The 72,089-nt window shown below is 37.6% G+C and overlaps 2 protein-coding genes and 1 long non-coding RNA gene across 8 annotated transcripts; 2 read left to right on the top strand and 1 right to left on the bottom strand.

The window, feature by feature from the left end:
- The first annotated feature begins 34,703 nt into the window (after window positions 1-34,703).
- On the top strand, window positions 34,704-46,066 carry ATE1 (arginine-tRNA protein transferase 1). 3 transcript variants are annotated; one of them, XM_028195770.2, is made up of 6 exons: window positions 34,704-35,147; window positions 36,583-36,621; window positions 41,435-41,585; window positions 42,234-43,376; window positions 44,405-44,723; window positions 44,812-46,066. In XM_028195770.2, the coding sequence occupies exons 1-6, from the start codon at window positions 35,000-35,002 to the stop codon at window positions 44,845-44,847; spliced, it is 1,836 nt and encodes a 611-aa protein (XP_028051571.1). In that variant the 5' UTR covers window positions 34,704-34,999; the 3' UTR covers window positions 44,848-46,066. The 3 variants fall into 3 exon arrangements, with proteins under 3 accessions (XP_028051571.1, XP_028051569.1, XP_028051570.1); XM_028195768.2 differs by having other exon boundaries at window positions 34,709-35,147; window positions 45,672-46,066; XM_028195769.2 differs by having other exon boundaries at window positions 34,715-35,135; window positions 45,672-46,066.
- A 2,096-nt stretch (window positions 46,067-48,162) lies between these two features.
- On the bottom strand, window positions 48,163-54,866 carry LOC114256155 (protein yippee-like). 4 transcript variants are annotated; one of them, XM_028195765.2, is made up of 6 exons: window positions 54,756-54,866; window positions 54,352-54,535; window positions 51,517-51,560; window positions 48,750-48,858; window positions 48,615-48,670; window positions 48,163-48,468 (listed from the first exon to the last, which is right to left on the bottom strand). In XM_028195765.2, exons 2-6 carry the CDS (start codon window positions 54,445-54,447, stop codon window positions 48,384-48,386), a joined length of 390 nt encoding a protein of 129 aa, XP_028051566.1. In that variant the 5' UTR covers window positions 54,448-54,535; window positions 54,756-54,866; the 3' UTR covers window positions 48,163-48,383. The 4 variants fall into 4 exon arrangements, with proteins under 4 accessions (XP_028051566.1, XP_082738762.1, XP_082738761.1 ...); XM_082882636.1 differs by having other exon boundaries at window positions 54,752-54,840; XM_082882635.1 differs by having other exon boundaries at window positions 54,655-54,775.
- Window positions 54,867-61,489: 6,623 nt separating this feature from the next.
- On the top strand, window positions 61,490-62,620 carry LOC145796934 (uncharacterized). Its single transcript, XR_014337678.1, has 2 exons — window positions 61,490-61,723; window positions 62,317-62,620. It is a non-coding gene; the product is annotated as an uncharacterized LOC145796934 (long non-coding RNA).
- Window positions 62,621-72,089: the final 9,469 nt, after the last annotated feature.

Here is a 72,089-nt window from a genome sequence, read left to right as displayed (position 1 = left end):
TACAAGTTTGGAAAATTGATTAGTTTGATTGTATGAATAATGGATAACCAAAGTTTTAGGAGGGGAAGTAAATGATGATAACTTCATGGGTGAAAAAGTTCATGAAGAGTTTTATGAAATTGGTGGCTGATCCGCATTGTCTATCCATGTAGATAGCATGGATTGAAAGGGAGCCCCACTCATTTGGATCTCTTGGTTTTATTCTATTGCCAAAGGTGAATTAAATAGATGGAGGGTCTTGCACTTTGAAATTAGAATGACTTGGTGGAACCATCACCATGATCCATCCAATGTACAATTCAATCTAGGTGGTCCATGTGGTAGGATGATGTCATGTGGGCCAAAAAATAATTTTTAGTAGTATATAATATATATCAAGAAAACAATTTCATGATGTATTGCATTGTTAAATAATTATATATATCATAGTGTATAGTTTGGCACTTTTTGATGATGTTATATGTATAAGTTGTTGTGTTACATGAACTCTATTTTTTTTTTTTTTTTTTTTTTTAAAATCAAAGTACTGTGTCCATTGAATATGTCAAGGGTAAGGGTGGTAGATATGTGTTTGATATTTGTACCCAATTTAGATACTTGGATCCTCAATTTTTTTTTATGATAATTGAAAAAGATATTCACATTTGCTAATAAAGAAACATTTCTAGCCTTTCACATAAATGAGAGATAAGAAATTTTATATTTTTCATAAACCCTATTTAATTTGGGATTTTTGGCCAAAACCCCCTATTAGTGAAAAGGACAAGCAAAAAAAATATTGTTGGCAAAACCCCCTTACGATTAAAAAATTAAGGTGAAAGACTAAAATACCCCTCATATATATAGCATATAAGAGGCAGTTGAAGAGGACAAACCGACAATTCGAATAGTTGTCCCTGTTGATACACTATGTTCCAAAACCCTCAACTGAAAACCCTAGTTCAAACCAGAGATTGAAGCTCCATTGTCATCTATTTGAGATATATTGAAGGAGTTCATCACTCTACCATCGAAAAAATGAGTCATACGAGGTAAATCGTGCTTTTCATAGTAAGATTAGCGTATTAAACTTTAAATCTGTTCAGTTTTGACTTTTTTTCACTCTTCTACATTTTGTTGATGTTCGAAAGTACCATTGTGTTTGAAACTTTTGTAGAGAGAGCACTTCAATCTATTTTTTTGTTGAATATCTTACTGTTTTGTTGGAAGTAAATGTCGTTTTATAACAATATTTGTAGAGAGTACTGAAGCTTTAAGTAACCAGCTTAGGGTATGATGAGATATCACCCCTTATTTATAAATGAAGATTAGGGTTTACAAGGCATAAAAATGATTACAGACCCTAGTGACTTTCGGCTAATATAATATGCTAAGTGACTTTCGGCGAATATAATATGCCAACACTCCCCCTCAAGCTGGTGCGAAGATATCTCTTATGCCCAGCTTGCCTAATATGTCATGAAATGGTTTATTCCCAATTCCCTTGGTGAGAATGTCAGCAAGTTGTTCACCAGACTGGACAAAAGGAGTACAAATGGTACCACTAGTGAGTTTCTCCTTAATGAAGTGGCGATCAATCTCAACATGTTTTGTCCTGTCATGTTGAACTGGATTGTGAGCGATGTTGATGGCGGCCTTATTATCACAGTATAACCGCATGGAGTCCGTCTGAGCAATACCTAGATCACTCAACAATAATTTGATCCATAAAAGTTCACACACACCTTGTGCCATAGCTCTAAACTCAGCTTCTGCACTTGACCTGGCAACCACATTCTGTTTCTTACTCCTCCAAGTAACTAGGTTGCCGCCAACAAATGTGCAATACCCTGAAGTTGATCTCCTATCAGTTACTGACCCAGCCCAGTCAGCATCTATATAGGCTTCTACACGAAGATGATCATACTTTGAAAAATACAGACCCTTACCAGGAGCAGACTTCAAATACCTCAAGATTCTCATGACAGCCTCAAAGTGAATCTGATGAGGAGCATGCATAAACTGACTAACTACACTGACAGCAACAGCAATATCAGGACGGGAGTGAGATAGGTAAATGAGCTTACCCACTAATCGTTGATAGCTCCCCCTATCCACAACTTCTCCTCCTTCATCATCCCCCAATTTCTGATTGGGTTCCAGTGGGGTGGCACATGCCTTGCAGCCAAGCATCCCAGTTTCCTTCAACAGGTCAAGCACATATTTTCTCTGTAAGATAAATATCCCATCCTTAGAGCGAGCAACTTCAATTCCCAGAAAATACTTCAAGCTTCCCAAGTCTTTGATTTCAAACTCTTTGGCTAAATATTTCTTCAACAGAGGTATTTCCCCACTATCATTGCCTGTAAGAACTATGTCATCTACATAAACAATAAGTGCTGTAGTCTTACCACATGAGGAATGTTTCACAAACAATGTGTGATCTGCCTGACTTTGTTTGAAGCCATATTTAAACATAGCCTGAGTGAATCTCTCAAACCAAGCCCTTGGAGACTGTTTGAGGCCATATAATGACTTCCGAAGTTTGCATACTTTGCCTTCTGTTTGATGATCCTCAAAACTCGGAGGAATGTCCATATATACTTCTTCTTCGAGGTCACCATGGAGAAAAGCATTCTTGACATCAAACTGATAAAGCGGCCAATCTAGATTAGCTGCTAGAGAGAGAAGTACTCTGACTGAATTCATTTTAGCCACGGGTGCGAAGGTCTCCTGATAATCAATGCCATATGTCTGAGTAAACCCTTTTGCCACAAGTCTTGCCTTGTAACGCTCAATAGACCCATCTGTTTTGTGTTTCACAGTATATACCCATTTACAGCCCACAGGTCGTTTGCCCGTAGGTAACTCAGTCAATTCCCAAGTGCCATTCTTCCTAAGTGGTTTCATTTCCTCAATCATGGCTAGTTTCCACTCAGAGATAACAAGAGTATCCTGAAAATGTTTAGGAATACTAAAAGAGGAAATATTGGACACAAACGCTCTATATGAGGATGACAAATGAGAGTATGATACAAACTGTGAGATAGGATGTTGAGTACAAGATCTCACACCCTTCCTTTTGGCAATAGGAACATCAAGATCAATGGACTCACGAGATTCAAAGTTATCTAGACTCTCATCAGAAGCAGGAGATGGCAGTGGAGTAGCAGAAACGGTCCCGTGTATCCAGTTAACTTGTTTTCTGTCGATGTCCCGGACATAACATGCCCATCCTTATTCTTGGTGACAGTGGGTTCTATAGTTCCAGTAGAAGAGGGGGGTGCAAGAGCAACTGGTTCTACCATAGGAGGCACAGGACTCACTTCTACCATAGGAGGCACAGGACTCACTTCACACCAAGGCTCCCCCGGAAATGAGGACGGTGACACCGGAGAGGACAAGAAATAGGACTGGGACTCAAAGAAAGTGACATCCATGGACACAAACCACTTACGAGAAGAAGGGTGGTAACATTTATACCCCTTTTGAGTAGGAGAGTAACCAAGGAAAACACACTGGAGGGAGCGAGGGTCCAACTTACCACGAGAGGGAGAGTGATTATGGACAAAACAGACACAACCAAATATTTTGGGAGGAATAGAAAACAAGGACTGAGAACTGAGGAGGACGTGAAGCGGAGCCTGTTTGTCCAAGACCTGGGTAGGGAGACGATTAATAAGATGGGCAGCGGTGAGAACAGCGTCGCCCCAATAGGGTCGAGGCACATTCATAAAAAAACACATGCACCGAGCCATGTCAAGAAGATGCCGATTCTTGCGTTCAGCCACCCCATTTTGTTGAGGGGTATTGGTGCAAGAGGTCTGATGGATAATGCCATGAGTAGAGAAATATTGTCCTAACCTAGAATCTATGTATTCCCCGCCATTATCAGAACGAAATATTTTGATAGTGGCCCCAAACTGAGTACAAATCATCTTATGAAAAGTGCGAAACACAGAGAAAACCTCACTCTTATCTTTCATGAGATACACCCAAGTAGCACGAGAAAAATCATCAATAAATGTAACAAACCAGCGATGACCTTTCACAGACAGAACATGAGAGGGACCCCAAACATCAGAATGTATTAATGAAAAAGGAACTAAGCTTTTATTCAAACTGGGAGCAAAAGAAGCTCTATGTTGTTTTCCAAGTTGACAAGACTCACAAAGAAAGTCAGACACATGATGATTTGCGAAACTAAAAGGAAATAAATGCTTAAGTAAATGAAATGAGGGATGCCCAAGACGCCGATGCCACAGCCATACATCAGCGGGGGTAGTAGAAGACATGGTGGAAGAATAAGCAAGTTTGTCCGGTTGATCTAGGAAGTAGAGACCATTTTCTGCACTACCACTGCCAATCGTCCTCCCCATGACAAGGTCCTGAAAAAGACAATGATCAGGAAAAAACGTCACACAACAATTCAAATCCTGGGTAAGACGACTTAAGGATAACAGATTAACAGAAAACTTGGGAACATGGAGAACAAAAGATAGATGTATGGTAGGAGTGACTTGGACTAAACCTTTTCCAGAAATGGAAGAAACAGTTCCATCGGCAATCCTAACTTTGTCCTGACCTGAAGAGGGCTTATAGGCAGAGAAAAGATCAGAGGAGCCAGACATATGATCTGAGGCACCAGAATCAATAATCCAAGGCAAAGATGTATGACACAGGAAAGCACAAGGAGAAGATGCTAAGTTACCTGAGCGGGCAAAGGACGAGGAAGCGGTACTGAGAGTAGTAGAAGATCGGCGGTCCAACAATTGGCGCAAAGCATCCTCCAGCTCAGTATCAGAAGCGTGGGTAACAGAAGTAGAATTAGAATCAAGGGTATCAACGGCATTAGACTGATGAGCCCGGGAATAGGAATCACGTCCTCGAGATTGGCCTGACCGACCTCCTCGAGAACCAGACCGATCACCTCGACCCCCAGATGGAGTCCCATGAAGCTTCCAACATGTCTCACGAGTATGCCGCGACTTCTTGCAATAATCACAGAATACAGACTCCTTAGCAGCAGACGGAGGAGGCAGGCTGAGGCCATCTCGAGGAGTAGATAGTAATGCAGAACGGTCAGTAGAGACAGGGGACATCATAGCAGACCGACGACTCTCCTCATTTTGTACATAGGCAAATGCCTCCTGCAGTGAAGGAAGAGTGTCCATACTCAGAACTCGACCCCTAACTGGATAATACTCCATATTTAGGCCGGCCAAAAATTTAAAGACCCGTTCCCGTGCGATGAACTTCTTGTACCCGACAAAATCAATAGGGCAAACGGGCTTATAGTCTTCCAGGTGGTCAAGGCGTTTCCAGCCGTTGGTGAGGAAAGTGAAGTACTGAAGAACAGTCTGCTCCCCCTGAAGTGAGCTCTCAATAGAGCGACGCAACTCAAATGCCTGTGAAAAATTTCCTTTGCGGGAATAGGTAACAGCCACAGCCTTCCAAATGTCCTGGGCAGTCTCCATAGACAAGTAGCCCTCACAAAGTTCTGGAACCATCGAATGGATAAGCCAACTCATAATCAAAGAGTTGGTAATCTCCCATTGGTCATAACCTGAGTCAGTGGTACTAGGTGCCTGTATCCTGCCATCAACATACCCCATCTTTCCTCTGCTTTTCAAAAACAAAGTCAAACTTTGAGACCATGCTAGGTAGTTCTGACCATTAAATAGAGAGGTGGTGATTTTCAGACTAGGGTTGGGGTTCTCAGTCATGGTAGTAGGTAGAATGAGACTCTCACTCTTTGGTGTTTGAGACGAAGGGGAATCTGTCATGGATACAATACTACCAAACCCGCAACAAAACTAGTGGAAATCACAAACCCGGAAGGTGGTAGTGAGATAACAGGCACAATGACCACTATAAAGACATAACAAAATTAAGAAACGATTTTTTTTTTTTTTTTTTAATTTTTTTAATTTTAATTTTTTTTTGTTTTTTTTTTGTTTTGTTTTGTTTTTTTTTTTTTAATTTTTTTTTTTTTTGAAGTTGATTTATTTATGTATACATGTCTTTATATATAAATATATATATATATATATCAGGCTATATTTATATATATATCAGGATATATATGTATATATATATATATATTTATACATACCACAGTGAGATCAGAGGCTGAGGACGACGAGTGACGAAGAAGACGAGCGACGACTGGCTGAGGAGATCGCCGAGCTGAGGAGTTAACGGCTGAGTGACGATCGACAGAGGAAGGCGAGGAGATCGACGAGGTGAGGACGACGAGCTGAGGAGATCGACTGAGGAAGACGAGCTGAGAAGATCGACTGAGGAAGACGGCTGAGGAAGACGGCTGAGTGATGATCCACCCAAGTAAGCTTCGAACCCTAGAGTGTCGTTGGTGAAAAGGTCTACCAACGAGGGTGAGCCTAAACCCTATAGGTTCTGCTCTGATACCATGAAGCTTTAAGTAACCAACTTAGGGTATGATGAGATATCACCCCTTATTTATAAATGAAGATTAGGGTTTACAAGGCATAAAAATGATTACAGACCCTAGTGACTTTCGGCTAATATAATATGCTAAGTGACTTTCGGCGAATATAATATGCCAACAAGTACTTCAAATCTTGTGTTTCATATTTTTCATTGTTCAATATAGGGTTTCTGTAATTATTGTGGTGTAGAATTGGGTAAAATCCATCATGACAGCAAAGTTTTACGTCCGTATTTGTATTTTTGTTTTGTATTTTGCGTTTTTTATGGTCATAAATGGAGTGATATACTGTTATTGGATTGAAAATTGAATAACAATTGGATCATTATGTTTAATATTGTTCTTCTTCTTGTATTTTTTTGCAATGTTACTGTTTTTCATATTAAAATGTTATTTTTCAGAGTTAAATGTTACAGTTTTTCAGAGTAAAATTTACAATTTCCATTGCCTATACTACCTTTAATTAGTAGATTTTCACACTATTTGTTATAGGAGAAGTCTGCTATTCTACTACCTGTTTGTTCAGTTGGTTTGAATTTTACTGTGTCAATCTGATTGAGAATTTGTTCAATGATTCTTCACTATCCATGTTGGCCTATGCTTGCATTATAACAATCAATGTTCAATGAATGATTCTTTAACCTATTTTGAGCCTTGTTTCATGTTCTTTAATGTGAAATTTTAACTGTCTATTAGAGTAAATGTTGTAATGATTTGTTGTTCTGTCATTTTTGGTGCCAACGTTATTTTTGCATTATGTTTATTGCTCAATGTTCACTAAATGCTTCCTTAACATCATTTGGCCCTTGTTATGCTAATGTATATTAAAAATTACAATGCTTATTGTTTTGTCACTTTGGTGTTTAAAGTAAAATATTACACTGTTGATACAAGAAAACTCTAATATCCTAAAATGGTTGTAACTAGAAGCAAACGCGAAGAAGATGATGATGATTTTGAGATTGAAGAAATGGTACAAAAGAAAAGGCTCCGTCGAAAATTTAGTTAAAAATTCATTGAACAAAGACAAAGGGATAGCAAAATTGATATAAAAAAATCAAGGTCCAAAGGTAAACACACCGCCGATGATGATGATGATTTTGAGCTTCAACCAATGGAACCGAAAAAGAGACCCCTAATGAGCATGAAAGCTCGTATGAAAGCGATCTAATGCCTCTAACAACAAAACCTTCAAATTCGATTGCACAATGAGTACGGGAGAGGAAGAACTACTTGAAATAGTATAGATCAAATATTGTTTCATTGATAAACATTACGGGAGAGAGAACATTCAGTAAAGAACACATTGGTGCCCTCGAGAAAACACCTTTTGGATTATTGTTCAAATATTTTTGGAACAAACAAGTGGTGTCGAGGAGGTTCAAGAAGGTTGACGATGATGTTCTGAAGGTGATCAAGTCTTATGACGTTGATTTGAAGGGATTCAAGCTGGTGGCAAAAGTGGTTGACGTACGAGACAGTGACGTGAGTTTGATTTTTGGGATAAGATCGGGAAAGAAAAAAGTAGATCTCTCGTATGGAAAAAATCCAAACACACTTTTTTTCAGAGAAGATTTCATAAGATGCCAAGAATATCTGTTAAGATTCTACGAGTAGCATTAGGAGATAAACTACAAGGCATAAGGAGAGTTGATGCTGAGGACGTCACAAGAATCTTGTGTTTATTCATTTTGACAACTTTGCTATTGCCAAAAATCAGGCAAACAATTGGATGGGCTTTTGTCACCCTTGTAGAAGATTTAGAAAGAATGAGTACATATGCATGGTCAACTGCGGTTAAATCCACATTGATTACCGATGTGTACTTCAGCTTATGGTAAGTAAATTAAACTACTACTTAAAACATTACACAATCCATGTTTAGACAATTAACTAATTTTGAGTTTTTATTTTACAGTACTGGTTATGTAAGCACACCACCCTCCTTCAAGCTGAAGACCAAAATTTGTCTCTAAAATACAAATTTTGGTCTTTAGCTTTGTAAAATAAAAACTCAAATTAGTTAATTGTCTAAACATGGATTGTGTAATGTTTTAAGTAGTTTAATTTACTTACCAAAAGCATAAGTACACATCCGGTAACATTTTTAGGGCATCCAATTGAAGACTAGATTAAAGTAATCAATGTGGATTTAACTGCAGTCAACCATGCATAAGTAATCATCCTTTCCAAATCTTCTACAAGGGTGATGAAAGCCCATCCAATTGTTTGTCCGATTTCTGGGAATAGCAAAGTTATCAAAACGAATAAATACATGATTCTTGTCATGTCCTCAACATCAACTCTCCTTATGCCTTGCAGTGCATCTCCTAATGTTGCTCGTAAAATCTTAACAGATATTCTTGGCACCTTATGAAATCTTCTCTGCACAGAAGGTGTATTTGGTTTTTTCCCATACGAGAGATCTATTTTTTTCTTTCCCGATCTTATCCCAAAAATCAAACTCACATTACTATCCCGTATGTCAACCCTTTTTGGCCCCCACTTGAATCCCTTCAAATGAACATCATAAGACTTGATCACCTTCAGAACATTATCGTCAACCTTCTTGAACTTCCTCAACACCACTTGTTTGTTCAAAAAGATTTGAACAATAACCAAAAGATGTTTTCTCGAGGGCACTAATGTGCTCTTTATTGAACATTCTCGCTCCCATAATGTTTATCAATGAAACAATATTCGACCTATATTGTTTCATGTAGGTCTCTCTCCTGTACTCATTGTGCAGTATTCCGGATATCCTAGCCTCACCCATTGTAGTTTACAAGTAAAAAAAGAAAGATCCATGCCATATGCTTTATAGCCATGTCTAGAGTATTGTTTTTGAGTGATCTTTGAAAGCTCGAGCTATCAGCAAATGAAGACTTCCCAGATAATTACTACAAGGAGAATGTTTGTCATCTTGCTGTGGTGGCACCAGTTTTCTCGTCGTTATTACTCCTTCAACCATCTTGGTTCCATTCAAAATAGGGCTTGCATTGTCGTCAACTTTAGTATATGCACGACTGACTCTAGGGATACAGCTTCCACAAAGATCCTAAACAAGTTATTGATTTTTGGCCCTTATGTGATGTTTTGTACAAGATCATTGTCAAAATTTTAGTTAATTGTCTGGAAAATCTTGCCTTTGGTTATTACTGACATGCATAGTGCTTTCGTCCTAGTTGCTTCATCATCGATAATGTTTTAGTGGCTTTTCAAATTGTTTACTCTCTTAAGTAGAAGAGGAATTGGAAAGTTGGGAAATTTGCTCTTAAGCTAGAAATGAGTAAGGCTTACAATCGGGTGGAATGGGATTTCTTGGAACAAAAGATGGTTTGGTTGGGTTTTAGCTTCGCTTGGATTTTGAAGATCATGAAGAGTATTCGGTCTGTATCCTATTCTATATTGTTCAATGGTAAAAGGATTGGTGTTATTCGACCTTCTCAAGGATTAAGACGAGATCTGTTGTCCCCTTATTTTTTATTCTATTTGCTATATCTATATTCCATAGTGTTTTGTGGCTGGAAAACTATGGAAGATAGATACAATTTAAAAAATAGGGAAAATTATATTAAACCCCCTCAAATTATCGATCATTTACACTTTATCCCTTTAATGTTTTAAACCCAACACATACTCCCTCAAACTATTTGAATTTGAACATTAAGTCTTTTTATTGATCATATGTTAAATATTTGGATGAAAAATTGTTTAGTGTTGTGTGCATGATGATTGTATTAAATTTAAAAAAAAGATAAAATAGGGTAATTTGGCCATAAATTTTAATATAATCATCATGTGCACAACATTTGATAATTTTTTATCTAAATATCTAGCAGATAACCAACAAAAGGAGTTAATGTTCAAATTCAAATTGTTTGAGGGGGTAATTGTTGGATTTAAAACATTAGGGGGATAAAGTGTAAATGATGGATAGTTTGAAGGGATTTAATATAATTTGCTCTTAAAAATATTATGACAACATATGAGTGAGTTTATAACAAATTTATTAACAATCCCGTTACGTAGCTTGAATTTTTTGTGGCTTGAGTGGCTCGAAATCCCAAAACGACGTCGTTTTGACTTCCTTTTTTTTTTTCATCATTTCCGACTCACAGAAGCGAAGAAGAAAGAAGACAGAAGAGAAGAAAGAAGAAAGAATCATCATCAACACAACATCATCATCATCATCATCATCACAGCATCATCATCATCAATAACCAACAAATCATCATCAACACAACATCATCATCAACACATCATCATCAACAAATCAAACCCACATGCCCATACACGGATTTGGAAAATCAAAAGCCACCCACAAATCAAACCCCCTCCCCCCCCCCCCCCACACACATATATACAGATCTGGAAGCCAAATTGATGAAACACACACATAGACACACACACACAGTGGCGACAGATTGGAAGAGGAAAATTGGCTCCCTTTCTCCCTTTCTCCCTTTCTCTCTCTTTCTTTTCTCTTCTCTCTCTTTCTCCCTCCCTCCCTTTGTTTCATTTCACAGATAAAAGAGGGGAATTTTTTTTTCAAAACAACGCCGTTTTGAATTCGGGCCATTCGAGCCTGAGGAGTTTCGAGCTCTCAAACATTTCTGATTTATTAATTATGAAAAATTTACACTTTCTTTTAACCCAAATATTGATTCTGCAGTGCATGAGCTATTGAAACAAGTCTTTGGAAAGAGTTTGGAAGAAACTTCAGGGGAGAATGGAGAAATTGGGACACAGGAATTGCTCTCTAGGGTGAGGAAGGAAATCCCCATTAAGGCAGCAGTACAAATTATTCCTTCCTTTTCTATGAGTTGATTTAAATGGGCATAACTTCCCTCCATACTCTAACCTTTCATACTTTTTCGTATTTTATTTTTTGGACTTCATTTTAGGCCCACAATGATAATTTAAATCATTCATCTTGTAATTCCAGCAATTTAGATAAGTTATGTAAAAAAATAGTTTCATCTTATATCACTAGATACATGAATGAATTGCATCTTGTTTTTTAAAATGGATAGTAATTGTGAGTTTGAACTCAAACCTTTCATTTTATAAAATAAAAAGTGATTCGTTTATGTATTTATTGATATCCGACAAAGTTGATTTTTTACGTATATGGTCTTCATTATGAGATTTACGAAACGGTTTAGATTATTATTGTGAGTCTAAAATGGAGCCTAAAAAATAAAATATAGAGGATAGGAGTATGAAGGGGAGTCATTCCCTATTTAAATTGCCTCTCTCTTTCTCTCTACACTATGGATAAGGCTGGAAGTCAGAACCACCATTTTATTCATAATTGATTGAGCATTTAAATTGTGTTCAGCAGGGCATCCAAACCATGCTTTCTTGAAAGCACTCCTAGCAATAATGTTTATTAAGTGATTTATAATCATTAACAGGCTTAACCCAAGAATGATTTTGGCAATCATGCATTTAATTAAGAAAATTAAAGTGTGTTTAAGCAATGACATGCTTTTATCAATAAAAAAAAATAATTCCCCTCCTAACAGCTCAAATAAGTTTAAGTTGTAACTAGCCATACGAAAGGCCATTTTGAATTCCATTGAGTCTTGCAAGTTCCTAACCACGAAAGGAACGTGTGTGCTCAATTTTAGTAAAATCAGAAAAATAATGGATGCTTTTGCCCTTTGAAACCTAATATGTCACCTTTTTTTAACTTAGTTATCGTATGAAAACTAAATAAACTCATAATTGTCTTTATGGAAGGCTGTTTTGAGTTCCATCCAATTTGACAAGTGTGTATGCTCAAAGGAAATGTGTGTTCCTGGTATCAGTAAACCTAGAACAAAGAATGGACAATTTCAGACCTTTTTACACCTTGAAACTTGGTTTTCTGTAAAAAAAACTAAATAAACTCATAACTTGCTCCATGGAAGCCCATTTTGAGTTTCATAAAGTCCGGGAGGCTTGTATGCTTTGTGTTCCTAGTTTCGGTAAAATTGAAATAAGAATGGACGATTTTGCCAAAACTTAGTTCTTGTATGAAAACAAAATAAACTTGTAGGTTCTACGGAAGCCTGTTTCAAGTTACGTCGAATCTGGCAAGTTTGTATATTTGAAAGGAACATGCATGCCTTGTTTCAATAAAACTCGAACAGGATTGGACAATTCCACTCCCTGGAAACTAAAAATTGGACTTTTTAAACTTCGTACTTGTATAACTAAATAAACTCAAAATTGGTTATATAGATGCCCATTTTTAGTTCCAAAAAGTTTGTATGCTCGAAGGGAACATGTGTGCCTTGTGTTGGTAAAATCGGAACAAGAATAGACAACTTCGTCCCCCGAAACCTAATATTTGACCGTTTTAACTTAGTTATCATATAAAACTTAAATCAAGTTGTTATGGGATCACGGTAGCCCATTTTGAGTTCCATTGAATCTAGCAAGTTCCTAAGCTTAAAGGGTATGTGTGTGCTTGATTTTGGTAAAATCGAAATAAGAATCGACAATTTTGCCCCCCAAAACCTAATATTTGATCTTTTTCAAGTTAGTTATCATATAAAACTAAGTAAATCGTTCACAACTGCCTATTTTGAGTTCTGTCAAGTCCTAAAAGTTTCTAAGCTCAAAAGGAACAGGTATGCTTAGTTTTGGCAAGACTGGAACAAGAATGCACAGTTTGACCCCCCAAAACCCAATAGTTGACTTTTTAAAATTTAGTTCTTATATAAAACTAAATAAACTCGTAATTGGCTCTACGAAAGATCATTTTGAGTTCTATCGAGTCTAGCAAATTGGTATGCTCGAAGGTAACGTGTGTGTCCAATTTCGGTAAGACCAACAAGAATGGATGATTTGGCCACCTGAAACCTAATATTTGACCTCATTATGAACCAATGGCAGCCCGTTTTGACTTTTGTTAAGTTCGGCAAGTTCCTAAGTGTAGACGTCCCCGAACGCTCCGGGAGGGTGAGTCCCGTTCTGTTCATCTGTAGGTCTACTACAGTTCAGGGCTCTCAAATTGTCACGGTTCTTAATCTGAACCAAAGAGTCCAAATCCGGCAAATCGTTTTGAGAAAAATAGATTTTTAGAAAAGAAGTGCCAAACATGGACTGCTTTGCCAGATACAGAGTCGCCACCTAAATATTTTATTTTGGGGAATTTAGGAAACCCTGACTCGGTGCCAAAGGCCACGTGTCCGTCATCACCAAAGTTGCCTCGGCTCGGGAACTTGGGTACGATTGGGGAAGGTCAGCTACGAGCACCCCCTCTCGCCCGATCAAAGATCGGTCTCTACTAACCGTGATATCTAGTTTTGAAAACATTATGTGTTCTTATTCCGGTTATTAGCCTAGATTTACTATGTTATGAGCACAGAAAACAAGTATAGACCGGGTCGCCTGAATTGGAACAAAACATTTCATGTTTGTTTGTTTGAAAATGGTTTGATGATGCTACCCACAAGTAGGTTAAGACATGAATTTTGCCACCCTCAAGTGGGCTTAGAAAATATGGTTTTGCCACTTCCAAGTGGGCTTAAAAACTCGTATTCAATGCATTGTTCCAATTTAAGTAACTCAACCTTCACCCACAGGCATTCAGGCAGTTATAACACGTAAGCACATAGCCTCGTGGTAAGCATGCTATCATGGCAACACTCATACTCATGCAAGGATGCTAAAACATAAATGCTTACCGAGTACTCCAAGCCAAAATAAAAACTAGTTAGTAATCATATGCATGATCCTAGTTCATGTTAAGATGGCTAATGCAACACACGCAAGATGCAGCTACAATAGGCTCGGCTAATCTATGGATGGCATATGATGATGCTACAACTAACACGTATTCAACTTGGAATTGAAGTACAATGCAGTTAGTATGATGCGCCGAGCCCGATGCATGCAAGACAAATGTATGGATGCACGCATGCATAGCATAAGGATGCTAATTGAAATATGCCCTAGTATTAACCATCAAAAGTAGGTAAGTAAAAGGGAGAAAGAAGTGGAGATTGGAAGACATGCATCACACACACGCACGCTTATTACAGTTGTGCCCTCACTCGGAGGGTCCGAATAAATAATACATACCGAATAAATAATTAACTACTCTAGCTAATTAAATATTACGAACCCCTTAACTAGTCAAGCAAATTAACTAAGCTAAGAAAGCAGTAAAAGGCCTCAGAAGAGGGTCCAATGCACGCGTGCTCGGGTTTGCTCGGAAATCTGTCGCCATGCACAAGTTGCCTCTGTTTACCCTGCTTTTCTCCTCTGAAAATGGCACAATTCTCAAGGAACACTCTCTGGACATTGTGGATCACCACCAGCTAAGATAAATCATCACCGGTCATAGCAGGATGGTCATTGACCATTTGTTAGGCTCTCGGCCATCCATATTTGGTCGGTCGGCAGTATAGATGGCCGGTCGGCCAAAGCTTCCTGCAGAACCTGTTTTGACAGCAGCAGAGGGCAAAACATGGCATGGCAATGCATTTCAAGCAAATTTGTGCACCACCACATCCCTTATCATGTTTGTGACTCAAAAGGGTATGGTGCTCGATTCTCGGACCACCAATCGCGCATTTCAATGCGTGATGGCCCAAAAGCCAAGTGTGCAACTTTAATATCAAATGAAATGCACACACAAAACACATCAAAGGCCCCAACCTCTATCATGCTTAATCAAGAGGCGACGGATACATGCACAATGCAATGCAACCTAAGCATGCAAGCAAGGCTAATGCAACATAATTTTGCAATGCATTTAATATGCAATAGGCACACAACCTAAACATGTAAACAAATATGGCATGCAACAACATGCGATGATGGACTTAAACTAACATGGATAGCTCGCAAGCATGCCTAAATCAGTGGCCATAATGATGCAAGTGAGGCAACAAAATACATGGAATGCATGCAAAATGCATTAACCAAGCTTAAGGCACAAAAATGCAACTCTACCAAAGCATGGCAAGGAGGGAATATGGCATACAATGGTGCATGTTCCAGATCTGAAATGGCATGCCAAATGACTCCAAAATGACTCAAAAGCATGTAAACACTCATGTAATGCATTGTTAAGGACTCAAGCACTAAAGCTAGTGAAATACAATACACTATAAACATGCAAAGCGATGCTCGAATGATGAAACCAGCCCCAAACAGTCCCTACGCAGCCCAAAATAATGCTAAAACATGCATGAAATGTAGCCGAAATAAGCTAGCATGCTTGGCCAAAACAACATGTAACATAGGCTAGTAAGCATGGTTTACACTACGCCTATATGAAGTATATGAGAGCTCATCAAACCAGCTAAAAACAGTAACATGATATGTCAAATAAGTCCCAAAAACCCATGGAAACAAGGTCTATGCATGCAAGAAAGATGTGTTCCTTTGAAAGGCCAATAAAAGGGTTACTCTACACATGCAACAAGGACACTTAACATGGCAAAACCAGATCTGGAAATTACTTATGGGGGTCCTAAAACCCACTGAAAAATGTTGGAAATAAAACTTGGAAGCTTGCAAATAGGAGCTCCTTTGTAAGGCCAAAAATGCAAGTAATCAAGACAATAAGGAGAGGGGATGGCCCTCTCCTTCTTAGGACCTCAAACCACCATCCTCACCACTGAAATCCCTCAAGATTTCAGTGGTGAGGAGGCCTAAACAAAGTGGTCCCGAAGCTCACCAAAAACACACAAAAATGAGGCCAAACAAGGCCTAAGAGGGGGTAAACGACCCCAAACACAAAAGTGACCTTAATGAAGTATCTTAAACACAAAAAAAACAGAACTTTTTTATGTTAGACACAAAGCTCAAAACAGCAAGCAAGATAGGCTAAAAGTGTGTGCAAAAACGGGGAATAAAGAGGGAAAAGGAGTTACCTTCATAGCCAAAAGGGGACAGCAGCCTCTTGGTCCCAAAAAATAGTCCCTTAGTCTCTGAAAATAGCCTCCAAGCTCCTTAGGTTGATGATGGAGGTATTAGGCCAAGAGTTGTAGTGTAAATGTGCAAGAACTAGACCCTTTTGAACCCTCTAACCCACACAAATGTAGAGAGAGAGGGAGATATAGAGAGGGAGTGATATATATATCCAATATATCAGATTTTTCTAACCCTTGAAATGGGAGGAGAGGCCCTCTATTTATAGAGCAAGGCAAAATGCCTAAGCTTCTTGGAGAAGCTAAGGCAAAAGGGTCAAAAGGGGCAAGCTTCTAAGGGAAGCTAAGTCAAAAAGTGCAAGCTTCTCTTGGAAGCTTAGAAGGGTTCAAGCTTCTTGGAGAAGCTAGAGGAAAAGGTGCAAAAAGGTGCAAGCTTCTCTTGAAAGCTTAGAAGGGTTCAAGCTTCTTGAAGAAGCTAACACAAAGGTTCAAAAGGTTCAAGCTTCCTCAAGAAGCTAAAACCAAGGGTTCATAAGGTTCAAGCTTCCTCAAGAAGCTAGAACCAAGGGTTCAAAAGGTTCAAACCCCCTCAAGAAAAGGTCTCGGCCAGAAAAAGTGGCTAAGACCGACCACAAAAGGTGCCGACCGACCATCAAAGGCGTCGACCGCCCATCACCAATGGCCGGTGGAAAGAAAACAGGGCTGGTGGCCTCAAGCCGTGGCCGGTGGGTTTAGGGAATGGCAAACAAACCATTCTCTACCCTCCAAAGCAAAAACCAACAAGTGTTTGGTCCAACCAAGCACAAAACAGTCGAGCTGAGAGATCCTGAGGCAAGGCGCGTAGCCGAGACCTCCGAGAACTCAGGACGAACACGAACATGGGTAATCATCGAGTGTTCAAACGATGATGTCCAACTCTCGAGGACGGTCAAAAATGGGGTGTCTACAGTTGCCCTTCTTTGACAGAACTCGAAAGTCATAACAATGACGGGAGTGAGTGTCAAAACCCAGAGACGACCCATTTTTGACAAGGCCGAAGACTTAGACAAAGCATACAAACTACCGATAAATAAATGGTTGTGCCCGCAGGCTGCCTACGTATCCCTTTGCAAGGAATCAAACCAGCATAGTTCAAGGGCAGGATGCAAATGATATGCAAGAAGACTTTGAGAATTGGCCTTATACGCTACGCGAAGCCGGTTTGAAAATTGGACTTATACGCTACGCGAAGCCTGTTTGAAAATTGGACTTATACGCTATGCGAAGCCGGTTTGAAAATTGGACTTATACGCTACGCGAAGCCGGTTTGTAATTGGACTTATATGCTGACACGAAGCCGGTTTGTAATTGGACTTATACGCTTTCGCGAAGCCAGCTTGTAATTGGACTTATACGCTTTCGCGAAGCCGGTTTGTATTCAAAACAATGCAATGTACTAACAAGTACATGTGAGGTGCGCAAGATAGCGCGAATGAAATGCTATGATAGTAAAGATGCAAAGGGTGACAAACTCCAACCATGCCAGAATCATGAGAGGAGGTCCAAAACAAACAATTAGGAGTGCATACAACGCAATCTAAGTCAAATTCCAAACACGCCGAAATTGTGTGAGGAAGGAACAAAGAGAGAAACATAGAGACATATCCCAGTGTTCCAGAAAAGGAGAAGAAACATAGGGACGTATCCCGGTGCTTCGGAAAAGGAGAAACATAGGGACGTATCCCGATTTTTCAGAGTGGTTCAAGCATTGGAACGTATTCCAAATGCTCTTAACCAAAGAGGGAGAAACGTAGGGACATATCCCAGTGTTTCGAAAAGGTATAAGCATTGGAACGTATTCCAAATGCTCGTAATCAAAGAAGGAGAAACATTAGGACATATCCCGCTGTTTCGGATTGAGTGAGAAACATAGGAACGTATCCCGGTGTTTCGGAATGGTGTGAGCATTGGAACGTATTCCAAATGCTCTTAACCAAGGGGGGAGAAACATAGGGACATATCCCGGTGTTTCGAATAGGAATGAGAAACATAGGGACGTATCCCGGTGTTTCGGAAGGAAGGAGAAACATAGAGACGTATCCCGGTGTTTCGGAAAGAATGGAGAAGAAACATAGAGACGTATCCCGGTATTTCGAAAAAGAAGAAGAAACATAGGGACGTATCCCGGTGTTTCGAAAAAGGAGAAGAAACATAGGAACGTATCCCGGTGTTTTGAAAAAGAATGAGAAACATAGGGACGTATCCCGGTGTTTCGAACAAGGAGAAGAAACATAGGGACGTATCCCGGTGTTTCGAACAAGAAGAAGAAACATAGGGACGTATCCCGGTGTTTCGAAAAGGAATGAGAAACATAGGGATGTATCCCGATGTTTCGAACAAGGAAAAGAAACATAGGGACGTATCCCGGTGTTTCGAACAAGGAGAAGAAACATAGGGACGTATCCCGGTGTTTCAGAAAGGAATGAGAAACATAGGGACATATCCCAGTGTTTCGAACAAGGAGAAGAAACATAAGGACGTATCCCGGTGTTTCGAACAAGGAGAAGAAACATAGGGACGTATCCCGGTGTTTCAGAAAGGAATGAGAAACATAGGGACGTATCCCGGTGTTTCGGAAAAGGAGAAGAAACATAGGGACGTATCCCGGTGTTTCAGAATGGGAAGGGGAATCATAAGGACGTATCCCAGTGTTTCCGAATAAGAGAGCGTGCATAACAATGCAAGTAGAAAGTGCGTGACAACGCAAGTGAAAAGGTGCATGACAATGCAAGTATAATGTGCATAACAATGCAACGAATGGTGTGCGTAACAATGCGATGAATGTGCAACTTCAAAAGCGTGTTTGAAACAAAATACCGAATAAGGAAATACAAGCCTTAAAGAGACCAAATCCAAACGCGACCTCCGATTTACCTCTCGGAGGGGTTTGTAACACACTCCGCTTGAAAAGGGGTACACCCTGTTTATATTGGCGAGAGATAACATCTGCTGCTGTTTTAATTGCCATTCTGACTTGAAGCAGGCTTAAGCTTGGAGTAGAGGCACACTCATTCTTCGGAGCACTGACAAGGCCTGAAGAGGTACATCCGAAGTACAATCACGAAATTTGCTGAAGGTGAAACACACTCAGATGCTTTGGTTTTCCATCTTTTTTTTTGCTTTGTAGTCTGGAACCCATATAGCTTCAAATAAGTCTTGGTTTTACTGTTCTCACATGACCTGGGTTGAACCCTGCGATTTTTATGAAAGAACAAATCTTGTTTTGCACAAATGTGGAGAATGGCACAGCACTCTGAGCACAAAACGATTCATTTTTGAAATTTGAGAATGAGTTCTCAACCGGGTATTGAGCCTACGATTGAACACAGCGTACTACGACTCAACAACGGAAAACAAAAGATAAACAACCAAAACACATCGAGTTATGCTCGTGACGACTCAAAGCAAGAATCGAGATAAACAAAACAAAAGACACGACACACAGACGTGTTACAAAGAAGAGAGACCTCTCGGTGCACGAGGAGCCAGTTTCTCTGGGTATTATTTCCCACCCTTTCTCACTTGTGATTCTCACATCACTTGGCACTCAATCTCTAGTTTTCTGAAAAAGCCCTTTTCTCACTTTTTCTCTTAACGCACATCTCTCTATTCTTCAATCTCTCATTTTTATCCCTCCTCTGTGTGGTTGATGAATAAACAGGAAGTTGAGGGTTCTTGCCCCTAGCATTCTGCTAGATTCTCTTCTTCTGCTCACAACAGTGAACTTTCTCCCATAGAGGGATTGCGCTACAACTGGATGTATAGCAAATCTGCAGCTGGCATTGGTTGACGATGCTCTGTTGGGGAGTTTGGACATGATCAGATCTGTCCAGATTAGGGAATGGAATATCTTGATCCGTTTCAATTCGTGCTTCGCACTTAGCTTGATACCTCGCTGATTTGAGGATGAGAGAGCCTTCAGCCCTTTGTTGTTAGCTTCAGTTGTGCCCTTTCTGGCGAATATGGTGCCCTTTTCCGGCAAGTAAAGTGCCCTTTCTGGCAAGTGCATTGACAACGAGGAAAAGACAGGGAGCCTGACTCAACTGTGCCCCTAGTTCATCATTTTGACCAATTTTTTTGTTTTGGCTTTCTAAAACAATTTTGATCAATATGAGAGTTAGATTAACATACTTGTTCGATTTTCTGATTTAAAATCATGCAAGTCAGGTTATGAGCACTGAAAATTTTTCCTTTTTGGGTCCAAGAAATGGTCCAGTTTTGGAAAAGATGGAATATTTTTTGAGAGATCAGTCAACCTTAGTAAAAATTCTCAAAAATTGTTTTTGCAAACAACTACTACTCAACGAGCACGGAACTTACTCTTGAGATGCACAACCTCAGATCCTAAGGAAAATTGTCCCTTGTTTGAGGAGAGCTGCATGGCAACGGAAAGTTGCCCGTTGTTTGAATAGCACCGCAGCGCATTGGCAACGAAAAGTTGCCCCTTGTTTGGATAGTACCACAGTGCGTTGTAATCGGTCTTCACAGTGAAGGTTACAACCAAATTCTTGGATACAGAGAAGGCAAAGATGATCAAAACCATCACATGGACACACTCGATTTGGAAGTGTTTGCAATTGGACTTCAGAACGAAGTTGCCTACGTATCCCAAACATGGGAATCAAGCCTTACGTAGTTCGGGGTAAGACACACTCGGGTATTAACCTCTCATTTTGCGTTCTAACTTTTGCCAAGGCCGCCCTTTCTGGGTTATCAACCTTGCGAGCTTTGTTGTTATTTCTTTTTCATTTCTTTTTTTCTTTTTTTTTCATCTTTTCTTCATTCTTTGCATTTTTTCTCTTTTTCTCTTTTTTTTTTTTTTTCTTCTCTCCCTTTTTTTTTTTACTCTAACTTTTGCTTGAGTCGCCCTTCCAGGTTTTCGGCCCAGCGAGCCTCTCAAGGGTAAACGTGTAGCTTTGTCCATGTCAAATGGTTTTGAGATCCTGAAGTCATCTGAATCCAGGAGAATGGCTGCTGTTCGCTAACGATGCAGGAGTCCATCCAATGGGGGGCTAAATTTGCCCCTAGTGTTGTGGACCGGAACTCAGTTTTTCTTCAGCAATACTTTCTTTTTTCCTCCCTCCGGGATTTGGCATTCTTGACGACCTTCTTTGATTTGTGGAATGATCCATCTTCGGCTCTTCGAGCACATTTGAAATTCTTTGCCCCTAGTTCCAGGGGTGCTTCTGATCTAGCTTTGCAAGCTTCTTTTGATGACATCTGGTCTTCTTGATCTGACTTTCTTGCCCCTAGTTCAAGGGCTGCTTCGAATTTGGCCACACGGGCTTCCTTTGATGGTTGACCATTGAACATTCTGAATTCAAGTTCAAGGTTTGAAAATGAGGGGTCGAGTCTCGAGGCTGAGAGCGATCCTAAGCTGCACAATCTCAAGAGCGATTCTACATAGGTCTTCGCAGGACTGCGCAAAACATTTTTTGAAATCTTTTAAGAAAGCGACTAATCGCTCGCGCTGAAGACGGTGTAGGACCGATCTGGATCAAGTCAGGATCCTTCTCAGTACTCACATTAACAAGCATGATCTCGATCATTAAGGGCTTAACATGCCTTTCTATCTCTCAATTGATCAAATTTTTACAAATGCCGAGGAATTCCTTCCTCTTCGTTTTCATCACAATGTTCAAAAAAAGTTTTGAAAAAAACTCAGGTCAATGTAATGATTTCAAGTCACAGAAAAAACACAGCTTCTAATCAAATACTGCCATCTCATTTAGAATTTCTGGCACAACTGGCACACGACAGAAGCAAACACAAGAGTGTGAAAATCACCACTGTTCCATTCAGACCTGTTGGCGTAACTGGCTCCAAGGCAGAAACAGACTCAAAAGAAAGCAAAAAGGCAAACACAAAACAAGCAAGTGATGTCCGAGGTAACACCCCCGAAATCACCCGACTCTAACAAAACAGGACTGACTCGATACAACAAGACAGACCCGACTGACTCAGTATGAAAAGACTGACTCAATACAGAATGACAAGACTGACTCAATACCCAAGTCAGAAAGTACAAAACTAACATTCGCAAATGCTCAAAACAGTGCGTGCCAAACGCCACATCTTGGAATAAACTGAACGCCGTCCGCAGGTGGTTCATCTCCTGATCACAAAGTCACATTATCCCCCACAAGTTCACTGATCAAGTGCCGATAGACTTTGCAGAGCTTGGTGCGACGATGACCTCATTGTCAATCAGATTTTGTATCTCGTGGCGGAGACGGACGCAACTGTCGATGTCATGACCGGTTTGTTGATGAAAAGCACAGTACTTAGTCGGGTCATGCTTTGCAGGGAGAGGATCGGGTAGAGGCCGTTGTTCTAACGATTTCAAATGTCCTTTCCTGAGTAGGACCCCTAGAGCTTTAGACAAAGGCATATAGGGTGGGGTAAAAACCCTCTTGCCTCAGGGTAGATAGTCCGAAGTTCGGGGGTTTGGATTGGATGCACCAACAAAGGGGCTGGCTGCTCTTGGTGTGGTGGTGGCGACCATGCCCACGTCTGAGGTCCTAGCAGCTGCGTCACCACCGATGGTTGCATTCGAACTGCAGGTAAACGCCCTCCTGGGCTGCTCCTTCTCCTGGTCAATGAGGCCCTGCTTCATAGCGTCCTCGATCTGTACTCCCATCTCATGCAGATCTGAAAAGGTAGGGAAGGGGAGCACGATCATTTTCTGCATCAGTTTGGGTTGGAAGTTGCGCACAACCATCCTTATCTGGTCTTTGTCGGAAGGCCTTGTAGCCATCATCGAGGCCTTTGCTCTCCACCTCGCCACAAACTTTGAAAAACCCTCCTTTGGCTCTTGGCGGGTGACTTCAAGATCACGCGTTGTGACCTCGATTTGTGTGTTGTAAGAATATTGAGCAGTGAAGACCCTAGCCATCTCTTCCCAATTTTGTTTGACGTTATCTTCTAACTTTGCATACCAGATAGCGGCCATCCCTGACAAGGTCCGGCCGAATAGCGAAAGCTTCTGTGGTCTAGTGAGGCCCATCAGTCGCAGTATATTTGAGAACAACCGAAGATGGACCATGGGATCCCCGGATCCGTCAAAACAGTCGATTTGTGGCATTTTGAACCTATCCGGCAGCGTCACAGCTTCATCGGTATATCCGTCCTCGATGTCTGGTATGGACTTCACCCCCTGGGATTTCTTGAACAACTTCTTGAGCTTGCTCAATTTCAATGCTGTGTGGTCTACCTCGAACTCAAAGGGAGAGTCCGGTTGATTAACAGGCGTAGGTGCCTTGGATAACTGAGGTAGAATCGGGGGCGGAAGTGGCCCGACTGGAATGTTCATATCATCCTGGACGTGAGTCACCTCCCCAAGTATGGGAACTCTCAGTGGGGGAGGAGCCTGGTGTGAAGTAGATACTCTAGTTTGTTGCTTTAACCTGGCAATTGTCTCTGCCTGTTGGGCTATGGCCACAGCCTGTTGCTTGGTGATTTCCGCTTGACGGACAGCGTCTTGCTGCATGGCTTTCATACTATCCTGGAGTTGGCGCACCATCTCTTCCATTCTCGCCATACTACCCTGATCTAACTGATCTATCGGTATATATGTCTCTGTGGTAAAAGCAGATATCTCAACCCAACCGCACACAGGTGAGATGGATAATGATTGTTGATCCGAAGACTGTTGAACTGATGATCTGTGCCTGACTGGCCTTTTTTACCCTGCCTCTGGCAAAGGAACACTGATTGCCCTTGAACTGAATCTCTGACCTGACAAAGTCTATTAGCACAAGTCCGATGAACCTCGGGGGATATCGGAGCCTTCTGAAGCTATGGTTCCAGGACTACCTAACAAAAAAGAAAACAGAGAGTATCTCAGCCTGATTTCACCATAACCCATATGAGCAAAGCTAAATGACTGTGCCCCCCTACAGAATTCTGCCCAAAATTCTGCCTGTAAATTGATACCCTCAGGTAAAACTGATTTCCCAAATACTGATAGTGATGCCCTCAGGCCTGTTACTCAGACTTGCAAACTGTTATGCGCATTCCCCGTAGAGATACACTCTAAAAGCACATAGCAAATAAATGAGAGCCAAGACACCTCTATGTTGGGGTAGGGTTTCCCTGTCCTATTTTGTCAGGAGCTAAGGTTTCACTACGCACGCGGCGGTTTCAAACAACATATAATCGGGTAAGCAACCTGTCCTAGCTTGGAATGGTCACTATGGATTTCGAATATGCACTAGGTCGAATGGTCAAAGGGTGCCCCAGTAAAGACCGGGGTTTGTGTTCCCATCATGGCAGAGCTCGTAACCAATCAGCCTTATGGCACGCTTCTCAAAGCGAGCCTCCGGTAAACCGTTTAGGAATAGCAGACCGCAAACACGGTGTCCTAGGCGCACCAATGCACAAGCAATGCAAAGAAACACATAAGTGTAGTCAAAACAAGATATCATGACTTCGAGTCAAGTTCTCTAAATCCCTAGCAGAGTCGCCAGAAACTGTAGACGTCCCCGAACGCCCCGGGAGGGTGAGTCCCGTTCTGTTCATTTGTGGGTCTACTACAGTTCAGGACTCTCAAATTGTCACGGTTCTTAATCTGAACCAAAGAGTCCAAATCCGGCAAATCGTTTTGAGAAAAACTGATTTTTAGAAAAGAAGTGTCAAACATGGACTGCTTTGCCAGATACAGAGTCGCCACCTAAATATTTTATTTTGGGGAATTTAGGAAACCCTGACTCGGTGTCAAAGGCCACGTGTCCGTCATCACCAAAGTTGCCTCGGCTCGGGAACTTGGGTACGATTGGGGAAGGTCAGCTACGAGCACCCCCTCTCGCCCGATCAAAGATCGGTCTCTACTAACCGTGATATCTAGTTTTGAAAACATTATGCGTTCTTATTCCGGTTATTAGCCTAGATTTACTATGTTAAGCGCACAGCAAACAAGTATAGACCGGGTCGCCTGAATTGGAACAAAGCATTTCATGTTTGTTTGTTTGAAAATGGTTTGATGATGCTACCCGCAAGTAGGCTAAGACATGAATTTTGCCACCCTCAAGTGGGCTTAGAAAATATGGTTTTGCCACTTCCAAGTGGGCTTAAAAACTCGTATTCAATGCGTTGTTCCAATTTAAGTAACTCAACCTTCACCCACAGGCATTCCGGCAGTTATAACACGTAAGCACATAGCCTCGTGGTAAGCATGCTATCATGGCAACACTCATACTCATGCAAGGATGCTAAAATATAAATGCTTACCGAGTACTCCAAGCCAAAACAAAAACTAGTTAGTAATCATATGCATGATCCTAGTTCATGTTAAGATGGCTAATGCAACACACGCAAGATGCAGCTACAATAGGCTCGGCTAATCTATGGATGGCATATGATGATGCTACAACTAACACGTATTCAACTTGGAATTGAAGTACAATGCAGTTAGTATGATGCGCCGAGCCCGATGCATGCAAGACAAATGTATGGATGCACGCATGCATAGCATAAGGATGCTAATTGAAATATGCCCTAGTACTAACCATCAAAAGTAGGTAAGTAAAAGGGAGAAAGAAGTGGAGATTGGAAGACATGCATCACACACACGCACGCTTATTACAGTTGTGCCCTCACTCGGAGGGTCCGAATAAATAATACATACCGAATAAATAATTAACTACTCTAGCTAATTAAATATTACAAACCCCTTAACTAGTCAAGCAAATTAACTAAGCTAAGAAAGCAGTAAAAGGCCTCAGAAGAGGGTCCAATGCACGCGTGCTCAGGTTTGCTCGGAAATCCGTCGCCATGCACAAGTTGCCTCTGTTTACCCTGCTTTTCTCCTCTGAAAATGGCACAATTCTCAAGGAACACTCTTTGGACATTGTGGATCACCACCGGCTAAGATAAATCATCACCGGCCATAGCAGGATGGTCATCGACCATTTGTTAGGCTCTCGGCCATCCATATTTGGTCGGTCGGCAGTATAGATGGCCGGTCGGCCAAAGCTTCCTGCAGAACTTGTTTTGATAGCAACAGAGGGCAAAACATGGCATGGCAATGCATTTCAAGCAAATATGTGCACCACCACATCCCTTATCATGTTTGTGACTCAAAGGGGTATGGTGCTCGATTCTCGGACCACCAATCGCGCATTTCAATGCGTGATGGCCCAAAAGCCAAGTGTGCAACTTCAATATCAAATGAAATGCACACACAAAACACATCAAAGGCCCCAACCTCTATCATGCTTAATCAAGAGGCGACGGATACATGCACAATGCAATGCAACCTAAGCATGCAAGCAAGGCTAATGCAACATAATTTTGCAATGCATTTAATATGCAATAGGCACACAACCTAAACATGTAAACAAATATGGCATGCAACAACATGCGATGATGGATTTAAACTAACATGGATAGCTCGTAAGAATGCCTAAATCAGTGGCCATAATGATGCAAGTGAGGCAACAAAATACATGGAATGCATGCACAATGCATTAACCAAGCTTAAGGCACAAAAATGCAACTCTACCAAAGCATGACAAGGAGGGAATATGGCATACAATGGTGCATGTTCCAGATCTGAAATGGCATGCCAAATGACTCCAAAATGACTCAAAAGCATGCAAACACTCATGTAATGCATTGTTAAGGACTCAAGCACTAAAGCTAGTGAAATGCAATACACTATAAACATGCAAATCGATGCTCGAATGATGAAACCAGCCCCAAACAGTCCCTATGTAGCCCAAAATAATGCTAAAACATGCATGAAATGTAGCCAAAATAAGCTAGCATGTTTGGCCAAAACAACATGTAACATAGGCTAGTAAGCATGGTTTACACTACACCTATATGAAGCATGTGAGAACTCATCAAACCAGCTAAAAACAGTAACATGGTATGTCAAATAAGCCCCAAAAACCCATGGAAACAAGGTCCATGCATGCAAGAAAGATATGTTCCTTTGAAAGGCCAATAAGAGGGTTACTCTACACATGCAACAAGGACACTTAACATGGCAAAACCAGATCTGGAAATGACTTATGGGGGTCCTAAAACCCACTGAAAAATGCTGGAAATAAAGCTTGGAAGCTTGCAAATAGGAGCTCCTTTGTAAGGCCAAAAATGCAAGTAATCAAGACAATAAGGAGAGGGGATGGCCCTCTCCTTCTTAGGACCTCAAACCACCATCCTCACCACTCAGGATTTCAGTGGTGAGGAGGCCCAAACAAAGTGGTCCCGAAGCTCACCAAAAACACACAAAAATGAGGCCAAACAAGGCCTAAGAGGGGGTAAACGACCCCAAACACAAAAGTGACCTTAATGAAGTATCTTAAACACAAAAAAACAGAACTTTTTTATGTTATACACAAAGCTCAAAACAGCAAGCAAGATAGGCTAAAAGTGTGTGCAAAAACGGGGAATAAAGAGGGAAAAGGAGTTACTTTCGTAGCCAAAAGGGGACAGCAGCCTCTTGGTCCCAAAAAACAGTCCCTTAGCCTCTGAAAATGGCCTCCAAGCTCCTTAGGTTGATGATGGGGGTGTTAGGCCAAGAGTTGTAGTGTAAATGTGCAAGAACTAGACCCTCTTGAACCCTCTAACCCACACAAATGTAGAGAGAGAGGGAGATATAGAGAGGGAGTGATATATATATCCTACATATCAGATTTTTCTAACCCTTGAAATGGGAGGAGAGGCCCTCTATTTATAGAGCAAGGCAAAATGCCTAAGCTTCTTGGAGAAGCTAAGGCAAAAAGGTCAAAGGGGGCAAGCTTCTAAGGGAAGCTAAGTCAAAAAGTGCAAGCTTCTCTTGGAAGCTTAGAAAGGTTCAAGCTTCTTGGAGAAGTTAAAACAAAGGTTGAAGCTTCTTGGAGAAGCTAGACAAGGGTTCAAGCTTCTTGGAGAAGCTAGAGGAAAAGGTGCATAAGATGCAAGCTTCTCTTGGAAGCTTAGAAGGGTTCAAGCTTCTTGGAGAAGCTAAAACAAAGGTTCAAAAGGTTCAAGCTTCCTCAAGAAGATAAAACCAAGGGTTCAAAAGGTTCAAGCTTCCTCAAGAAGCTAGAACCAAGGGTTCAAAAGGTTCAAACCCCCTCAAGAAAAGGTCTCGGCCAGAAAAAGTGGCTAATCGGCCAACAAAGTTGGTCGACCTACCACAAAAGGTGCCGACCGACCATCAAAGGCGCCAACCGGCCATCACCAATGGCCGGTGGAAAGAAAACAGGGCCGGTGGCCTCAAGCCATGGCCGGTGGGTTTAGGGAATGGCAAACAAAACATTCTCTACCCTCCAAAGCAAAAACCAACAAGTGTTTGGTCCAACCAAGCACAAAACAGTCGAGCTGAGAGATCCTGAGGCAAGGCGCGTAGCCGAGACCTCCGAGAACTCAGGACGAACACGAATATGGGTAATCATCGAGTGTTCAAACGATGATGTCCAAGTCTCGAAGACGGTCAAAAATGGGGTGTCTACGCTAAGCTCGAAGGAAATGTGTGTGCTCAGTTTCACTAAGACCTGAATAAGAATGGACAATTGTCTCTAAAACCTAATTTTGACCTTTTTAAACTTGTTTCTTGTATAAAAACTAAATAAACTCATAATACAATTATTTTGTCCCTAAACACTGTGTTATACTTTTACAAAAATTGTCGAATGCATTTATTGCGTCACGCTAATAGTCAACATAACGAAATGCACAATTACAAGGATTATTTAAACACACAACCTCACTTTGAGAGCACTCAACTTCACACGCATACAACACTAAATAATGGAGAAATTGGCATAATTTAGTATAAAGATGGAGATCTATTCCTCGCTCAAATCAGTAATATCAGAGTCAGAGTAATTAGAACGCTCAATGTTAGATACAAGTGAAGGATCCTTTATGATTTGCCTTGATAACATTTGCAGGGTTTGATCCATTCGTTTTGAATTCCTCATTTGCCTCCTCTATGCGTGAATGCCTATTGAGACAAGTCATCTGATCAATCTCATTTTCTAGATGATGCGAGACTTCAAACTCTGGTTAGGAATTTCGACAAAAACACAAGCGTGTCCACTACCGTTCTTATCCTCATTTTCTTCTTAGGTTAGGAAATACCCATATATTACCTAAACCTGGCATTATCCCTTGTGAATCTCTCTCTCTTGATTAATGTTTCAAATTTTAATATAATAAAAGGGTTTACATCAATAAAATCAAAATTAAAATAAACTATTTTAGCGCAATTAGTTTGTATTGATTATGCTTACATGCCTCATATCTAGGCTCTTGTCAACAAAACTCTTTTTTTATTTTTATCAATCCATAAAAAATTATTTACAAATATCAATAGAATTATATCAAACTAAACAATCAACTACATAAAAATATTCAACGTACAAATAAGTCCAACACCAACAATCATTGTATAAAGAGTCTCGTAATAAGAAAGAAAACAACAATAGAAAAACTACTAATAAAGAAAATTATATAACTGACTCCTTAATCTCTCAATTAAAATTGCACAAAGTGGTCAATTAAGTTTGTCCCTTCCACATAGGCCACCACTAGTCCACAACCCTATCCATCTTTTCCCAACCCCAACCCAACCCAACCCAACCCACAACCAAGCCCTACCTCATCATCTCTTTTCTAACCCTGGGCCACATTATCAACCTTTCTTTATAGCCCCATCACCTCCTTCCTAACCCTAGCCCATACCACAACATCTCTTACCCCATTCCAAGCCATCACCTACATATTTCCACCACACTTGCCCCACCTCCAGGACACCCACAACCCACATGCACCTCAATACCTAGCTTTACCTCCTCCTCCCCTAATCCATGCCCACACCACAACACCTATTTTTTCCATTCCCAAGCCAGTCCTACCTCATTTGCTCCACTCTCAAGTCACCCCAACCCTCCTGTACACACCCTCACCCCTACCTCTCCCAAGGCCAACCCCTACACCTTTAAACCCCTAGCCCATCCTTTATTCAAGCATTTTTTCAAAACACCTTGCAAGCATTCACAATCCCATTACAAAACTGCTAGCATACCCCTCCTCACATACGCTCAAATCAATTACATGATTTCTTTAAAAATTAACAAAAAATAAAAATAAAAAATGAAGTACCTCCTCTGAGCACACTATTGCCAAAGAAAGAAAGAAGAATGAGATTGAGACTAAGCGTGAGATGTGAGATAGAGATTGAGAGTAAGATTGCAAGTAGGTCAGTTCTTTGTTTTAGACTAAGTGTGAGACTAAGAGTGTGGATGGGTGAGAGACAATGTCACTAGAGAGGACAAACTAAAGGGTTGAGGGTATGGGTGTGGGATTGAGAGTGAGTGAGAGAGTGAGGGAGCAAAGAGCCCATATAAGGAAAGATGAAGAAGAATAAGGAAGGAGGGGGTACTTCAAACCCAGAAATGGAATTTACAAAAATGGTGATGTGTCTTACGGCTATATAGAACAAAAAAAACGTGATTATATCTATGCTTTTATCACAGTAATATTGGAAATATGACATGAGAGGAGAATTTGTGTCGAGATATCTAGGCGGGGCTAAATCAAGCCTTTGTTGTTGGCCGAGCTATGGATTGGAAGATTGCATGGTTTGGGCCTTGTAGAGTTTGAACCGGTCAAAGATGTTGTTTGGTTTGACTGGGAAAACTAGGTCCATAATGTGCATGGACCGAGCTACGCTTCAGTGGACTTACGATTTGGGCTGAGGTTGGACTAGTGCGGTTGTCCTCCAGTGGTACCCTAAAGGGTGGATTGGACCGGACTATCATAAGAAGACCGGTCAAGTGCAGTTGGGCCCGTGGTGTTAACTGGGTTATCTGGAGTGCCACGCAGTATTAGCATGGCATCACACCCTACTAGGTTAGCGCAGCGCTACGCATTGCTCGGTTGTCTCGAAGAACCAACAAGGCTAAAATAGTATGCTCGATTGAAAGTCACGCTAAGAGTTGTGTCATCTCATTTGGTTTGTAGTGAGGCGGGTGTAAAAGAATAGGCGTTATCCTTTACGAATATGATTCCAAAGAGGACTCTACGAAGAGGAATTAAAGTCATATTAGGATTCTGCCATGCGAAACTTATAAAAACTCAAGCCTAACCTAATTCCAAGTATTGCAATTTTAGTATTTGAATTCATAGAGATTTTCCTCTTTGTTTGTCCTATTTATTAACTTAGGTATCAGAGGGGTTTCCGGCACACACTTGTTGGTTAGCTCACGTTTGTGATTTCAAGTCATACAGTAACATTTGGAGAAATGCGGGTTTGATCAACAAGATTATGGAAGCAATGATTATTTCGTACTCGTACAATTGGTGCCGTTTATGGGAATAAGGCACAAAACAAACATTTTGATCAAGCTCTCTTTGACGATTTTAATGGCAAACAATGAAGATTTACCTATTTTCGACATCAATGGCCAAATGCCGGCCAGCTCACGTTTGTGAGTTCAGGTCATATGATGACTTTGGAGGAACGTGAAGTTGATCAATAGTATTATATAAGTGACGATTATTTCGTGCTCATACATGACATATTTCTAAATAAAGTATATATTTAAAAAAATATAATTATAAAGTGTGAATTGTAAACACATTTTCGAGAAAGTACGCATGAGCCTAGATTGGAAATAAGCTGCAAAAGCTACCTAGTTATTTAATTACGAATTATAAAAAAAGCCTGAAAATATTTAAAGCCCTCAAACCTGCTCCTAATCAAAAACATCAATTGCAACCTTTGAATGTGTGTTAGGCCTTTATTTAGATATATAAATAAGGATAAGTTGGAGTAGTGGAGTAGGAAATTAAGTTAGAGAGAGCGTTTATTAATTATAATTTTTTTTTTATCTTAAAAAATTAATCATGATCAATATTAAGATAATAATAATTTTATGAGTTAAATTTAAGTATAAAAAATTACACATTCATTATTAATAGGAGCAAATCAAAATTTTATAGTAGTATGAAATAATTCGATGTAGGATGGTGATGCAAGTTTGTAGTTCTAGCACAAAAAATTATGAATCAAAATTTCTAATTTTAGAAAATAAGAATATATCATTTATAACACAAATTATTATAAAATCTATTTAATTTGATTTGACAAAAAATATTAAAGAGATAACATTGTTTAAATTATTAACTAGTTTTAGAGTACTATATGACGTTACTTATGTGATACTCAAAGCATGAGATATTATAAATCACACTAAGTGACATGTCAATTACCTGAAAATAATGAGTTCATTATATCTAATTTATAAGATTTTTCACTACACTATTGGTTTAAACTACTATATAAATAATATCACATACTGCTCCCAAAATATCAAATGACTACTTGTTATAAACAATACAACAACCCTTAACTAAATAATATGTTCAGAAAAAAAAAACATTTTATATAGGACAATAACACCCAAAAACAAAAAAAAAAAAATCAAAACTGACCCCCTAGCCCTTCTTTGCCCATGACCAGTTGAATCTGGATAAATGAGGACAAATAACTTGCTTTCTGGGAAATAATAATAATATCTAGGGATCGTAACACACACACACACACACACACACACACACACACACACACAAAAAGGAAAGAAAACAAGTCTAGTCAACTTGATTTAGGTCAAGTTTGGCAACACTAAAACAATTTATCTTTTTATTTTTTTTATTATATCACCTCTCTATTTTTCTACACATCTTTTCGTAAAAAGATAAAAAATACACTTATTTAGGTCATCCTAAAGACAAGATGTGTACTTTTTATCTTTTTACGAAAAGATGTGCAGAAAAGTAGAAAGGTGATGTGATGAAAAAAATATAAAAAAATAAAAAGATAGATTATTTTGATACTGCCAAGCTTGGCTTTAAGTCGGTTTCTTCTTTACTCCCTCAATTGGTAAGTCGGTAGAGAAAGAGATTGGTTATAACTTTTCTATTATAATTTTTTTTTTTATCCTTTTTTTGAGGTTTAGTGTAGTATAATTATGTTGATATTTCATAAATGATATTCTAAGGTGAAGTTAGTTGAATAAAGCCCCGTTTGAGATGGGTGTTTGGATTAAAACAATCATATAAGACAAAATAAGTTATTTTAATCAAATATAACAAAATGTCACATGCAACTTATAATTATTTTTTTTCTTACAAAAATCAAAAAATTCAAAAAATTTATTTCAAACGAGATTTTTTAATCCCAAATTAAAATAGGTAAAAAGCTAAAAAATTAAAACACCAACCCACATTTCAAAGAATTCGAAGAATAACTTATCGGATATACACAAAATTGTAATAAGAATGTCCAATTTAGAATAACTTGTTTCATCTTTAAAAATAAGAATAACTTGTTAAATGTACAAAGAATTGTGGCTTTGTTTGGTTTGTGTTTCTCAAAAAATTTTAGAAAAAATTCTCTACAAATAAATTTTCAAAAGTAATCAAACCAAACAAATTTTTCTAAATTTTTTTTTTCAAAACTTGTTTGGTTTACAAATTTTTCAAACAAATTTCTCTCTTATACACATCAAATCAATTACTTTTTCTGAAACTCTCTCTCAAAATAATTTTTCAAAACATCTTTTGAAAAAAAACTAAACCAAACAAATTTTCGTACTTTTTATCTCAAAACATGTTTCTCAAATACAAACTAAACAAGGCCTGTAATATTATTTGTAAGGCCGGATTTGTAATGAAATTTATAATCGACTTAGAAGGGCCATACACACAAAATTTTATTTGTTCCTTGTTCTAGTATAACCTTGCAAGTTTGATGTCAGATTAGCCCGGGCATAAACGCAAATTTTATTTTGTTTTTTGTTTTTTGTTTTTTCCTAATATAAATTTGACTGATAAACCATGTGAACTTTTATCTGTCCATATTTTGTATATCATCATGTTTTATTTTTATTTATTTATGCTTTTTTAACCAAAGTTATTGGATTGGTATTATTAACTTATGAGTTAGATCTTAATGAGTCGAGTTGTCATTAATTATATAATGGTAAATTTATATTCGTTCATATTTAAAAAGTTCATTCTACTAAATATATATGTGTTATTATTTGAATGGCGAATTGTCTGACATAAGACAAAGAGGTTGTTTGGAATGACCTAAATAAGTATATTTTTTTGTCATTTTACGAAAATATGTGTAAAAAAATAAAAAAATAATGTGATGAAAAATAATAAAAAGATAAATTATTTTGTGTACGTTAAACTTAGTCTAATTTTACCACTGACTAATTTTTACATGTGGATAATATATACATTATGGTATATGATATTGATTTGACATTAAGATTAATAAAAGATAATATACCTTGATTTGACATTAAGATTAATAAAAGATAATATACCTTCTTAACATACAATTGGGTTGGTAGTAGATTAGCAAGTGGGTTTTAAATTTTGTACAGTTCCATCTGCCTACTAATCGCGATTAATTATATATTCGCAGCCTGCACCAGCGTTCCACAGAGAGAGAAGAAAGAGAGAGAGAGAGAGAGTAGATTCGTAGAGAGAGAGAGAGAGAGAGAGAGAGAGAGGGGATTGGGCCATTGCGGTCTATGTTTGGAGGAGTGGATGTGTTGGGTTGGGTGTGCTAAAACCCTAAATTCTGAGATGGAGTTGAAGAATTGAAAGGAGGGGAAGATCGATAATGGCGGACAAGAAGAACAGAAGCGAGGCTAGCAGCAGCAGCAGTAGCAGCGGAACCAACAGAGGCGAAAGCTCTGTTGTTGATGTTGGGCGTCGTAGAAGCTCTTGCGGTTATTGTAGATCCGATTCTCACTCCAGTATTTCTCACGGTCACTTCTCCAATTCTCTTTCTATTTTTCGATTCCCGTGTTTTTCTTGATTCATCGATTTCTTTTTAGGCATTACAATGTTTGTGCTGAAATTGAAACATTGAAGAGATATTTTTCTCTTCTTTTTGCTTGTTTTGTTCATCTTCAGTTGTTTCATTGAATTCTTGATACAAAAAGGTAGCTTTTTTGGTGGGTTTGTGAAGGATGTTATTTTGAAGGACGCAATTAAGGCATATTCACAAACACAAAATCGGAAATGATATGCATAGATATTTTTGTCCCATCAATTCTAAGCTTATTTTGGTCACTCAAATGTTTATTTTGCTGTGTTTTGGCCAAATAAAGGACCTTTGCCTCATGGTTCAGGGAAGCAAAGGATGAGCTTTATGGGTTTATCTTTAAAAACCACTTTGCTATTCAATTGCCTCTCTTTTCAGCATTAAGCCATTTCATTGCCAGTAAAAGAAGAAGGCTACACTGGTGAATGATAAGCTTATGTCCCTATAATGCTCATTTTGATGGTGACTTGTTAGAAGGTCTCAGTGTTGTGTTTGATGCTAAGTTTCCAATGTTATGAACCTTCAAATCTCCCATATATGGTTGATAAGTTTTATTTTTTAAGACGAATATTTGAATAATGTTTATGGTACAATAGTAATTGCTATCAATTATATGCATTGGTCCTCTTATTGGTCCTAACTTGATGCACTAAACAGCACAGTAGGCCACTGAGTGGCATTTTTTGTTTTGTTTTATTTTATTTTATTTTTTGGAAAATTCGCAGATTAGAATCGACTGTTTCAATATTATTCCCAAAATTCTTTTTCAGCAATTTGAAAAAGGTTGCAGGAGTTTTTTTTAACAGCAACCAAAGAAATTTTATTATGCTGATACCGGAGATTTCTATCTTGAAAAAAAAAAAAAAAAAAAAAATTAGTTGTAAATTCATTTAAAAAAATTTATGCTGATTGGCCACTGAATTTGGTATTATTCTGATGCCATATAACTTCTGAATTATGATATGTGATTACGAGTGGCAGTGCTTCTTACGTGTATTTTGTATCAATCCGGTGAAGGAAAGGTGATTAAAAATATGAAGATTGTATCTTTTCCCACACTTCTCATACATGTTTTCTAGTCATCTTTGCATAAAGCAAAGATTATAAAAAGATAAAAATGGAGTCCTAATTTATAGTTGTCGTATAAGGTTTCTTCTGTATAATAATAATAATAATAATAATAATAATAATAATAATAATAATAATAATAATAATAATAATTGCATATGTTTGATTTCCATTTACACTGTTTGAGTGTTGATTAGTGACTAGGTTAGATATGGTATTTCTCAATTTTCTAAGCACAGGTAAACTTTACCATAGATAAACATTATATTAGTTTCTTTTACAGTAACTTGTATGCCTTGATTTTGCAGGTTTATGGGCACACAGTTTGACAGTTGATCACTATCAAGGTTGGTAACTTTTGCTTCTCACCATGTTTTGTTAGTCAACACTTGGTATGCACACGTGTGTGTAGGGCCCTTAATCAGAAGTCAATATTTCTACTTTGTCATGCCTTGAACTCCTTTGGTGGAATAACAATTAATGATATCATTAAAATCAAATATTATGTCCTGTTTGTTATTCCCTACAGTTGGACTCAAGTTGGCATGGTGTCGCTGCGATTTCATTGTTGGTTCTCTCTATCTCTCACAAGTGCGTGTACATAATTCGCACACAGAGTCACAATCAAGAGACACTCAGAGACACAGATGCACGTTAGTGCAGGCAAAACTAAACGGGGACTCTCTTGTTGTGCCGACGATCAGTAAACCTTAGGTTCATTTATGGATATGCAAAACTAGTATAGTAGTTAATGAGTTGATGGTGACTATGAGAGCGCTTGTGATTTATACATTTAGTTCAAAAGCTGTTGAACCCTATGAAGCACGGATATGGGATACAAGTACGATACGATACGGATACGGCGATACGACAAAATTTGAAAACTAGGATACGGGTACGGGGGATACGTTCGTAAAAAATAATATTTTTACAATTTTTAGTAATGTAACATGCATAAAAATAAAACTTAAAGCAAAAGACAATTTGATAAAAAAAAAAAAAAAAAAAAAGATTCCTATAAAGTTAAGAGTCTTCAAGATCAATAGTTTCAACTTGTTCCCCTTCATTAGTGAATATCACAGCTTCCATATCTAGTTCATCAAGAGAAAGACTTGCAATTCAAGTAAGGCTGCACCCTCCAATGAATCAAAAGCATCTCCACCACCATCCCATAACTTGGTTCCTCATTCAATGTGCTGTCGACTTCTCCTTGATAGGAGACGAAGATTGTTGTGCACAAAAATCAAATCTTCAGCATGTTGTGTCATTTTGTTTCTTTTCATGGAGTGAATAAAGGAGTAGGTGCTTCAATTCCTTTTATAGCATGATGAGGAACATGGCCGGCCAAGTAATTTTAATCCTAAAGATTAAAGCATAGGAGCAGGAGACCCATGTGTAAACCACCAAATAAGTGGATCCAATATTCCTCTATCAATCTTTGAGTCAAAATCTCCAAACATATCCAGACCTCCTGAAAACTTGGCATATTTCACATTTACAACCCTTCTCTCCTCTAAATTTGGAAAGTATTTCTTGAAGCACTTGTTTCTCACGCTAAAAATTTCTTCATCCCTATGAGGAGGGACACGATTGGGATTTTCATTGAGCCACGTTGAACTATAATACCTAGATTACAACATTAGAAAGTTTCAAAATTAAATTATGTTATTTATATTAAAAGACAAATGTCAACAAAGAAATCTAATTAGTAAGAGTATGAATTAAGTTATGACCTTGGATTCAAAGAATGTGCAAGGCAATGAAGAGGAGTGTTACTTTTGGCACACCTCTCAACTAGTATATTGTGCACAACGGCATAAAAGATTGATTCTCATAATCTAGCTTCCCTTCATGCATAAAGATGCTTGCCTTCACCTTTTCAATCATGGTGTCCCACATTTCAGAGACTAAGTGAAGGCATGGTTTGTCAGTGTCACAAAATCTAAGCATCTCATAGATAGGCAATGTAAAAGATAAAACGTAATCAATCTTATCCCACCGCACATCATTCAATAATTTTTTTTTTCACAGATGTTGCTTTTCCAACATCGTCTTCTTTGTAAGAAACCTACTAATCACTAATAACCATTGACTGGAGGCCACGCTTTATAAGTTTAAACCTTTTGAGCATGACAATGCCAGATGCAAAACGTGTGTCCGCAACAACAAGCAACTTTAAGGGTACGAATTCATTGAAAATAGCTAGCCACATAGAATGGTTCATGATGAAGTTTTTGATAAACATAACATCAACACAAAGTGTGATCTAGTGACATTCATCATAAGGAAAAGCAGTACCCTCTGTTTCCTTTGGAGTACTAATATTCTTAAGAGCAAGATTTAGTATGCGAACTATACATGGTGTCCAAAAGATATTCGGGTACTTACTTTTAATGAGTAAACCAGTTGCACTACACACAGGAGCGTTATCTGTAATGACTTGAATGACATTCTGATGTCCAACTTCTTCAATTGCTTGACTAATTAAGTTGAAAATAAAAAACTAGTCTTTGTGCTCACCTTCACAATTAACAGCTTTGAAGAACACTGCCCTAGCTTCTGATGCTCCCATAAAATTAATAAGGGGCCTTCTTTGAGAATTAGTCCATCCATCTGAAACAATACTCAACCCCTTTTCTTTCTATGATGCTCTAGTTGGCTCCAACAACCTCTCTACATTAGCCTTTTCCTTTTGAAGCAATGTAGTCCTTAACAAGTTATAACCAGGGGTACATAACTAGGAATTGGATTGTTGGCAGCAAATTGAAAAGCACTAACATAAGGTTATTTTGGGAAGATTGTTAAAAGCTGTTTTTTGACTTTTTTTGGCTTTTTTGTGAAAGAGGGAAGTGGGTTAAAAGCTGGGCTTTTAACCCACTTCCCAAAATAGGCCATAATATGGGTTCCTTGATAAATGAAAAGGTATCCCCGCTGAATAAAACATGCGAGCAATCTCAGAATGCAATTGTTTCCGAATAACGGGGTTGAATGCCTTTTCTAGAGCAGAAGTTCCAGTAACCTTTCTTTTTTTGGCTCATACCCCTCCATCCTAAATCCTCTAGTATCTATAGGCCCTGAACCTGTTGAAGTAGATTGGCAAGTGGGAGGTGATAAAGGAATTTTTTTAGGCATAGCCATCTTTAACCTCTTCTTGGCTTCTTCAATTTTCTTTTGCATTTCAACAAGGTGATGCGAAGTCACTTTGGGGCACACTCTAATCCCATGGCTAGAAAGTTTTAACAAATGTGCCTTGACCCTAAAGTACGACCCCTTGTACTCATTTTGACAATAATTGCATTTAAACTTGGTATTACCACCTCCTTCTCCCATTTTTTCTAGTTTTGTAACATAACACCAAAGAGGAGCATGATCATCTTCTTCCATTGGCGTACCACTTGTTGAACCTAAACTTCTCATACCTGAGATCATTTTCAAAAATTTATAAATTTGGTAAAGAACTAAAACAAAACATTGATGTAGTTATCTTTTGGCATGAGCATAAAAAATAAATAAATAAATAAAAATAAATAAATAAAATTCAGCTATTCAATTAAATTTCAGCAATTCCAACAATATAGCATCACCCATAACAACCATAATGCAATTCAAATTGGGGGGAGGGGGGGGGGGGATTTACCATTTCAATGATAAAAAAAATCCTTGACAGTAGCTTAGCTTAGCTGCAAAAAGTAAAAATAAAAATAAATAAAAAATAAATTAAAAAAGAGGTCAAAATTCACAAATGGGTATGTGCAAAGTTCATGATGACAGAACTACAAAATTTTTTGAAAATTTAGCTTTAAAAAAAAGAGTCAAAATTCACAAATTGATATGTGCAAAATTCAAGAGAACACATAGCTACAAAAGTTTCTAAAAAAATCAAATTAAAAAAAAAAGAGTCAAAATTCATACAAGGGTATGTATGTGCATAGTTCATGACAACTCAGAGCTTGCATATTGATTTGTACAGAACTATCATCCTAATAACTCAAAACTCTAATAGACAGGTCACAGGTCCAAAAATTAAGGGTGTGTTTGGTTTATGTTTTGAAACATGTTTTTGGAAGAAATTTTCTAAAAACATGTTTGGTTACAAATTTTCTCAAAAAAAATCCGAAATTGCTTCTCTCTATTACACATTAATCAATCACTTTTTCTCTCTTTTCTTTTCTTCTCAATCACTTTTTTTCTCACGCATATCTACTCAATTACAACAAAATATAAAATCATCCCAAAATCCCTAACGCTAAAATTATTATCAAAATATACAACTAAACAAACCAAAAAAATTTCTGAACTCTCTCTCAAAATTCTTTTTTGAAAGTTTATCTCAAAACACAAAACAAAAAGACCCTAAAACTCTCATATGGGTAAGCAAAAAACACAAGAAAAAAAAAAAAAAAAAATCAAAACAGGAGATCGAGCGAGACGATAGAGGGAGAGGGAGAGAGAGAGAGAGAGAGAGAGAGTGAGTGAAATCGAGCGAGAGGGAGAGATTGATAAAGAGACAGTGAGATCGAGTGAGAGAGGGAGCGAAAGGGAGAGGAAGAGGACGAACCTGATCGACGACTCCTCCTCCTTCTCCTCCTCCTCCTCCTCCTTGCTGTTCGCGAACCTAGGGCTTGCTTGGTTGATTTTTTTGTTTTGTTTTACATTACTTTTGTTATTTTACAGTTTGACCCACATTACAAGTTTTTAAAATTATTTTTTCGCCCCACCGTATCCCGAACGTATCCTTGAAGTATCCTCGCGTATCCCAAACATATCCGAAATTCAAAAAATTAAAAAAAAAAAATGGGATACTTATTTGCCGTATCTGATATGTATCCCGCCGTATCGGACGAGTATCCGTATCTGACATGCGCACGGGGGGCCATTTCGGAGTATTCGTGCTTCATAGGTTGAACCATAACGGGGAAATATAATACGCAGGAAATAGAATTCTTGTTTGGTGTTTTGAATAGTCCAACCTGTGGTTACATATCGTGTAAATTTTTTCTTCCTTCAGAGGGTTCAGTTGCAAAAGTAATGTGTTTGTTGTTCTCTATTAATTTGACCGCATCTCATTTTTTTTTTCTTCTTATTATTTCTTTTGGAGTGTGTGTGTGTGTGGGCATATTCACTGGATCCATATAATTACTGCCCCGTTCTTTATTGCAGGCCTTCTTGATAGAGGATGGAGAAGATCTGGCTGTTTCCTTTACAAACCTGAGATGGAAAGGACATGCTGCCCCGCGTATACAATCCGTGTGAAAGCAAGTGATTTAATCCCTTCCAAAGAGCAACTTCGAGTTTCTAAGAGGATGGAAAGGTATTTTTATATTACTTCTCTAATTTCCAGATGCTACGTCATTTCCTCCTAGATGTATACATATAAATGAGACTTCTAAAGAAACATAATCAGTGTTGTGTTTGAAGATATTCATTTTCTAGGGTTTCATTTATATGAACTCTAATTCACCTGATGAATGTGCATTGAATTGGGTTGTTCTTTAGACCCAAGAATTATGTTCACCAAATTTATGAGGGGTTTCAGTTTTGGAGAGATCCTTAGCCCAGTTATGACCTGATCTTGGTAATGCATTCGTCTTAGATATCTCAGATGCTGTCATATTTGGTTTAGAGAGTTATATGGGAGATTGCAATCTATTCACCAAATTTGTTTCTCGCTTTCCTTCTTGGAAAATGCTATGGGTCCCAAATAATTTACCAAAATTTCTACCAAACCTCTCACATAGGTGTGGGACCCACACAAATCTACATGTGTACACTCACACACATGTGAGAGGTTTGGTAAAAAAATTGATAAATTATTTGGGATTCCTAACATAACTCTTCCTTCTTTTAGAGTTATTATGTGAGCTTGATTGGATTGTAGAGTAGTTAAATTTGGCATAAAAAATGTAAGCATTTTTGACAATGATGTTGTGCAAAAAGTACTAACTGAAGTAACTAATAGGTTTCTAGATGGCATATTGGATGTGAAAAAGAGAGATGAGTTCACAGATGAGCCAAATACATCTAAGGGTTCATGCAGCTGTGCCCCTAATGAAATTACTAGCTCAGCAGCGAAGGAATCATTGGCAGGTAAAAACAAAGAAAAGAATAAAGCTGAAAATTTTATGCATCATTTGTCAAACCAAATTGATAATGCAGTACATGCATTTGTTGGAAGTGGAGAGTTTCGTTGTGATATTCAATTACCAAAAGCTACTATCAAAAAAGTTGCACCAGCCAAAAGGAAGTTACTAGTTGAAGGATCTGAAGATCTCCTGTTCTCCAGCAGTATTTCCTTTCAAATTGCAGCTGCTTTAAAGCGGGTAGAGAAGGATGACTATTTGAAGTTATCAAGAGAAAGTACAGAAAAAAATGGCCATTCTCTTGAGCTTTCTCCAACAATAATTGCGGAAAAACTGACAAGTTCTTTGAATCAGTTGGCAGAAAACTCTGGTCTGTCAATCAGAGCTTGCAATGGGCACATAAATTTCTATTCTTCTAAAAAACAAGATTGGTTGGATGAAATGGTTGAAAGAGATCCCGTCTCTAAAGAGTCTCCTACAGGAAGTGGAAGTAAAGAGAGGTGTTCGAAGATCTCTAAATGTCCTCAGGGAAAAAGGCGGAGGCTTGAGATACGTTTGAACAGGTCCAGTTTTGATCCTGAAGAATTTTCCTTGTATAGGAGATACCAGATTAAGGTGCATAATGATACACCAGATCATGTCACAGAAAGCTCGTATAGGATGTTTTTAGTTGACACTCCCTTAGTATTTGTCCCGCCAACTGGAGACAGTACAGTTCCTCCTTGTGGCTTTGGTTCTTTCCATCAGCAATATGTGATTGATGGCCGGCTAGTTGCAGTTGGTGTGATTGATATCCTCCCTAAATGTTTGTCAAGTAAATATCTGTTCTGGGACCCAGACTTTGCTTTCTTATCACTAGGCAAGTATTCAGCCTTGCAAGAAATAGATTGGGTTAAAGAGAGTCAAGTCCATTGTCCTAGCCTTGAGTATTATTATCTTGGCTATTACATTCACTCCTGCAGCAAGATGAGATATAAAGCATCATATCGCCCGGCTGAGCTTCTCTGTCCTCTTCGTTACCAGTAAGTTCTCTATATGTATTATACAACTGACCAACATATTTGCTGGGGTGTAAAATTTATGGCTATTCTATTTTAATGTCACGGTGGTTTTGGTGCCAAGTATATGGTAGATGTATAGCAACTTGCTCCTGAGTTTCAAATTACTGTGGTTTGCCATGTTTAGTTGTTTATGTTTACCACAAGATAGCCCCATGAAGGGGATTGTCAATGCCAAATGTTATCATCGTTGGTGGAGTTCAGATTTTATATTATGGAATTAAGAATTGAACGAATCAAGTTCACGAGTATGGAATAAAACCAACAATCAACTTCCACTTTTGAAATCCTACGAGTCTGCTATTTCAGGGATTTATTGATTCATGTGATGAACTCACTCCCTAATTTATGAGGCCCAGCTTTCCACTTGTGATCAACTGGTCTTGTAATTACATTCTGCCTACCAAATTTATGACCTGAGAGTGTGATTGATGAGGTACCTCTCTAAATTTATATAGCCCAAAGTTCAGAAAGATTCCCAACTAAATAGACTTTCTACTTTGGAAAGATTTTGATTGATGATGGCTCATTGCCGGAAGATTAAAGTTTCTAAGCAAATAGAGAGGAAGGATTTGCAAATAAGTTTAAAAGGTGGTGAACTGTAATGCTCTGGACTTCAGACTGTCTAATTTTCAATGGGAGTGAGCATCACATAAATCAAGAGCAATCAGCTTGAGTTTTTATATCTGATTTTTGGTTTAAATAAGTAAATTTACCAGAAACAGAAGTGTGTTTTTCTTTTTCTTTTTCTTTTTCTTTTTCTTTTTTCAGGCCCACTTCAGCTTTAGCTCATCAGTCATTTGTCTTGATATTCAGTGCTTCCAGTCCCAGTTTTCATTGACGATGCCAAAAATTTACATACTTCTAGTCAAATTTCACTCTCCAGCTTACTAATTTAGTTTATTTTAATTTGATTAATTTTAAGGTTGGGACCATCACAGGCTTCATACTACTTTGGCTCTTTTCTGACAAGTGCATTATTTTTTCTGCAGGTGGGTGCCGTTTGATATTGCAAGGCCTTTGCTTGATAGGAAACCATATGTGATCTTATCTGATTTTGCCACTTTACCGAATGGAGAGTTGCCAGCACCTAAGGTGCTTGAAAACAGTATAGAACTGCAGCTTGATGATCCTAGCCAAGAAGAGGAGAATGATATTCCTATTGATGAAGACGAAGAAATGGGTGAACTTGATTTTGAAGATTCTGATGATGACTCAGGCTCAGAATCCAGTGGTTTGATTCCAGTGGATGTATACGGAAGTGTTAGTAATATTTTGATTGGGTTAAAGGGATCTCGCCTGAGATATAAGGTACGTATACGTAATGTGGGTGCATACTTTGGATGTGTTTAATTATTTATTTAGTTCAGAATGTGAATTCATGTATTTTGTTGATAAGCTCATGCTCCATGTGGTTGGAAGGATGCAAAACTGACAAGAAGGGCAATGTAGAAAAGGTAAAAAGAAATAAAGACGGAATGTGTTTAGTTGAGCTCTGTGAAGCACAGACATCTCTCTAGAGGTCATGTACTAGTGTCGGACATGTGTTGGACATGTTCCGGACATGTGCTAGATAGACACACTAGAAGATGTGTTGGACACATTGGAACCACATGCTGTCCCATTTATTTATTTAATTTTCACCGGAGTAGCTGGTTGATAATTTGATGAGAAAAAAAATATTTGACAGTGTCCCCATCGTGTCATGTCCTTCATTTTTTGAAAATTTGCATGTGTCTGTGTCTCGTTGAGCTGGACAAAAAAGGGCTGTTAATTTTTTTGAATATTAGGAGGGGTGGGACTCTTTTACTCTTCCTTTCTCCTTTCCCTTTCCTATGAACCTTGTTCTCTTCCTTTCCCTTTTAATTAGTTTTTCCTCGTACCAAATTTACTGTAACTTGTTCTCGCACATTAATATGAATTTAAAGATTTAGTCAGGTTGTTAAAGAAATTGGAAGGGAAGCCAAAAAATATACAAACAAAAGATAATTGTTGGTTGAGTTTTTCAATTTTATTTGCTATATTTCCTCGCTTTTTTTCTCCCTAATTGCCCTGTGCCTAAACTACTGCCATTGTTACACTTGATCATCCATCTGCATAGGTGTCTCCCAAATACAAGAAAGTAAAGTTTCAAGTGTCCTTGATTAGATTTTGTTTGTTGTGGCTTCCGTGGAAAGAGTTGGAAATGTAAGCAAATGATGTTTGGTGCAACTTCATTCCTTTTTTGTTTTTGTTTTTGTTTTTTGTTTTTTTTTGAAGGATCTACAGCATGCTTTTGGTCCCACTGGAAGGAATTACTTGGAAACCCAGTTGCACAGATACATGAGGGCTGTGGGTGCAGAGCTGTCTGAGCAAATGGTTTATTCACTCGGATGACTTGACAATCATATACGAAGGTTTGTCGGAACTAAATCTCAAATAAGACTTGTATTCCACCATTTGAATTCAATATTTATGCCGTGAGTGAGTTATATCTAATGATCGAATTGAAACCCAAATGTAGCTGTTACAGAGTTGTTTGGAACCTTGAATTTATCAGCTCAAGAATTTTGCCATAATAATCGTCTCATGGGTAAACTGCCTGCTTGATGTAAATTGTTGTACTGGTTCATTGTTAATTATATTATATAAGCCAATATCTTTCAGTTCAAAAATTTTGGAAGCAGTTGTTTGTTTGTTTGTTTGTTTTTGTTATTTTTTTTTTCACTCTTTTGTGGAGATCTGTATTTAGGTTTGTATGGCAACTTTATTCAACATTTTAACTGTGGCGTTTTTTTGTTTTTATCTGTAATTTTTTAGATCAACATTTTTTTAAGGGGGGAAGCAGCCTAAAATCCTAAAAAAGATTCAAAGTTGTTGCCAAACAAGTTTATGGCATTCAACTCATTTAACATGCTTTTAGTTTTTCACTTACTTTCATAGAAAGAGAGTTACGAAATGTAATCCTGATGTTTATTTTGGTGCCGGATATATATATATATATATATATATGTAAATATATATTTTGAATTTTAAAACTGAATTTAATTGAAAATTATTAATAAGATGAGACTTTCCTTGACTTCTTGTCGCCTTTGAATTGTATTGTTCTTCACAAAGCTTAGATTGCCAAGAGGAACCCAAGAGCAATTCAGAAAGATTGAAAAAACGCATCTATATTTCTTCTAGGATTGATTTTTCTTTCTAGTGAAGGATGGTTTTAATCCTTCCTCCTAGGTTTTAAATTAAACTATCTACTCTGAATATGAACTAGAGAGAAGTCACTCAATTTAAACGTCATAATCCAAAAAAACAAAGTAATGTATTACGATATTCTGGTATCAAATGTTGTGGAGTCAGGTCCCAGCCGATATTTTGTTCATCCTGTGTGAACCAAGAAGGAAAGAAAAAAGGGATTTTGTTTGTTTGAGGTTAAATGTCTTGACATCGTCAGTCTTCCAAAACTGACAGCTCAAACCTCCATAACTAATCCAGTTGGTGACGATGGCTTAGTTGACTATTGAACATTTAGTTCAACTTTGGCACCTATTCTTTTTCTGAATTATTTTTTCCTTTTTGGATAGTGAAGTGTTTAATTTCCAAATGTACATTTCTTGACAGAGCAGAGATCGGATGCAAGTCACATTTTTGTACAATAAGCTAGATTCTCAATCTTTGCATAGCACTATACTTGAACTAATGCAAAGGGGAGTGTGAGCAAATCTATCAAAGCTATGTTTAGATCTTTGATTTATCAGAAGAAAAGAAAAGAATTGAATAGAAATTTGTATTTAAAAAAAAAAAGAGAGGCTATGTTTAGTTTCCATTCAGTTTTTTCCTTTTTCTATGAAATTACATCGATACTTCTACATATTACTGGTAATGTAGGAAACATATGTTGTACAATTCAAAATAAAGATTTAAACAAGAAAATTCATATGAAAAAAAACAACTAATTAATTCATTACGAAAAACAAAATAACTACGAAGTACATTCATTACCAAATGAAAATGAGAATTCAATCCTTCACTCAAAGGGGAATCAATCCACAGCAGTTATTTTATTTTTCTTCTGTTTTTCATATGCAAATATGAACCAAACACAAGCTCAGCAAGTCTAAGAACAATACACATCAGAGTGCAATTGATCAATGAGAGCATCTCTAGTATTTTTTCCATTTTGACAATGCTAAACCTTTATTTTGGCATGCTGAAGTCCTAAAAAATTAGTATAATTTGACAATTCTTCTCTAGTAATGCAAATGTTGTTTCTTCTATTTTCCTCATTGAATTAGGGAAGCAAACACTTGGTGGCTTTGCAAATTGCAATGGATGGAGAAGCTAACTCCGATAAATGTTAATCTAACAACCAACTTTCGCCGATCAAAAAATAAAATAAAATATTAACAATTATCAAAATTTAAAAGGTGATAGAGCAGACCATTTGAATTTATTTTATTTAGGCCAAGTTTGGCATCCTCAAAAAAATTCAAAAAGTTAAAAAGTCACTATCCTATTTAAGTCACATCATCTTATTTAAGTCGCATCACCTCTCTATCACATCATTTCAAACTCAATCCATACTCGACTCATATTTCATAAAAAGTCAAAAAATACACTTATTTAGGACACCCTAAACAACCCCTTATTTATTTTGGTTAAACAGACTATTGGATATGCTTTGAGTAGGCAAAAAGCTTCTGCAATCTCCCGACTTGTAGAACACAGAAATTTCATTTATTAGGATTCAGTTATCCATATAGAGAGACAATTTCATGCAAACATTGTACACTAAAATTAGAAGAATAAATGTTTTAGCATAAGTTTGTATGTTCAGTAAATCAGTATGAACAATGTAGGTTTTGGTACTTGTTATTTCGGCAACTAAGTGAAGCTAAGCTGCCGAAATGAGAAATTACCAATTCAGCAATCCACAAGTCAAATAAAGGAAACTGGGGGATTAAGAATGCACAAATTGGAACGAAAGCATAATCAAACATCATCTGCATCACTTCCGCCCACATGTGCTTCATGGCTGACCCAGTAGTTGCTTCCATCGGGGCCTGAAATCTTATACCTGTTCAATGGAAAAAATAAAAAATAAAAATTCTCTCAAACAAAACTTGCATTAATAGTAGAAATAGTGCATCATTTATTTCCATATGAAAGTTTAAAAAAAATATTTTTCTTTTTCCCAGACCCATAACATAGTTATCTACTAACCGCTCAAGAACAGATTTTCCTTCCTTGTACTTCTGGCCCTTCTCATGGGCAGTCTCCTGAAAATCAAAATGTAAAAGTAACTAACAAGCACAATTGACAAAACTATGTAGATATTTCCATCCCCCGTGCTCTTACATATTTCCATCCCACAATTGATCCGCACCCTACGCAGAAAATGTCAGCAACAGTGTGCAATCCAGTTGTCATCATTCTTTCTTCCGTCTCACCAACAGTGACATTCACTCTGTCAGAAATAAGAGGCATATAAAACATAATTACATTGACATGTCTATGAACAATATCAACGACGAGGGGATGTTTGGTGCAACTTATGGATCAGCTTTTATTTTAAAAATATGTGCAGCTTCTGCTAACTTGTGAAGCAGAAATAACTTAAATAAGTTGATTATTGGGAAGCAGGGGAAGAAGTGCTTTTGGCTTATGCTTTTTTATTATTAGCTTTCAACTTGGTAGAAGTTGCACCAAACAGACCCTTAGTATGTCCAAAAGAGCACAAAATTTGGCAAGACAATCCAATGCATCCTCAACTCTCCAATTCCTCATTTTGTTACAGAATTTAGACAACCGGATTTGCCCAATCATATTCTTCTCTGCTGTTATGTTCATATGCATTTGAACATACAAGAAATGAAGAATGGGACTGACAGGTGAATGCTTTAAGACAGCTAAAAGGCAACATACTTTGTCACATAATAAGCAATTAAAGATTTAAAATAGCAACATTCTAAAACAATAAAAGAGTAAATTCCTTGGCGCCAAACCACACCGGTAAGTATTTATCTTTGAATGGAAGCATAGACTGCAAGCTAAGGAATCACATCCCACAGCTGCAAAAATGTTAATATTCAGTGATATTTGAGAGGAATGCTAAGGTTTTACAAAAAAATTTGAGTAAATTACACTCACACCCCTTGAGGTTTAACTTTAATACAAATACCCCCTCATGTTCTAGAAATCACATCCCCCTCCTAGAGATTTGAAGTAACATTACAAATTACCTCCTATATTTGTTGACTGTTAGTTGACCTAATTGAAGTTATTTTGTCAGCTGTTAAATTTTCTTAAATACTAATTTTAACCTCACTTTATTTCATTTCTCTTACTGTATTTAATTATTTTTTTCTCTCTCAAGGAAGACACCCGGCAACTACCATGCCCTCCTTCCATCTTCCTTCCCTCCTCCACTATAACTACACTTCCTGAGTTTCACCGTTACTACCCCATCGAGATGGGAATACACAGCTTCTATACATATGAACATATATATGTATATGTATATATAACTTTATTAGGATTTAGGAAATGAAAAAAAAATAAAATATATATATATATATATATGAGATTATCAAGATCCCAACACCTCAAAGATTATATGAAGTACATATATATTTATATAAGATTATCAAGCTCCCAGCTTCAACTCATCTAAAGCACTTACAATAATTCTCATTCAGGGACTGCACAACCATGGCAAACCCAAATCACAAACCTAGAATTCAATGCTCATCCATTATTAACAAAAAAAAAAAAAAAAAAAGAAGACAAACTTAGATCCAATTTTGCAGACAAACACAGACCCATTTGTGATCAAGACAAATTAATTCTTTGAAGCAATGAACCAAGCATGTTACATGCATAATTTGCTACAATCTTCAAGCCACCTCATCGAAACCACTCACAACGAACCAAAAAAATTACAACCACCCACCATTACAGCCCCACGCCCACACAAAAAATAAAACCCATGTCCACCACCACTAACCCCTCCACTTTGTACAGCAACCCAGCTAAAAATCAAACCCACACAGACCAGACCAACAACAAACAAGAGTAGAGAGATGTGTGAGCGTGAGTGAGAGTGAGAGTGAGAAAGAGATAAAGAGTTGTGATAGTAGAGGGAGTGGTGGTGCTGTGGCGGCTGAAAAAATGAACCCCATTGTTACTGTCGGTGAACATGGAGTGGCATTGGGATGAAGGACTTGATGAGGAATGTAAGGGAGGCTGTGTATGTTCCCAATTGTTGAGTAATGGTTGTGGTGGCCGGAATTAATGAAGAAGAGGGAGAGATTGCTGACTGTGGAACTGGGCAGAGGGTATAGGGAGTTCAGAGGGTTGGGGGTGGACATCTTGTATGGTGGAGAGTTTGGAGATGATGAGAAAGCGTTTGGGGTTGCAATGTTTGGGTACGTTGAGAGGGTAATACAGTAAATTCAAACCCTTGAAGTCTTTATAATTTTTTTTTTGTAACTTCCGTTCACAGACAATTTCTGACAAGGGGGTCAGTGAAATTCTTGAAATGACAAGGAGGGAATTGTATTAAAATCAAACCTTAGGGGGTGTTAGTGTAATTTACCCAACAAAATTTAACAGCACATGAAATTGATGAAAGGAGCTTATTCTCATTTTCTGTACAAGTATTCTTGTAGAGATGTTTGGAGATGTCGGATTATGCATTAAAAAGTTAAGCTAGTGATGGAGTCAAACTTCCACATCCACCATGCATTTGACAAATCAAATTTAGATACAAACAGCCTGGTCAAGCAAGGAACTACTATCACCAATTCAAAGCTCTAGAATCCATTTTAACTAGATTGTAATATCAAGGTTGATACACAAGCATTTCAATATTCCAAATTGGAATTTATACTCCCAATTCTTTGCCAGAACTTCTTCCTGTCTTTATTATGTAGCCTGGTTGCAATTCCAAAAGGAAGAACAAAGAAAGGTGTATGAACAGTAAATTTTTCGGTTGTTGACATAATATATATGGCATCTCATGGCTTCAATAAGTGTTGAAATTGCATATCGAAAACAAAGTTTACGAAGAAGTGTTTGGTACTAAGAGATAATAATGGCTTGCCCAAAATCATGAAAAACTTACGCCTTACTGAAGAGATATGCCTTCCCATGCCTGCAGTGGAAGGACTGAACAGAAGAACAAAGGCAAAACATACAGTCAGAAATTTTGCTTCCCAAAAAAGCTCCCAATAAACATAAATTTGACACCAAATCCAAATTAAAAATTAACTAAGGCCTTGTATATGGCAAACCATCAAAAAACTGGTCACAAAATGCAAGCCCAATTTGAACTATTTCTATTTGGGGTAGCCTAAACTACTGTACTTTGCCTTTTCCACTTTTTTTAGAACTATATCCTTCTATATCAAAGTACTTCTAATTTGCAAAGGGATAAATGGGTATACACATTTATTGTATTGGTTTTGTGTGGCTATATGTGACGCTTAGATACAACTATTTTCTAATTTGGGCAAGAAAGCCTTCCTGTAATCCTGCGAAAGCAATGTTTGATAGATAAATCTCTAAACAAGAAGGAAGGTTTGTTTCCAAGCCATACTTTTGACAGGGGCAGTTGTGATACTTTAGAAGTAGGCTTGCAAGAAACATTATTATTAGCTGCTTTTGCATACATATAAGAGGTGCAATATCCGAAGTAAGCAAGCATGTGTAGGGGGTTTAATAGACACAAATCTTGAGAGTTCCCATAACCGTGATCAAATGATACTACAAAAGAATACTTTTTGTTCTTGGGAAGGCACTAGGAGAAAAAATTATGATCTACATCAATTGTCGACAATCTCAATATCCCAATCCACCAAATGTTTACGATGCAAGGTAATCCGTCCTGCTAAGAAGCATGGACACTTCTAAGAAGATGACGTATCCATGTCGTGTCCGTGTCGGACACCGACACTCTTTGGACACTCTCAGGACACGTGTCGGACACTCTTCAAAACATGTCTTATTTTTTAAAGACCTGGACACTCTTTGGACACTTGGAGGACACACGTGTCAATTGTTTAAACACACGTGTCTAACGATTAGACATATGTAAAATTAATTATAAGTTTGAACAAAATAACTTAAGATACAATAATAAAACAAAAATCATATAAATTTATAAGAATTAGTGTCATATTACATTTTTTATTATTTTTGAATGATATATTCATATATATAACATATAATAAATATATAAAATTATATATTTCATGCGTGTCCTCCACATGTCGTGTCTTGTATTTTTTGAAAATTAACGTGTTGGCGTGTCCGTATCGTACTCATGTCGTGTCACGTGTCCGTGTCCATACTTCTTAGCCGTCTTGTTTTTAATTCATTTTAAAACCAAAAAATATCGAGAATGATTCCGGAAAAAAAGAACTAAGATTCAATAACAAAAGCCCTACAAAAGCCACCGCTTTTTTCAACTCAAATTCATTAATCAACTCTGACCAATGTCAAAGCCTTTATTTATAGGCTAAAAGAAACCCTAATAAAAATAAGAAAACTAAAATTATTGATGACTACGAAACATACTAAAAGGAAACAAATCCTGAGAATTCTAATTAAAAATTATTGATCACTAAGAAACATACTAAAAGAAAATAAATTGTGAGAATCCTAAAAAACTTTAATTGAAAAGAGAATAATATTAAAAGGAAACAAATCATAAGAACCTAATTAATTGAAATTGAAAAGAAATACAAAAAAAAAAAATACTAATTGCATAAGATTAGAATATAGGAAATAAAACGAGAAAAAAAACATGGGTTAAAATCATGGATTGAAAGAAAACCATGGATTGAAATCTCCTGCTTGTTCTTTATCATTCTCCCCAACTGAGAAAAAGAACTCGTCCTCAAGTTCTCCCCCAAATATTGAACACAACTATGCCAACGAATCAAATATTTTGAATATGCTAGTTGCTTGATCTTTGTCTCGTTCCACCTAATTTTTGGGGTTAGACTATTGACAAGGTCAACCAAACATGGACTGAATACGTAATAAAAACCTCCAATACCAATAAAATCAAGCAAGACCAACTTGATCAAAGAAGAATCAGATGGTGGCGAAGCTCCTCCTTTGATAAAACCATGTGGTGCAGGGGAGTCACTCACACTGCAACGACTTCTTAGACTTCTGAGGTTTCTACATTTTCCTCCAAAATAATTTCATTTTCCTTAGACATTGAAACAACTTTTTATATAAAGATTACCACACATAACACAAATACTTAAACTCCATTCAACTATTTTGGGTTGCTACACCAATCCTGTTTTGGCCATTACGCTCCAATTTATGGGCATAATGTTTCTCAATAGAATCCAAATTTTGGAAACACTCAATAATCAAAACATGAGGTAGAGATCCTAGATTGTATCATATAGGAAATCAGTTAAAGAAAAATTCAGAGTCAAAGGACAAAAGGCCAAATTTGGGGGTTCTTCATTTTCTAGGTTAGGAGGAGAAGTTGGAATCCTCAAATAGAATTTTGTTAACTGAGCGCCTTAAGGGCACTTGTTAACCAGCTTGAAATAGTTGTACATTCTTTGTAAGAGTGTGTGCTGTGTGCCATAAAGAACAACCACTTTAAGTTTTAAGCTCAGTTAACCGATATTTAGGTGAAAAATTCAAAATTAAAACTTTATCTATTTATCCAAAATATGCAATCTTCTTACCCTTGTTTCTATTAAAGCAATAAATCTTCATTTAACTCCTCATAATTAAGTGGCAGAATTACACACAAAATTATCATATCAAAACAGTCATCCAATCATCAATAAGAAAATTAAATACAAAATTGTGACAAGGAAAGAGCACATAAGTCAACAGAGAACAAAAATAAGAGAAATTTTCATGAGATTGAAAGGAAAACAAGAAATCATTGACCGATCACAAGTTGAGAAGGGAAAGCAACCTTGGAAACGATGTCTTCACAGAGAGCTAGATGGGTTCGGCAGTGCTTGCAGCTATAGATCTTGCCCTCAAGAGTCAGCACAAACAGCCTCCCCATTTCTTCTCTCTCTCTCACTCTCTCTCTCTCTCTCTAAATCTTCTGTACCAAAATACCCTTCAATCAAACACACCGGACCCAAGAAGACCTACGTCAAATTGAAGAGAAATCAGAAAGAAATGCAGAGAACATAGATAAAGAACAGCAACGATTTATGTGTATTTATAGAGAGAGAACATGATTTTGAAGATCGAGGATGGTGAATACTTTTGTAGGTGAAGAAATCGATTAAAAAGTCTACAAAAGGACACGCGAAAAGAGTTAAATAATGAATAGATGGGTCATGGATAGATTATCAAATTACCTACCTTTAATGAACCAAACTTGCGAGAAATGTGGGCAAAGAAGCTGCAAATTATATATAATTATATATATAATTGAGATGGAGACCCACGCCTACATGACCCTCTATCTATCTATATATATATATATATATATATACTAGTTGTCGGATACACACGATACTCATTTGAAAACTTAATTGATAAAAATTTTAATACATTCTCATTTAATTTTTTTTAATTTATATATTTAATTGCATAATTTTTTTTTCTGAATTTAATATGATATATATACACATTCTCATATACTTCTGTATTATCTCAAATAAAATAAAATATACTCTCAAAGAAATTTTATTGAAAACATACCCAAAAAAAAAAATTTAAACACACCCATACAAAATTAATCAACCAAACAAACCAATTAAAAAAATATTTTTTTTAAAAAAAAAAAATTACACTCACAAAATTAAACAAATAAACAAACCAACTTTTTAAAAGCTGAAATCTGCATCCAACTGCTTCACAACCTCTGCCTCTTCTGTAAGAGCCTTCTTTATATTCATCCATTTCGCACGAACTAAAAGGGTCATCAAGTGTGTTCAAATGCCTGAAGAAGAAGGGAAAAAAAAAAATCACTACCCCAATTATCCACAACACCCGGATCGAAGTCTCCGACCTCAAAATCATTCGGCATCTTTCCGTTCTCGTCCACGATCCCGTACCTCTCTTGCAGCGACGGAGGAAGTGGTTTTGGATGGGATGTGGATGGAATTGAAGGTAGGGTTGGATCGGAGAGGGGTTGGGTTTGGGTTTGGGTAGTGTTGTTGATGAGGGAGTTGAGATCGAAGGTTTGTTCAAATTGAAGGAGAGAGAGATGGGGGAAGGGGTTTTGGAAGAGGAGAGGGGTTTGGCGAGAGTTGAAGAAGATGAGTTGGTGAGAAACATTGGACCAATGCTTGCCCAAGTAAAAGAAAGCGAGTGATATCAAAATGAGACCTGAGATCTGTAAGAATATTGATGAAATCTCCATTGTTGATGAAGTCTTTCATTCTCCAATCTTTACTTCATCAAATCTGATCTCTCTCTCTCTCTCTCTCTCTCTCTCTCTCTCTCTCTCTCTCTCTCTCTCCCGAGGTTTCATCATTCAAAACAAAATTGGAAGATGTTGAAACTGATTTAAAACTGCTATGTAGTTTGGAAACATGGGGTGGTGGAATTGGTTGGTTTGAATTTATCATGTTACCCTTAGTTACAAATTGATATTAGAGTAAAAATAATACAATTATTTAAGAAGTTATGGTCATTTTAGGAAAAATAGAAAAAAAATTCTAGAGATGCTTCAGAACACTAAAGCTCCTGTTGACTTTTAATAATAGTATAGATATATATTATATGACCTTTACAATTTTCACTTTTCATTCCAATCACTGATAATGTAGGATCAACATATATATGAATCGACCCTACACACATCAAAATCCAAAATCAAAGGTATTTTGGGAAGTTGGTAAAAGTTGGTTTTTGACTATTTACCAAGCTTTTTAGCTTTTTTGAAAGTGATTTGGAAAGTTGGTAAAAAGCTGGTTTTTGATTTTTTTAGTTTAATATTTGTTTATAGTGTCAAATCAAATTAAAATGACCAAAATACCCTTACCCAACATGAGAAATTTATTTTTTTATTTTTTTGTCATAGGCCCCAATTTGTAATTTCACACTTGCATTTTTGACGCTTTCCAAACCAATTTTGTAGCATTTTTGTCACTTGCGTTTTTGGACATTTCGACAAAAATTTGACTTTTTATTTTGGTTCCCAAAACGGCACTAGGAGTCATGAAATCCTAAAGAAGGAGGTCCTACACATTTTTGTTATATAAAATTAGCTGGTGACACGCGATACGTGTGTAATTATATATATTATTTTAGTGATAAGATTATTTTTAATAAAATTTTAAATTTTAAGTTCGTCTTTAAATAATATTTTTTTTATTTTATATTAAATAAAATTGTCACATTGTACGAAGAGAATAAGGATTTGTTACACCAATTAATATTATTTATTTTAAAGAATGACTTTCATGGTCAATAATTTTTAAATGATTTTTCTCATTAAATCATTCAAAATTATTAAATAATTTTTCTGATTCATTAAATTATTTAAAAATTTATTGTTATAAAACTTAAAATGATCATTTCATTTCCTACATTGTTTGTTTCACTGGATATAAAATGGAGGATATAATATGAGTGTTTGGGAAGTGAGTTTTTTTGTAGATTTTTTTAATTTTAAAATATTATTGGAGAAATTTTTTTTTTGTGTTTGGGAAGATAGTTGGGTTTTTTTGTGGTTGGATGTGATGTTTGTGAGAGAAAAAGTGAAATGATTATGGGGTTTGATGTGATATTTTGTTTGGATATGTTTTTTTTTTAATATTTTATAACCAATTTGTCTTTTAATGAAAAAAATCAAAAATAAAACCCAAAAAACCCAAAAAACCTTTCGGGAAATGAGTTTTTTTGTAGGTTTTTTTATAGCTGTAGGATATTATTGGAGAATTTTTTTTTTCTGTTTGGGAAGATAGTTGAGTTTTTTTGTTGTTGGATGTGATGTTTGTGAGAGAAAAAGTGAAATGATTATGGGGTTTGATGTGATATTTTGTTTGGATTTGTTTTTTTTTTTTGGTTTTGCAACCAATTTGTCTTTTAGTGAAAAAAAAACAAAAAAACCTAAAAAAATTGTACCAAACACCACCATGATGTGAGATTTAGTCAGGATATATAATAAATAAAATATATGTATTGGATAATATATCCTCCAATTCATGTTTGTTATAAGACATGATATGTATTATCCATGTTTGTTTTACAAAATATATTGTGAGATATAAATAAGTAATTTTCAAGATTGCCATCATAATATATTTTAAATACCCATATTGAAACTAATGCAAATAAACAAATTAAAAATTCATATTATTTTTTATTGGAACAAATTAAAGATTCATATATTCCAAACAAAAAATAAATTATATTATATTAATGTCAACCTGATAATGATAAAAAAAATTATATTATATGAAATTCAAAAATTATATTAAATTAAATTCAATAATATTATATTATATTAAATTCAAAATTTATATTAAATTATATTATATTATATTAAATTCAATAATATTATATTATATTAAATTCAAAATTTATATCAAATTATATTATATTATATTATATTCAATAATATTAAATTAAATTCAATAATTATATTATATTAAATTCAATAATTATATTATATTATATTATATTAGATAGACAAGAGGGTAAATTGGACTTTTTAAATCATATCCCAACCTATGGGATATAATATAATGGGGGATGGTGGTATTGTATATCCTCCAATTTTGGGAGATATACAATCTCATAGTATATCGTATCCTCTTTAAAAAAAATTGCAAACATGAGATATGTGGACCTCACAATATACAATATCCAATCCCACCTTTTATTTCCTGAAATCAAACAGGGCCTAAATTAATATCATTTTTTTCTATTTTATATCTAAACTATCAATTTTATCAATTTAATCCTTAAAATTTTTAATTTCAATTTATATGGTCTAATTAGAAATAATATGTCTCAATTGATAATCAATAATGGTGGACACCAAAACTAGTGACAAAATTGTTTAAGAATTTAGATAATTTAAACCAACACACTTATATTTTTATTTACATCATATTAGCTATCAAACACCTGTCTTTTTTTGTAATTTAAAAAATTACAAATAATTTTTGTCAGAATTTTTTATTTAACATAATTAATAAAAAAAATTCTAACCGTTCTCCTGTATAATGATAAAATTACTTGAATTATTAAATTAAATAAATTTCTAACATTATTAAAAACTGTTAATTGAGTGGATAATTTATTAATAAAAATGGGTCATTTGTTATGAAATTAAAAATTTAAAACAGTATAATGTAATTTTAAGAACCACTGAGGATAAATCGTATTTCAAACAAATCTCAAGTGGTCTATGTGTAATTTATCCAGGAGTAAATTATTCATACTTTTAAATTGATTTTTTTTTAAATTAAATTTTAATAGTTACATTTTCAATTGAACCATATTAGCTAAAACTAAATATATAAAAAAATTAGGATAAAGTACAAATACACCCCTTGAGTTTTGTTTAAAGTATAGATTGCTCGATGTGGTTACAAATATCCTCTTGTTAGAATTTTTTATTTAACAGAATTAACTAAAAAAATAAAATTCATAATTGCTCTCCTATACAATAATAAAATTACGTAAATTATGAATTGAAACATATTTGTAACATTATTAAAAATTATTAATTGACTTGATATTTTATTAATAAAAGGACGATTTGTTATGAAATTGGAAACATCATAGGGTGAAATATAATTTCCAGAACCACAGGGACAATTTGTATTTTAATCAGACTTCAGGAGGTGTATTTGTAATTTACCCTTAAAATTAATAGTTTAATATTTAAATAAAAAATATGAAAATAATTTAGGGGATACAACTAAAATAAGGGAAAATTGGTCTAGGGTCCCTCTCCCACTTTTCATAATGGGAGAGATCCACAAAATTATTTTTTGATGTCTAAGGTCCCTAAACATATCACAGAGAAATTTGACCTTACCAAATCCAAACTCATCTCTCACTTTCTCTCTCTAAACTTCTCCATTCTCATACCTGTCCAGATCAACTCTTGTGTCCTCAGCTCTGACTTCATTCTCCAACCGATTGAACTCCACCTTCACCGGATCCGACCTTCAATGGCGTCGCCGAGCCGTCTGAGGAGCGGCGATCCAGAGGCGTTGATATTGGACACTGGTGGTGTTGTTGTTACATTGAATTTCTGTTTCAGTACTCAATCATCAACCCATTGGAGCAACCAAGAATAAGTTATTATCACTGTTTCAGAGAGAGAGAGAAAAAGAGTTTGGTTAGTTTAATCCAATGGCTACTCGTTACTGTGGGAAGAAGAAATCTGAGTGTGTTTTCAGGTTTTTCAATCCCGGTGTGCTTTCTATTTTGATTTTTTTAAAAGTGTGCACACAAACTGATTCTTATATATACATCCAACCTAGAGAAAATTCAAATTTCTCTGGGTTCAACGCAGAGAAAATTCAGCATCATCATACAAGCCTTGAGCCTTTGTATTTTCCCATCCTGCCATAAAACATCAATATCAGTTCCAGAGAAATTCAAAATTTCTTTGGAGATAAATTCAGAACTTCTCTGGATTTCTCTACTACTCTGTTCTCTCTCCCTCTCTCTAATTTTATAAACACACTTGTGTGCTTGTTTTTATGGAATTTGTTCTGGTATTGTCATAATCAATTTAGTGGGTATGTCAGTGAATGAGAGTGAGAGTGGAGGCAATGGTTCATGGTTGATAAATTCTGAAGTCGGAGACCAAACACATGCACAAGTGAAGGAGGTTAAAATAGGTTTTTTTTCTTTTTCTGTTTTTAAAAATTCTCCACCTTCTTAGTAGTAGAATTTCTCAAATTTCTCTGGATTCAACCCAGAGAAATTTGAATTTTCTCTGGATTCAAGCTTCCAAGAGTTTTTGGCAATGGAACTGAATTTTCTCTGGGTTGAGAATTTTCTCTGGATTCAACCCAGAGAAAATTCAAATTTCTCTGGGTTCAAGCTTCCAAGAGTATTTGGCAATGGAACTGAATTTTCTCTGGGTTGAGAATTTTCTCTGGATTGAGAATTTCTCTGGTAATTTAGCTCACAAAACGTCTATTTCGATTATTTTTTTTCATTTGAACTGAATTTTAGGTCAAATATTCAAAGAAACTAAATGCAAATTCAAATAAACTAAATGCAAATTCAATGTACACTCCCAACTCAGGCACAAAATAATTAACAAGTCAACTTGGTTGTTAACCACAACTTTACATTTTATTTTGGGCAGAGTACAAGAACAAGTAAAAGCATCAAACTGATAGTTTACAGAGAAACAAACTAAAGAAGAAGAAAGCTTGAGCAAGAAGTGTTGATCATGGCAGAAGGTGAAGACGAAGCTCCAGATATCAAGTCAACTCTTATGCTGATTGTTCTCATACTCATCATGGTGATTATGTGCATGCCACCTTCAAGGCAACGAGCTGTGTCCGTATACCGTTGCTGTTGAGAGATTTATCTCTGCAACTCATGTTTTTCATTTTCTCGTTCTTTAGTTTCTAGAACTGTACACCTCATTTTAGCTAGAATGAGAGGTAAATTTTAGACAGAATTGAATTTTTCTGAATTGAATTTTCTCTGGTTTGGACCAGAGAATTTCTCTGGATTAAATTTTCTCTGGTTGAATTTTCTCTGGATCGAATTTTCTCTGGGACTGAAATTTCTCTGGATTGATGTTGAGGGACCTTAGACATCATGAAAATAGTTGATGTCCTTTATACTATAAAATCATAATATCAGGGACCTTAAAAAAAATACCCCCTAAAATAAACCCAAATTGAAATCCGTAGGCATATAAAAATAATTTAAGAAGTTAAAATGTTCTTAGGATATTATTTAACATTAAAATTACATAAAAAAAAAAAGTATTGAAAAACAGTTTAATATCTAAATAAAAAAATTATGACAATAATTTAGGGGATACAACTGAAATAAACCCAAATTGAAATCCGTAGTTATATAAAGATAATTTAAGAAGTTAAAATGTTCTTAGGATATTATTTAGCATTAAAATTAGGGGTTTTTTTTTTAAGCTCCCTAATAATAACAATTTTCTGCATAAAGGACATTAAAAAATGTAATACTGCCTCAGGTCCCTAACCAAAATACCCACGCATTTTATCAATTTCTTGGACCAAAATACCCTACGTCTGTTCATCTTCAAATGAGTTGAATGTTGACAAGATCAGCAGAGATGAGCTTTACGAGTATTGGTCTCAAGTCATTGATCAGAGCTTCGATTCTCGACTCCAGATCTTCTTCGACATGTATGCATTATTATTTTTTCTTTTCAAAAAAATTTAATAGATGTATATATATATGATACATACATATATATATATATATATATATACAATTTGTTGCTTACTGTCTTGACTAGTATATATATGATAATTAATCAATTAAGACCATTTGCAACCATAATCAAACAGTCACTCTTGGTTATCTTATCTATGGTTGCAAACATATATATATATATATGATACATACATATATATATATACAATGTCAGCACATATATATATATATATATCCAGTGTTGAATATAACATCTTCAGGTTCAAAATTTCTCTGAGTGTTGAATATAACGTCTTTTGATTTTTTGGGTTTAGTAGAATTGGAGTTTTTTCTGGAAAAGCAATATTTGGACCCCTACTTGAAGAATATTGGAAAAAGAAGCTTGAGGAAGAGGCAGCAGTAGAGGAAGGCTTAAAGTAATCCAGAGAAATTTGAATTTTCTCTGGATTCAACCCAGAGAAATTTGAATTTTCTCTGGATTCAACCCAGAGAAATTCATACCATTAAGTTTAAAGAAAATCTATCACAAACTCATAGAAGAACTATTAATTTGTTTGTGCAGGAAATTGTGATTGAATCAGCAGCAGCAAAACCAATGACAAATTGATAAAATCAGAGTTTTATCGTTCCAGAGAAATTCTGGACCAGAGAAATTTGAAATTTCTCTGGGTTGAATCCAGAGAAATTCCTGGGAAGTCCAGAATTTCTTTGCTTCCAACTGATGATGGGTTGCTTTCCTTCCAACTGTCAAAATTGAACTGCTTTCTGTACATTTGGGGCTTCTTATTGAAGCTTCTTGTGTTCTTGTTTTTGTAAATTTCTCTGGCTTGCTACTACTCTATTGGTGTGGCTAATTTTCTCTGGCATTTATAATTTTCTCTGGCCAAATTACTTTTCTTACTTGTGTGTCTAATTTTCTTTGGCAGCATTTATAATTTTCTCTGGCCACATTATGTTTATGTCTTGTGTCTAATTTTCTATGGCATATTTATTTTGTTCAATGCTACCTTGTAATTTTCTCTGGGATTACAAGGTAATTTTCTCTGTCAAGGTAATTTTCTCTGTAATTTTCTCTGTTGCTACCTTGAAGAACCAATAAGCATCAAGATCAAGACACCAACTTCAAGGGTGATTTTCACTCAACTACAAGCTTAACATTTTCTCTGTCATTTTCATTGGATTATAATAACAAACCTATGATTTTCTCTATACTACAAAGAAAAGTCCAGAAACATGAATAGTGCAAAAAAAAAAAAATGAAAAGTGCAAAGAAAACATATCAGAAAACTTTGAAAAGTGCAAACATATAAAAACACAACATATAAGTCCAGAGAAATTTGTAATACTTATCATTTGTAATACAATCATATGATTTTCTCTGGACTACAAAGAAAAGTCCAGAGAAATTTGTGAACTTATATTCACTTTCAATATAACAAAAACAAAAACACATTAACATCAAGAGACAAAAATATATTAAACACAAGCACATAAAAAAATCACAGAGAAAATCTGTTATGTTCACAAAACACTTAATTCAAAAAAAATTTAAAAAAAAAACAAAACATTTACTGCTCTATTGCTACGTCTGTAAATTTCTCTGCCTACTTACAATTTTCTCTGTGATTTTCACTGCACTACAAGTTTACAATTTTCTCTGTGATTTGAGTTCAATTATAGTAACAAACCTGCAATTTTCTCTGCACTACACAAAAAATGCAAAGTGAACAAAAAACAGAGCACAAAACGCAGAAAAACAGAGCACCAAAAAGGAACTCATAACCATGTTGACAGAGAATGAAAAAGCAACTCCAAAAATCAAAATCAACTCCATCGAAAATTCATCAATAATAGATAATGAAAAATTAACTTCAAAAATCAAAAAGAACAACACTGAGTTCGTCTCTCTCACATTGATCAAAACTAAAAACAAAAACCTAATTCAACACCTACACGATCAAATCAAATCAAAAATTGAAAACTTATCTATTTCAACTCCACATGAAATCAAATCAAACACAATGAACCAGATTTCAACTCCTACACGATCAATCAACACCTACAAACAACGAACATGATTTCAACTCGTACAGGATTTCAACACCTACAAACAACGAACAGGATTTCAACACCTACAAAACCCTAGAAAATCTCCACAAAAATCTGAATCGTCAAATTCATCCTCACGTAATCTCCCACAAAATATCAATATGATCTTTAGCTGCCAAATTGAAAACAACGTATATTATAAACAAGGGTAAGACAGGTATTTTACACTCTAAAATAACATTGAGGGACCTTAGGCTACAAAAGAACACATTGTGGACCTAATCCATTACTAAAAGTTGGATAGGGACCTTAAACCGATTTTCCCTTAAAATTATATATAAAAAAGTATTGAAAAACGGTGAAAAGACTAAAACATGTTTTGGCAGTCAAATAAAAGTATTTTGAAATCAATGAAAAATGTCTAATACTCTTTACTTATTTTGTCATTTTCTTTGCCTGCACTTGTTGGCCAGACTTATTTAAGATTAATAAAAAAAAAGTTTCACAAAACTTTAAAAAATATTCATACAACCTGAATTATATATTGCATATCATAATATAAGTAATATAGATATAAAAATAAAAAATATATTGAAAATTTAATGGTATGTGGCGTTTGATAATGAGGTTTTATAATCTTAAATTTATGATTGATTTAATTATTAGACTATGCCTCCGTTTGAAAAGTTAGTTTGGAGGTTTTTTTTTTTGTTAAAATAATTACAAAAAACAAAATTAGTTTTTTAGCTCAATAAGACAAAATATCACATTCAACTCATAATCATTACATTCTTTCTCTTACAAAAAAGTAAAAAAGTCAAAAGTCATTTCCAAATCAGACTTTTTAGCTTCAGGCTAAAATAGTCAAAAAGTTAAAAAGCTAAAAAGCTGACCTACTTCCCAAACGAGCTCTATGTGATGATCAAGCAAAGGACATTTGATTGTGAGACTTTTGTGTTGTAAGTTAAATTAATGAAATATTATAAAATTAAAAATTAAAATACATATCATATACACCTCATAACAAAATGTGTATAATATGGCTTGTTTTGGAGAGTATGTTAAAAGTTAATTTTTTGATTTTTTAAAAAAATATATAAAAAAATAAAGAGATAATATGACCTGAGAGGGTAATTTATATAAAAATTGGGCCGAGCTGGCTAATGGGCCGTTATGGGCCACAGTACTAAGAGCTGAGTAAAAAGGCCGTAAAGTTACTCCGGCCCGAGAGAGGTATAGAAGTTACTCCAGCCCGAGAGAGATGTAAAGTTACTCCGGTCCGGAAGCGACTTGAAGTTAGGCCGGTTTGAAGACGCTTTGAAGTTAGACCGGTCTCAGAGTTAGCCCGGTCATGACGTATTGTGGTTAGACTGGTCAGAACCTTGCTACTCGGTAGCTCGGTCTAACCACACCATTCTTTGTACATGAGGAACCGAGATAAGGAGTAGTGAAAAGGAGAACCGAACTAAAGATGGTTCGGCCTACTCTACGGCTCAGCATAGCCATGATTACCTCGGTCCTGTTAGAACTCGACCATGGTAAAACCATCTCACTTGGTTTAAGCAGTAAGGGGGGTGTTGAAGGATAAGCATTATCCTTCAGGAGTATGAATCCTAGGAGGACTCTACATGGAGGAGTAAGAGTCTTACTTGGATTGTGCCACACGAAACCTATAAAAGCTCACAAACATCACCTATGGAGAGGTAACACACAACTTTGGTTCTTTGATACACAGAGCTTTTTGGCTGCTTGTCTATTTTGCTGACTTAAGCATCGGAGGGGTTTCCGGCACACACCCGCCGGCTAGCTCACGTTTGTGTTTTCAGGGAGTAAAGCGACGTCATACGGAGGAGCGCAGACTTGATCAACAGGATTATACGAGAAGGTTTATTCCTTTCCCGTACAATTGGCGCCGTCTGTGGGAACTATAGACAGGACAAAACCTCTTGATCAAGCTTTACCTCTTTAGGAACAATGACGCATAATGAAGATTTACCACAGTCCGCCATCGACGGGCAAACACCAGATGGGGGAGCAAGGCGCGAAGGACTACCTTCTATCCCTCCCATGGCGGACTTGGAGCCCCAACGACATAGCTCCAGAAGAGATACTAGGGGGAGGCGGACTAACAGCCCTTGTCACTCTCATTCACAAAGTCCTGACAGGCAAAGGCGGAGGATTGATCCTCAAGTTCTGGAGGACCGCGTGAAGGAGCAAGACGAATTAATAAGGAAGATGGCGGCGGACATGGAGGCCTTGAAGTGCCAGATGAAGGGAAAAGGAGTGGCGACAGGAGAGGGGCACAAAAACAAGACGCCCCCTCGCCGCTCAAATGACCATGAAAGGCATTCCACACCATCACAAGCAGAGAGTAGAAGCCTCAGGACAGGCGATACTCAGTCTAGAACCTCTAGAACTCGTTACTCCAGGTCTGAGAGAACGAGATCATTGAGGTCTTACACAGAGGGAAGTACCTACTGACCCTCACACTCGCACCAAACATCATCTAAACAGACGGAGTTGCCCAGATCATCCGATTTGCGGATCATGCTGGAAGAAAAGGCACGATGGAAGTAAGGACACCAGGGCCCGCGACCCTCGCAGATTCATTCCTTTCACGATGGAGTTTCTGCCCTTCAACGATTGGCTCCTCGATCGCATGGAAGCGTCGAGGTTGGAATGTCATTACCACGCCCTGCCTACGAACCGACGGACAAAGCATTAGCGAGGCTGCAGACCTCGCCGTTCATTCCGGCAATTGAAAACGCGCCCCTACCTACAGGCTTCCTTCAGCCCAAATTCACTAAGTACGAGGGAAAAACGGACCCCTACATTTACCTAAGCCACTTCCGCCAGGTTATGGCGGTATATCGGCGAAACGAGGCTCTAATGTGCATCCTCTTCCCGTCAAGCCTTGGCGATCTAGGCTTGACTTGGTTTGAAAAACTTCCAGAAGGCAGCATAGCCTCCTGGGCGCAATTGGTGGAGGCGTTTGTCACAAGGTTCAGAACAAACACCAAAACCCCGGTGGAGATTGACCAGTTACTCTCCATTGACATGGGTGAAAAAGAGACGCTAAGGTCCTACAATAGTTGATACTGGGAGACATTCAACCAGATTGGGGACTGCCCCACCAATCTCGCCATTGCACAATACAAAAGAGGCCTACCAGTCGGGAATAGACTAAAGGACTCAATCACCATGACACCGCCCCTCACCATGGAAGCCCTGATGGAAAGAGTGCATCAGCACATCAGGGTGGAGGAAGATGGCGCACGTACCAAAGCAAAATCTGGCACGACCACAACACCAGAAAAGAAGACCTCAGCAAAGGTCAACACGGTAGATTGTCCGAATAGAAACGGACGTGGCAGAGGAGACAACGGAGAGGACCAGGATAAAAGATGGTTGAGGGTCCGCACGGCCATAACCACGGTATTTAAGAAACCGATCTACCGAATTCTAAGTGAAATAAGAGATGAGCCTTTCGTTAGATGGCCAACCAAACTAGGGGAAGCGCAGAAGGACTATGACGAAAGATCATGGTGCACCTTCCACAAAGAAAATGGGCACCGCACTGAAAATTGCATGCCATTGAGACAGCACCTGGAGGAGTTGGTGGCAGCAGGACACTTGGATAAATACATTGAAGGAGGGACGCAACCAGCCCCCCAGGACCATAATAACCCTAACGGGATGCCAGTCGACGCCCCATCTCAAGGCATTATCAATGTGATACATGGAGTCTTTGAACCTGAGCGTGCATGCGAGCTCAGGGGATCAATCAAAAAGGCTGAACACTTAAGAGAGGTGCTAAGTGCCCAACCTGCCATCAAGAAGGGGAAGACAGAGGTCACAAACGTCATGTCTTTTTCGGCTAAAGACTTGGAACAGATATATTGCCCTCACAATGATGCCCTGGTCGTCACTCTCTGAGTCAAGGATTTTGACGTCAAGCGGATTCTGATTGACCAGGGTAGTTCATGTGAAATCATGTACTACGAAACATTTAAACAATTGAAGCTGCAAGACAAAGACTTGGCGGCTGCCGTATCTCCCCTAATTGGATTCAACTCCATGCCAGAATGGCCCGTTGGCAAAATAATTCTTCCAGTCAGAGCAGGAAGTGTGACGAAACAAGTGGAGTTCTGGGTATTGAAGGTCCCCTCCACTTACAACATTATCTTGGGCAGAACATGGCTGCATGCCATGCGATCGGTGGCGTCATCCTACCACCAAGTAATGCGGTTCCCCAAGGATACCGGGGTAATTGAAGAAGTCTATGGAGATCAGATCATGTCGAAGCAATGCTTCGTCACGGTGAATGGCAGCCGCGCTGTCAAAGGATACGTTCATTCGGTGGAAGAACTTGAGAGCAATGAGCTATTCGCAGATGTCGGCAAAGCGGCTGATCAGAAAGCGGTGGAGGACTTGGTAGAGGTAAGAATAGATGAAAAGAACCCGGATAAGTTCTTTTTGCTCGGTTCGTCGTTGTCCAGCACTAAGAGATTAGAGATGTTGAAATTTTTGACCTCTAACATCGAAGTGTTCGCCTGGACACCATACGACATGCCAGGTATTGATCCCAACTTCATCTGTCACCAACTCAATGTCCACCCATCCGCCAGACCAATCATCCAACGCACACGCAGATCGGCACTCCACCATGCCAAGATAGTGGCGGAAGAAGTGGGTAACCTGCTGGAGGTAGGAGCAATTAGGGAAGTGCACTACCCAAGATAGATCTCCAACACAGTCGTAGTGCCAAAGAAGAATGGCAAGTGGCGTGTCTGCGTCGACTATAAAACAGTCAACAAGGCGTGCCCAAAAGACAGCTTTCCTCTATCACGGATAGATCAACTGGTAGACCTAACGGCGGGGCACAACCGACTTAGCTTTCTGGATGCATACAGAGGCTACCACCAAAACGCCATGCATGAACCAGACCAGGAGGTCACATCCTTTATAACTCCAAGAGGACTGTACTGTTACAAGGTCATGCCCTTTGGCCTAAAGAACGCAGGGGCAACATTCCAACGAATGGTCACCAAGATGTTTGAACCATTGTTAGGCAGAACAATGGCGGCTTACATCGACGACATGGTGGTCAAGAGCAAGGATGAGAATGACCATCTCAAGGACCTAGGAGAGATGTTTGAGATCCTGAAGAAGCACAAGTTGCGCCTCAATGCATCCAAGTGTGCATTCGGAGTAGGATCTGGCAAATTCCTGGTCAACCGGGGTATAGAAGCAAACCCCTCCCAGATCAAGGCAATCCAGGATTTGGAAAGACCAAACTCAGTAAAAGAAGTGCAGCATCTCACCGACATGGCAGCTGCGCTCAATCGGTTCATAAGTCGGTCATCGGACAGACTACGACCATTCTTCCATGCACTAAAAGCCAAGTTCGAATGGGACAAAGAATGCGACCAAGCTCTGGAAAGCTTGAAAGAATACATGTCTTCTCCACCATTGCTGGTCACCCCAATACTTGGAGAAGAACTCTTCCTGTACCTGGCAGTCTCTCAGCACACAATTAGTGCAGTGTTGGTCCGTGCGGAAGGAATTCAACATCTGCCCATTTATTATGTCAGCAAGACATTGCTGGGAGCCGAAACAAGGTATTTGCCACTGGAAAAACTGGCATTGGCCTTGATGATGGCCTCAAGGAATTTATCGCACTACTTTTACGCCCATACCATAGTTGTCCTCACAGTCTTCCCATTAAAAGCTCTGTTTGAGAGGGCAAACTTTTCTGGGCGAATCTTAAAGTGGGCAGTAGAGTTAGGACAATTCGACATCAAGTTCCAACCCAGAACCACGATAAAGGCCCAAGCTTTAGTAGACTTTGTCGCAGAATTCACCCCAGGAAGTCATCATATCTGCCCAGTCGACCTGACTGATATAACCAAACCAGGGATAGAAGTTGACGCCGGAATAGCGCAACCCCTGGTGCAGGATACTCAATCAGATCCCATGGCAGACCAGACTAAAGACAGCAAGGAAAAAACAAACCAAGCTACACCGAACCAAGACTCACCAACAAATAAAGACTTGGTGCAATCAGATAGCGAGGGGCAGACAGCAAGCATGGACCTTGAAGAAACCACCAGCAACATTCTTGACCCCACGACATCGTCTGACCCCTCCACTTGCTGGAAGCTCTTTGTGGATGGAGCATCCAATCGGTATGGTGCAGGACTTGGCGTAGTCCTCATCTCACTAGACGGCCTGGTTGTGGAGCAAGCAATCAACCTTGGCTTCCCAGCATCAAACAACGAAGCGGAGTATGAAGCACTTTTTGCAGGTCTCAAAACAGCGTTCTACATGAAGGCCACCGAACTAATGGTCTACAGCGACTCACAGCTGGTGGTAAACCAAATTTCTAGCGACTATGAAGCAAAGGATGATAGAATGGCCAAGTACCAAGAATTGGTCAGAATAGAGATCAAGAAATTTGAAGTAGTGAGGATTGAACAGATAGGCAGGGAAGAGAACGGCAGAGCAGACGAACTAGTAGGCTTTGCTTCAATGGCAGATACATCCATCCCTCATCCATTGCTCATCGACTACTTACCAAGACCAAGCATCAAAGACCCCGAAGCAGAAGAAGTATGCTGTGTCGATCTAGGCCCCTCATGGATGGATCCCATCATACTATTCTTGAAAGATGGCGTCCTACCGGAAGAAAAGAAAGAAGCCAACAAAATTAGAGCAAAGTCACAGCGATTTTGGCTTTCCCCATCTCTGGCATTATACAAAAAGTCGTTCTCAGGACCCTATCTAAAGTGTGTCCACCCCAACAAAGTGGAAGCATTATTATACGAGATACACGAAGGGGTGTGCGGAAGCCATCAAGGAGGAAGATCACTAGCTTACAAGGCCATTTCGCAAGGATACTGGTGGCCATACATGCAGGCAGACTCAGAGAAATATGTGAAGAAGTGCAAGAAATGCCAAAAATTCGCACACCAAATACATCAACCAGCTAGAGAACTCCTACCATTGACTAACCCATGGCCTTTCGCAATGTGGGGCTTGGACATAGTAGGACCACTTCCAACAGCACCCGACAACAGGAAGTTCTTTCTCGCAGCAACAGACTACTTCACAAAGTGGGTGGAAGCAGAAGCATTGGCATCAATCAAGGAAAAAGATGTAAAGAAGTTCGTCTGGCAAAATATCATTACTCGATTCGGCATACCTAAAGCCCTCATATCAGACAACGGCACCCAGTTTGATGGCAAAATCTTTAGAAGCTTTTGTGAAGAATACAAGATAGAGTTCTACAATTCTACACCAGCATATCCTCAAGCAAATGGCCAAGCAGAAGCATTAAATAAGGTTGTCTTGGATGGACTAAAGAAAAGGTTAGAGAAGGCAAAAGGCAAGTGGGCGGAAGAACTTCTTCATGTTTTATGAGCTTACCACACCACACCTCGACGATCAACAGGAGAAACACCATTCTCCTTAGCCTACGGAATGGAAGCAGTAATCCCACTGGAAGTTGGCCTCCCCACATTTCGAAGCGAAAATTTTGATCCCGACTTGAATGGAGAAGCCATAGCATTGGAGCTCGACCTCGCCGAAGAAAGAAGAACAAGAGCACTAGTCCACATTGCCTCATATCAACAAGAGTTATCCAGGAAATACAACAAAACAGTACATCTAAGGTAATTCAAGATCGGAGATTGGGTGCTGCGCAAAGTGATGGGAAACACCCTCATGTTAGGAGATGGCAAGCTAGGGCCTAATTGGGAAGGTCCTTACAAAGTGGTTGGGTTAGCAGACAAAGGGGCATACCACCTAGAAGACAAGGACGACAAAGCAATCCCTAGGCCATGGAACACCACCAATCTCAAGTTATTTTATTTTTAGCTTTCCTCTTTCAAACATGTGTAATTTTTTCTTTCCTCAATAAAACAAATCGATTCTTTTCAGCATAGTTGTTCTTTGTAAAAGTTAGTTTTAGTGAAGTTAGGAACATTGCAAACATTTTATTCTAAGCTGGCTGGAAAAACCAACTTAGAGGTTGGCTGGATTAAACCAACACCCTTCCTAAGCCTAGGATAAGGATCCAGGCTGCAGGACGTTTGGTCGGAATAACCAAACACTTTACTTTAGGTTGCCTAGAAAAACCAATCTAAAGGTTGGCTGGATTAAACCAACACCCTTCCTAAGCCCAGGATAAGGATCCAGGTTGCAGGACGTTTGGTCAGAATAACCAAACACTTTACTTTAGGTTGGCTAGAAAAACCAATCTAAAGGTTGGCTGGATTAAACCAA

Source organism: Camellia sinensis, chromosome 8 (genome assembly GCF_055761805.1).
Source record: "Camellia sinensis isolate YWXY chromosome 8, ASM5576180v1, whole genome shotgun sequence".
NCBI lineage: Eukaryota > Viridiplantae > Streptophyta > Magnoliopsida > Ericales > Theaceae > Camellia > Camellia sinensis.
The sequence above is the reverse complement of the archived record's forward strand: the minus strand, read 5'-3'. Positions and strand labels throughout refer to the sequence as shown.

Coding starts and splice junctions, on each gene's coding strand:
- ATE1 (XM_028195768.2), top strand. CDS start 35,000: ATGGCGGACAAGAAGAACAGAAGCGAGGCTAGCAGCAGCAGCAGTAGC. Junction 35,148..36,582: donor TCACTCCAGTATTTCTCACG/GTCACTTCTCCA, acceptor TTGATTTTGCAG/GTTTATGGGCACACAGTTTG. Junction 44,724..45,671: donor GATCTCGCCTGAGATATAAG/GTACGTATACGT, acceptor TTTTTTTTGAAG/GATCTACAGCATGCTTTTGG.
- LOC114256155 (XM_028195765.2), bottom strand. CDS start 54,447: ATGGGGAGGCTGTTTGTGCTGACTCTTGAGGGCAAGATCTATAGCTGC. Junction 51,561..54,351: donor GTGAAGACATCGTTTCCAAG/GTTGCTTTCCCT, acceptor TCTTCTGTTCAG/TCCTTCCACTGCAGGCATGG. Junction 48,859..51,516: donor GCATATCTCTTCAGTAAGGC/GTAAGTTTTTCA, acceptor TATTTCTGACAG/AGTGAATGTCACTGTTGGTG.